Raw genomic sequence first — 72,089 nt, 5'->3', positions numbered from 1 at the left:
CCAATCCCGGCCCTCTCTCCCGCCTTCTCTCTGCCCCTTCACAATGTTGGGTGATGAGGCCATCGCCCTCCAAACAAGCTCTCATTCCGATGCCAGCTGGTCAAAAGGCTTTTAGGTGCAGCGCTGCAAGAGCTTCGGACAGGTTTGAAGGACCCAAGTACTGTAAAGCTACATTCCCAGAACTCCGCTCCACATTAGCTCACCAACTCTCTCTGGCAACGATCGCAATGAGCAGGCCAAGTGGCAGAAGAATCTGCACTAAAGCTGTCCCCTTTAAATAGCGCCCCCCTACTCCGAGAAGGGCCTGTTAGCCCTCCTTCGAACTGTCACTAATAGCACTGGGCGCTAAGGCTCCGGGCGCCACTCAATATGCGCTCAGGCGCTCCTAGAAGGCGTTGCACACTGAAATGACGTCATGAACTGCTTGCGCGCGCGGGCGCGCGCAAACACTTAGCGCAGGCGCTAAATGTATAGTCAATGTCTGAGTTGTCACTATCTTCATAGCGCCCGCCCCAACATAGGGCATCGCCCCAATTCTAGGTCTCTTTAGGCGCTCAGCGCCACCAACCCAATTTCTAGGCCTTAAACTTAAATAAAGCCAATTACATAGGTATGAGGGGCGAGTTGGCCAAGGCAGATTGGGAAATTAGTTTAAAAGATATGACCATAGATAAGCAGTGGCAGACATTTAAAGAAATATTCCAAAATTCTGAACGAATATACATTACATTAAGAAATAAAAACTCCATGGGAAAAGTGATCCACCTGTGGCTATCTAAAGACGTTAAGGATGGTATTAGATTAAGAGAAAAGGCTTATAATGTTGCAAAGAATAGTAGTAAGCCTGAGGATTGGGAGAGCTTTAAAAACCAGCAAAGGATGATCAAAAAATTGATAAAAAGAAGAAAATAGAATATGAGAGTAAACTAGCAAGAAATATAAAACCAGATTATAAAAGCTTCCAAAAGTATGTAAAAAGGAAGACAGTAGCAAAAGTAAGTGTTGGTCCCTTAGAAAAGAAAGACTTGCATTTATATAGCACCTTTCATGACCACCAGACGTCTCAAAGCGCTTTACAGCCAATGAAGTACTTTTGGAGTGTAGTCACTGTTGTAATGTGGGAAACGCGGCAGCCAATTTGCACGCAGCAAGTTCCCACAAACAGCAATGTGATAATGACCAGATAATCTGTTTTTGTTATGGTGATTGAGGGATATATATTGGCCAGGACACCAGGGATAACTCCCCTGCCCTTGTTCGAAATAGTGCCTTGGGATCTTTTACATCCACCTGAGAGAGCAGACGGGGCCTCGGTTTAACGTCTCATCTGAAAGACAGCACCTCCTACAGTGCAGCATTCCCTCAGCACTGCACTGGAGTGTCAACTGAGATTTATGTGCTCAAGTCCCTGGAGTGGGACTTAAACCCACAACCTTCTGACTCAGAGGCAAATGTGCTACCCACTGGGCCACTTAAAGGCTGAGGCAGGAGAAATTATAATGGGGAATAATGGCAGGGACTTTTAACAAATATTTTGTATCTGTCTTCACAGTAGAAGACACAAAAAGCATACCAAAAATAGTGGGGAACCAAGGGGCTAATGAGAGTGAGGAACATAAAGTAATTAAGATCAGTAAAGAAAAAGTACTTGCGAAACTAATGGGACAAAAAGCCACCAAATCCCTTGGACCCAATGGCATACATTCCAGGGTTCTAAAAGAGGTGGCTGCAGAGATAGTGGATGCATTGATTGTGATCTTCCAAAATTCCCTAGATGATAGAATAGTCCCAGCAGATTGGAAGGTAACCCCACTATTCAAAAAAGGAGGGAGAGAGAAAACAAGGAACTACAGCCCAGTTAGCCTGACATCAGTTGTCGGGGAAATGCTGGAATCCATTATTAAGGAAGTGGTAACTGTAAGGAAGAGAAGTCCTTTTTGACACAATTTTCAAGCTGGACATTAAAACCTGCTGAAATGTTACAAAGCAGCGAAACCAGACGGTGCTAGCAAGAAGGAACAAAGACATTGTGTAGCTAAAGGAGATGTCTGTGTAAACAATGATGGATTAGGCCTTGATGAGATAACACAGAACTCAATGGGCCTCTTTAATAAACAATCCTTATCAGAAAATTTGCCAGCTAGACGGTTGGGATTTGCGTGAGCTATCCAGCTAATCAACTGTTACTGTGGTCTTCACATGATGGAAATTTACTGGAAAGGAGGTTTAAGATCATGCGGGCTTTAACTTTAAGTTTTAAACAAAACCGCGGTATATTATTGGTTATCATGATCTAAGGCTTTCAGCGATAGGTCAATGAGGCCTTGGCGATGTAACATCCTGTCCACCATTGAAAGGAAAAGATATAAAAGAAGCTGTTAAGGTAACTTCATTACTGCAGTCAAGGGGCCAGAATGAGAGCTGCAGTCAACAAGAAACGAACCCGACCAATCGTTGGAAGGAGAGAGCTGCAATCAACAGGAGCTGGCCACTTCAGGGGGATTGTATGACCATTTACTTAGAGCATATTTGGGCATTGTATTGCCAGAGCATCTTTATTGCTAAGAGTAGACTAAGAAGGGCATTGTATTGTGTAAGACAGTTCTGATTGTCTGACAGTTTATAGAGTTCAGACCCATGGAACAGACAACACATAACCCAATGAATCTGTGAAACTTCTTTACTTAAAAATCAACAAGAGGTTACAAGTAATTACCAGAATACAAACTGTACTCAATTCATGTATTTATTACAAGCAAGCATCTAAAACCATTGACTTTAAGCTCAGGTGATTATAAGCAAAACCACATACGTGCTAACACCAGATGAGAGGTCAATCCAGCGATGACGAGACGTATGACTTTAACTGTCAACTGCCCAGGTTGCCATCGACTGCAGCCACAAATGTCAGTCCACAATATCACTTATACCCCAAAACTTGGCAACTTGCCCACAGCATTCCTGTCCCAAACTGTGTGATTAACATTATTTTTTTCTCTCTCTCTCCTATCTGTTTTGATGTTTAGTTAACCAAGGCCAGACATTCAAGGGTTGGAGAGTTGGAGAGAGTCATTGTTTTTACATTTGCAGGTTGTTGACCTCGTGGTTCTCACAGAATTTTTCAAGGTCTTATCTTTTGAAGGAAAAATACCAGCACATCATGTTTTAGCCAAGCAGTCTCTTGCCCTCAAAGCTTGTTGGTACACTTGGTCACTTTTAGATTCAGTCAAGTTTACCATGGACAGTATTACAATTGCCAGGTAGACTAAGAAGGGCATTGTATTGCCATATAAATCTATAAGCGTTTTTGTTTTCTTTTCTCTCTTTTCCTTTAATAAATGGCTTTGTTTAACTTAAGAGCTTTTGGGTGATTCATTAATTATTTCTCTTGTAATTCGCGGATCAAAACGAACTGCAAGCCCGAGGCTTACATAACAGGTCACTTAAAAAGTCATAATATGATTAGGCAGAGAAAACATGGTTTATGAAAGGGAAATCATGTTTAAAACATTTATTAGAGTTTTTTGAGGATGCAACTAGCAGGGTAGATCATGGGGAACTAGTGGATGTAGTATATTTGGATTTCCAAAAGGCATTCGATAAGGTGCCACATAAAAGGTTGTTACGCAAGATAAGGGCTGATGGGGTTGGGGGTAATATATTAGCATGGATAGATTATTGTTTAATGGACAGAAAACAGAGAGTAGGGATAAACGGGTCATTTTCAGGTTGGCAGGCTGTAACTAGTGGGGTGCCACAAGGATCAGTGCTTGGGCCTCAGCTATTTACAATCTGTATTACTGACTTAGATGAAGGGACTGAGTGTAATGTATCCAAGTTTGCTGATGATACAAAGCTAGGTGGGAAAGTAAACTGTGAGGTAGACACAAAGGGGGAGAAATTGAGTATAGCCCTGTTTGGGGCACCAGCCTCGCCAGGGCGCTAAAAGTAGCGCCCCGGAAGCATTTGCAGCCGCCCACCGGAAATTGAGTGGTAACGCCCCAAAGGGAAGCGCGGCGCTACTGGAGGCACCCCGCATCCCTCTTGGGGTGGTGCGACTGAATATCGTGGCGCAACATGCCACAGTGCCACACGCTGTGGCACGTCGCGCTACGGTATTGGAGGCCTTCCTCCCCTTCTTAAGGGGGAGGGGCCTTGTGCAGCACGATCTGGGGCCCAGCTGGGCCCCCGAGGATCACGAGTGCAGGCAAAAGAGCCCGGCACCGAGGAGAAGTGCCGGGCTCTTGGAACGCAGCCAGCACTCCGCGGGGGGGAGGGTGGTTCAGGAGGCCGGGGACGGGAGCGCAGGCAGGTGCTGGCAGGCGGCCAACAACAAAAATGGCCGCCCCGCACCTCTCCTTTAATTTGTGCCTCCCCGGCCGCAGGTAGGCCCCCCGAACCGGTCGGACATAGCGTCCGGCGGTAAATCAGGGGGCGCTTCCAAATATCGCAGCCGGGGTGTCAGCGGGACGCTGCGCACAGCGCTGATGTCATCGGTGGCGGCACAGCGCTAAAGGCTAGCGCCACCACTAGCGTCCCGTGGAATTTAGCGGGAGGCATGGACAGTGCCGCGCCCGGGCGCCAGTTGGCTTGTGACCCACTTAGCGCCCTCTTAAGGCGCTAACGGGTGGTGCAGCCAACTGAATTTCTCCCCCAAAGAGCCTGCAAAGGGATATAGACAGGTTAACTGAGTGGCCAATAATGTGGCAGATGCAGTATAATGTGGGGATATTCACTTTGGTAGGAATGAATAGAAAAACTTGGCCCAGAAATTCGGGTCCCAATGCGTGAGTACGCACGGAGTACTCACGCGTGGACCTGATGGAAGTGCCGGTTTCTTGCTTAATTTTAAGTTAATATTTCCCCAGTGACAGAAGGAATTTATGATTTGATAACTTAACCTTGGGCTCTAAGCAGAGTCACAATGGAGTCTCTTCTTTCTTTTGATATATGGAAGTTACCTTGTAAACTAATTGCAGCACTTCTGTCACTAATGTTAAAACACTGTGTAAGCTACCTAGCCTGAGAATTACTTGTTTCTGAAATTGGAAATGGAGGATAAATTGATAGAAATGAAAATAGAAGTAAACAAATACGATTTGGTTGGGATTACGGAAACGTGGCTCAAGGAAGGCCAGGACTGGGAACTCAACATCCAGGGGTATTCGATATTCAGGATAGATAAGCAAAAAGGAAAGGGAGGTGGGGTAGCATTACTGGTTAAAGAAGGGATTAACACAATTGTAATGAAGGATATTAGCTCTGATGAGGTGGAATCTGTATGGGTAGAATTGAGAAATACTAGGGGGGAAAAAATGTTAGTGGGAGTGGTTTATAGACCTCCAAACAGTAAGGCGGAGGTTGGGGATGGCATTAAAAGAGAAATTAAAGAAGCGTGCAATAAGGGCACAGCAGTCATCATGGATGACTTTAATCTACATATAGATTGGGCCAACCAAATGAGTAACAATACTGTGGAGGAGGAATTCCTGGAGTGTTTACGGGATGGTTTCCTGGACCAATATGTCGAGGAACCAACCAGAGATCAGGCCAGCTTGGACTGGGTATTGTGTAACGAGAAAGGATTAATTAGCAATCTTGTTGTACGAGGCCCCTTGGGTCGGAGCGATCATAATATGATCGAATTCTTCATTAAGATGGAGAATGAAGTAGTATAAGGGAAACTACGATGGTCTGAGGAGCAAGTTGGGTAGGATTGATTGGGGAATGGCACTCAAAGGGTTGACGGTGGATAGGCAATGGCAAACATTCAAAGACCGAATGGATGAACTACAGAATTTGTTCATCCCAGTTTGGCATAAAAATAAAACAAAAAAGGTGACCCAACCGTGGCTAACAAGGGAAATTAGGGATAGCATAAGGTCCAAGGAGAGGGCATATAAATTGGCCAGAAAAAGCAATAATCCTGAGGATTGGGAGCAGTTTAGGATTCAACAAAGGAGGACAAAGGGATTAATTAAGAAAGGGAAAATAGAATATGAGAGTAAGCTTGCAGAGAACATAAAAACTGACTGTAAAAGCTTTTATAGATATGTGAAGAGAAAAAGATTGGTGAAGTCAAGCATAGGTCCCTTGCAGTCAGAATTGGGGGAATTTATAATGGGGAACAAAGAAATGGCTGACCAACTAAATACATATTTTGGTTCTGTCTTCACAAAGGAGGACACAAATAACCTCCCAGAGATGCCGGGGAACATAGGGTCTGATGAAAGGGTGGAACTGAAAGAAATCAGTATTCGTAGGGAAATGGTGTTAGGAAAATTGATGGGACTGAAGGCCGATAAATCCCCAGGGCCTGATAATCTACATCCCAGGGTACTTAGGGAAGTGGCCCTCGAAATAGTAGATGCATTGCTGGTCATCTTCCAGAACTTGATAGACTCTGGAACGGTACCCATGGATTGGAGGGTAGCTAATGTTACCCCAGTATTCAAAAAAGGTGGTAGAGAAAAGGTGGGGAATTATAGACCGGTAAGCTTGACATCGGTAGTGGGGAAAATGCTAGAGTCCATAATAAAAGATGTAATAGCAGAGCACTTGGAAAGCAATGACTGGATCGGACAAAGTCAACATGGATTTACAAAAGGTAAATCATGCTTGACTAATCTACTGGAATTTTTTGAGGATGTAACTGGTAAAATAGATAAGGGAGAACCAGTGGATGTAGTGTATTTGGACTTTCAGAAGGCTTTCGATAAGGTCCCGCATAAGAGATTAGCGTGCAAAATTAAGGCACATGGGATTGGGGGCAAGGTATTGACTTGGACAGAGAACTGGTTGGCGGACAGAAAGCAAAGAGTTGGAATAAACGGGTCATTTTCCGAGTGGCAGGCAGTGACTAGTGGGGCACCGCAGGGATCGGTCCTAGGACCCCAGCTGTTCACAATATATATTAATGATCTGGACGAGGGAATTGGATGTAATATCTCCAAATTTGCAGACGACACAAAGCTGGGTGGGAGGGTATGCTGTGAGGAGGATGTCGTGAAACTCCAGCACGATTTGGACAGGTTGGGTGATTGGGCAGAAACATGGCAAATGCACTATAATGTGGATAAATGTGAGGTTATCCACTTTGGTGGCAAAAACAGGAAGGCAGATTATTATTTGAATGGCAATAGATTGGGAGAAGGGGAAGTGCAAAGAGACCTGGGTGTTCGTGTGCACCAGTCGCTGAAGGTAAGCATGCAGGTGCAGCAGGCGGTTAAGAAGGCAAATGGTATGTTGGCCTTCGTAGCAAGAGGGTTCGAGTACAAGAACAAGGATGTCTTGCTGCAGTTGTACAGGGCCTTGGTGAGACCACACCTTGAGTATTGTGTGCAGTTTTGGTCGCCTTACCCGAGGAAGGACGTTCTTGCCATGGAGGGAGTGCAGCGAAGATTCACCAGGCTGATACCTGGGATGGCAGGAATGACGTATGAGGAGAGATTGTGTCGATTGGGCTTATACTCACTGGAGTTTAGAAGATTGAGAGGGGATCTCATCGAAACCTATAAAATTCTGTCAGGCCTGGACAGATTAGATGCAGGAAGGATGTTTCTGATGGCCGGGGAGTCCAGAACCAGGGGTCATAGTCTAAGGATAAGGGGTAAGCCATTTAGGACTGAAATGAGGAGGAATTTCTTCACCCAGAGAGTGGTGAACCTGTGGAATTCTCTGCCACAGAGGGCGGTGGAGGCCAGTTCATTAAGTATATTCAAGAAAGAGTTGGATATATTTCTTAAGGCTAAAGGGATCAAGGGATATGGGGAGAAGGCAGGGACCGGGTACTGAATTTGGATGATCAGCCATGATCTCATTGAATGGCGGAGCAGGCTCGAAGGGCCGAATGGCCTACTCCTGCTCCTATCTTCTATGTATCTATGTATCTATGAACATTGACAAAACCTGCCGGTGCAATAATACTGCTGTTTGGATTTTGGGATAATTTTGAAATGACGAAATGGACTCAGGCACTATATATTGGGTTACTTTTGGGAAAATAAAATATCCTCTAAAATAATGATAAATAAAAAAGTGTTAATAACTTGGATCAAGTGAGAACGTTTGCTCTATGTTTTCTATCTTAAATATTGTACTGGACAGTAAAGTTTCTCCAGGACGCATGAATGAGATATGAATGGTAATTAAAGGAAAGTGATTGAGAGTGTAAGATGTAGTTAAGAATAATAAAAAACCTGCCGAGTGTGTGCTCATTCATCTTCAGTGTGCTGCCACTTTAAAAGCCTGTGCTTCCCTCTTCGAGGTCACAGGCTGCGCACTCTCTCTCTCTCTCTCTCTCTCTCTCTCTCTCGCGATCATGACTGCGGCTAGAAGTTGTGATTGAAGTTGCATGGTGCGTGTGTGTGTCAACTAATGTGCAATGTGCAATGAATTACGAAATAAGAATGTACCCGATGGCTGAGAAATCGGCTAAAGACGCAACGGCAGCTGTGGATAAAGTAGAGCAGGATATGTTAATTACGAAACAAGCTTTTGAACAATTGCCATACGATGAAGCATCAGAGGATGATGAAATTATCACTCAAACATTGGTGAGATTGGGGGGATTATTGGCTTGAGTTCAGTCCCGGCAACAGCGATGGATTGTCAAATAGATACAAAATTCATTTTGAACCATTTGTCAAGGGAAGGGTATGTAGTATCAAAAGCAAAGATTCAATTTTGCAAAAAGCATGTAACATACTTAGGGCACATTCTGACACCAGATGAAAAAGTCCTGCTCTCAGAAAGGACCCAAACAATACCCCAACATCCGGAACCTACCACTAAAAGAGGAATACGAGCATTTTTAGGATTAATAAATTTCTGCAGGACAGATGGATACCAGAAATCACTAAACATACGAGGCCCCTAACTATACTAACAGGATCACAGGTTATAGAACCGTTCGTTCTATCAGAAGCACAAAGAGATGCGTTCAATTCTTTAAAACAAGCCTTAAGAGAGGCCCTGCCCTTAGGAAGACCAATGTATGATAGACTATTTAGGTTGTATGTGACTACTACCGATTACTGAACAAATTATCCACACAGCACATGACGTCGGCAAGGATAAGTAGATATGAGGTTAACCCACAGAACATGTAGGTGAACCAATACATGACTGTGTAACAAAAATTGAGACCCAAACAATAATCAGACCTGATTTAAAGGACGTGCCTTTGAATACCCCAGACCATGAGTACTTTGTGGATGGATCAGCCTCTAGATCAGATACAGGTGAAGGACAGATAGGATACGCAATTATAGAATCACCAAATGTGGTAGAATCAGGTAAACTTCCAAATCATTGGTCAGCATAGAAAGCAGAATTACATGCACTAGCAAGAGCATACGAATTATCAGAAGGGATGAAAGTAAATATTTATACGGACTCGAGATATGCCTTCGGAGTAACGCATGATTTTGGAATAATATGGAAAAGGAGGGGTTTTCTGACCACATCTGGAACTCCCATATCGAACCAAGTACAGGTAGAAAGATTGACGCAGGCAGTATTACTACCCAGGGAATTAGCCATAGTAAAATGCCAGGCACACACACGGTTACATACACAGGTTGCCGAGGGGAATAGATTGGCAGATGAAGCTGCAAAATATGCCGCTATGTATATGGACCAAAAACAAATGCCCCAGTTGGAACAAAAGGAGGGAGGGAAGTAAGTATCCCTCTTGTGCCCCATTGTTGGAAGATGTACAAAAGCACCAGGAGGACGCTCCTGAAAATGAAAAACAAGAGTGGATAAAAGAAAATTGTAAAAAGGGTCCTTTGACACAACTATATGCCGACCCGAAGGGAAGGATAGTTGCTCCAAAAAATTCTTGGTACAACCCAAATTGGGGAAAAGTGGCACAGCAGACAATTGATCACTGTCTGATATGTCAGCAACACAACCCAGGAAAAGCCATACCAACCATAACAGCAACAACTCCTATCCCAGACGGTCCCTTTCAAATACAGGAAACTTTGTGCTATCCGGAGGTGAGCTATCCGGCAATCTGGAGCCACCGGCAAAAATCAGCAGCCGTTTTTTATTCTTTTTGTTTGTTTTTTTTGCTTTGTTTGAACAGTCAAGCTATGCAAGGCCTGTAGCTATAGCAACAGCTTCAGCTACAGAGCTTTAGGGCCACACCCGAGTGTTTAGAAGCTGTTGCTAAGCAACAGTGTTTGTTGTCAAATATGGAGATAAGAATCTCCGTATCTCTCAACATTAACTCTGGAGAGTACGGCACTTTTTAGGCAACGGCAGCAGCTCGGTCCCGTGGGTGCCGGATAGCACAAAGTTTCCTGTACTACAGTTAGATTTTGTACAATTAGAATCAGCTTGCGGATATAAATATGTACTAGTTATCATTGATGCATTTAGTAAATGGATAGAAGCCTTTCCAACAAGGAACAATACCTGTGTGCAAAATAATACTGAAGGATATCGTGCCAAGGTTCGGAGTGCCAATACAATTAAGTTCTGATAACGGACCACACTTTGTTGCAGGAATTAATGCTGAACTTTGCGATGTTCTCAATATTAGACAACATTTACATTGCCCGCTCCATCCACAATCAGCAGGACTGGTGGAAAGGGCTAATGGAACCCTAAAGCTAAAATTGGCCAAACTCTGTGTAGAAACCAAATTAAAATGGCCAGAAGTATTACCAATGAAAGACAGGATTATCACCAGCAGAAATTATCTTCGGAAAACCTTTAAGAACCCCATTCTCGGCTCCCATCCAAGACGACAGACAAATAGATATTCATGTAATGGACAATCAGATGATGTCTTATTGTATGTCACTAACCTCTGCTTTAAAGTTGTCTCATCAACAGGTAACAGCCGTGACTAAACCAACACCAGAGGATGCCTGTCATCGACTCAAACTGGGTGATTATGTCTTCGTAAAGAACTTCTACCGAAAAGGATTAGAACCCAGGTGGAAGAGACCCCTATCAAGTACTATTAACCACGCATACCGCAGTGAAGGTCGAAGGAAAGACAAAATGGATTCATGCTTCACACTGCAAGTTGTCATCATCGCTCTTGTCATAATGGACATAACCTCAACAGCGACAGAGGAGACCCCAGGCGGGGTAACATCAGGAAAGATAGAAGAAACAGAGGATACCCCAGGCGGGGCAGAATTAATTGAGCACACCGAGAGAGAAGATCCGAAGCAATGTAGAGGAGACCCCAGGTGGGGCAGAATAATCTTCAAATATGTAACATATATATGGAATAGTTGACACCCTGTGCAGTATGTAGAGAAAAGGTCGAGGTTATCATGTAATGATAAAAGGAGGGACTGTTAAATTAGATTAATCCCATACTGCCTTACCAACGCCTTGCAAAGCATGGTGGACTGCTTGACATGGGTGAAGAGTTTAAATGTAAAAGAAACTGATGCAGGACTGTGGGAATGCAGTACAAATAGATAAGAAAGAACAGGAGCAAAATGCTCTACTCCCATCAAAACAAGCTTGACATAAGATAACTGGTGGAGACAGTCTCATGGTCATTATCTGTTGAAAGTTAAATGCTTAAACAAAACTCTGTAAAAACAAGTGACTCGTGGAGCGCGTGATCACCTAGTTTTCTGTTTTTACATGACTTGCAATTTATGGAAATGTATAAATATTGTAGCCCCGTGAGTCTCGGGGCTCACTCTTTGGGAGGCATACTTGTGTGCAAACACAAAGAGTTTCTCAGAGTGAAGTCCAGGTACCTTAATAAAACTTTACTTATTTTACAGTTTCTGACTTTGTGTATTACTGAGAAAGTGATAGACTGACCGGCGCGTTTAGTCTCCTAAAGCAGCGAACCCTGATCCCCCAAGTTAGGGGTAGATCCGCCTCACAGAAGCGAGGGGTTAACACTACGCATGCGCGGGAAACCGGCATTTCCGATCCTCTGAACGAAGTGGTTCAGAGGTCGAACGCGTGCGCGCGGGAGTCTGCGCGTGCGTGTTGAACTTCCTTTTTTTTTTACAGGTTTTTCCGTGCGTGAAGGCCTCTACATTTTACACATTTAAAAACCAGGCATAAGGACTTCATTTTAAAAGGTAAGTGGTCAATTAATTAAAATTAGAACATTTTTTCCACAGGTTTATTATTTTTAAATACTTTAAAGTAAGGTAAGTGTATTTTTAGCCCCATTTTTTTATAAAATTATTTTTTTCAAAAATTTAAATTATTGTTTAAAATAGTTATTTAATGTTATTTATAGTTTATTTAAAAAGTGTGATTTTTTAAAATATTTATTTGAAGGTTAAGTACTGTTTTGGGGGCTGGAGCTTTCATTAGTTTGACAGTTCTTTCTGTCAATCTCATGAATGGGCTTTTCCCTCCTCCGATTGGTTGCCCATGGCTCACGTGATCCCAGCGGACGCATCGCACTAAGTACGCCGCTGGGTCACGCAAGCACAGCGCACCGGGAGCTGGACCGGGCCACAGACAGGAAATCCACGCAGACCCAGCCCTCAACTGCCGGCGCGCTAGGTAAGTGTAGGTCGGGGGCTTGCACCCGCGGGAAGCCTCCGACACGAATTTCTGGGCCAATATTTTTTAAATGGTGAGAAACTATTAGGTGTTGGTGTTCAGAGAGATTTAGGTGTCCTCATACAGGAAACACAGAGAGTTAGCATGCAGGTACAGCAAACAATTAGGAAGGCAAATGGCTTGTTGGCCTTTATTGCAAGGCAGGTGGAGTACAAGAGTAAGGAAGTCTTGCTACAATTGTACAGGGCTTTGGTGAGACCACATCTGGAGTACTGTGCACAGTTTTAGTCTCCTTATCCAAGTAAGGATATACTTGCCTTAGAGGCAGTGCAACCAAGGTTCTCTAGATTGATTCCTGGGATGAGAGGGTTGTTCTATGAGAAGAGATTGAGAAGATTGGACCTATACTCTCTAAAGTTTTGAAAAATGAGAGGTGACCTCATTGAAACATATAAGTTTCTGAGGGGCATTGACAGGGTAGATGCTGAGAGGTTGTTCCCTCTGGCTGGAGAGTCTAGAATTAGGGGGCATAGTCTCAGGATAAAGGGTCGGCCATTTAAGACTGAGATGAGGAGGAATTTCTTTACTCATAGGGTTGTGAATCTTTGGAATTATCTACCCCAAAGGGCTGTGGATGCAAAATCTGTAGTGTATGTAACCTGTACCACCTTAAGAGACTACCTTAAGGTGATGGACTACTTTCTGATGGCTCCTGTATATTGTAGTACCGGTGGTGACCACACCGGTATATAAACCCTGTGGAGCAAAGTGTATTTCAGTTCAGCCCTGACCCTCAGTTACTAAAGACCTGTTTAAGTATTCTGTTGTCTGTGTCCAGTTATTCAGCATAACTACATTTGAAAGCACAGACTCAACAAAATCGTTGACTATATTCAAGGCAGAGATAGATACATTTTTCGACGCTAGGGGAATCAAGGGATATGGAGATTTGGCGTGAAAGTGGAGTTGAGGTTGAAGACCAGCCATGATCTTCTTGAACGGCGGAGTATGTTCGAGAGGCCGTATGGCCTACTCCTGCTTCGAATTCTTATGTTAAGTTCCACGCATGCACGAAACTGTGAATGGGCCGCACAGCCCCTTGAAGGGGCTGCGCACCCAAAAAAAAATTAGGGGAACATTGATACCCGCCATCCATTTAGTCCCATGTGCTTCTATTTTCCGAATAAATCTGTTATGTGATACTTTGCCAAATGTCTTTTGAAAGTCCACATAGGCAACATCTACTGCACTACCTTCATCAACATTACTTCATCAAAGAACTCAATCAGGTTAGTCAGACATGATTTGCCTTTAACAAATCTGTGCTGGCTGTCCCTTTAACATATGAACATAAGAACATAAGAAATAGGAGCAGGAGTAGGCCATTCGGCCCTTCCAAGCCTGCTCTGCCATTCAATGAGATCATGGTTGATCGTCTATCTCAACTCCACCTTCCCACACTATCCCCATATCCCTTCATTCCCCATATATCCAAAAATCTATCAATTTTTAACCCATGTTCTCCAAGTGAGAATTAATTTTGTCCTTGACAATGGTCTCTAGTAGTTTTCCCACCACCGATGTTACACTGACGGGCCTGTAGTTACCAGGTTTATTGCTCTCCCCATTTTTGAACAGAGTTGTAACATTTGCAGTCCTCCAGTCATCTGACACCCACTCCATTGTCCAAAGAGGATTGAAAGATTGTGGAAAGAGCTTCTGCTATCTCCACCCCTGCTTCCCTCAACAACCTAGACTGCATCCCATCTGGCCCAGGTGACTTGTTAACTTTGAGTGATGCCAACATATTTAGCACTTTCTTTCTATTTATTTTCATCCTATCCAATATCTCTACTCACTCTACTTACTGTGACAATATCATCCTCTTCTTTGTGAAGACAGATGCAAAGTACTCATTCATGTCAGAAAGCTAAGAAAGCTCAACCAAGCTACTGCAAGGATAAAGTGTTGATAGGCTTGTGCAGAATCAAGCCATTTTGTTAAACAAAATGTTATTGCTGAAGTAAGCTTTGAACCACAGCTGCATCTTGTTAAGTTGTTGTGAAACCTATGTCATGTGTGAGGTCAAGAGGAGCAAAGAAGGGTCACTGGTCATGTTTGTGTAAAATGTTGCAAAGACCAGAGTGCAGTGTCCGTGTGTTGATAAAGACACTGAAGACAGGAGTTGGTTCATAGGTATTTACTAAGCAAAGCCTGGGGGGGGGGGGCATTACCGGCATTACAGCACACCTGGGGCTCTTAAAGGCACATACACCACAATTCCTCCCCTTTTAGCTAACCAGTACATCATATTTTAAGTAATTATTAATTACATGTTATAAGCAAAATAATATACATTGCTGTCATTAATTAATTATAAGTCAGTCTCTCAGGAGGCTTCCTGACTCGGTCCGGATAACGCCTCGGGGGTGTAGTAGTTTCTGGTGGTGTAGTAGGTTCTTCTGGCAAGGCTGATTCAGCTTGAATGCCAGTGTCGGGTTCATCGGGTTCCAGTATCACCGGATCGGAGGTAGATATGGGTATCTCTACTTCATCGTTAGATGTATAGAGTGGTGGTGTAGGTTGTCCCTTTTCGGATGACTTTATGATTTGGTCAGCATGGCACCTTATTATGCTTTCTCCGATGTCCAGGGTATACATCAGTGGTCCTAGTCATGTGCAGATAGTTCCAGGCTGCCATTTCTCGGTACGGTAGTCCCAGGCCAAAACTTGTTGACCTATCTGGAAGGTTCTAGTTGGCCATTCATTCATGCCTTGAAACTGCCGGTTCTCCACGTCCCTTCTGATGTTGGGCTTGACCAAATCCAGCCGGCATCTTAGGTTTCTATTGAAGAACATCATGGCGGGAGTTTGGTTGGTAACCATATGTGTTGCATTCCTGTATGCGAATAAGAAGTTATCCACCTTGTGCTGAAGTTTTATGTCTTCATTACCCATGGCCTTTATGGCCTTCTTGAAGGTCTGGACAAACCTTTCAGCCAATCCATTGGTGGCAGGATGGTATGGGGCGGACGTGTAGTGCTTAACCCCATTGTTTTTTAAGAACTTTCTGAATTATTCGGACACAAATTGCGGTCCATTATCAGAACATATCTGTTCCGGCAGCCCATTCCTGGCAAATATGGTCCTTAATACTGTGATGGTTTTTTCCGTGGTGGTGGAGGACATCTTTATTACCTCCGGCCACTTGGAATGTGCATCAACCACGATTAAGAACATTGAGTCCATAAATGGACCAGCAAAGTTGATGTGCAGCCTTTGCCAGGGAGATGAAGGCCACTCCCATGGATGTAGAGGGGCTTGTGGTGGAGCGTTTTGGACCTTCTGGCATCCTAGGCAGCTCTTGGTCATTTCTTCGATGTCTCCATCGATACCTGGCCACCATACAAACGCCCTAGCTAGGTTCTTCATTTTCACTCCACCCAGATGCCCCTCGTGAAGCTCCTTTAGCACTTTATCCTGGAGTTTGGGTGGAATCACCACTCTGGATCCACACATAAAGGTTCCTCGGCACACTGACAGCTGTTCTCTTCTTTGCGAGAATGCTGGCAACAGTGGTTCGCCATGTGCTGGCCATCCCTTCACTGTTAAATCGTAGACCCGTGAGAGAGTCGGGTCATTTCTCGTCTCCCTTTCAATGGCAGAATTTGTCACTGGTAGACATTCCACTATGGTAGAGTGGAACATCTCTACTGGGTCTACTGTAGGTGCCTCTTCTACCGTTGGCAACAGTAGGCGCGATAAACCATCAGCATTCCCATGCTGTTTCGACCCTTTGTATTCTATGTTGTATTGGTGTGCCCCTAGAAAAAGGGACCACCTCTGTAGCCTTTGCGCTGTCATAATGGGAACACCTTTTTTAGGGTTGAATATGGAGATGAGGGGTTGATGGTCAGTCAACAAGGTAAATTTTTGTCCGTGTAGGTAATGGTTGAATTTCTTCACTCCCCATACCAGGCTGAGTGCTTCCCTGTCGATTTGGGCATAGTTACGCTCAGCTGAGTTTAATGAGCGTGACGCAAAAGCTATCGGCCGTTCTGAGCCATCAGGGAATTTATGGGATAATACTGCTCCTATGCCGTAAGGGGATGCATCGCACGCCAGTCTGATTGGCAGTGATGGGTTGTAATGAGCCAAAACTTCTTCGGATGTGATTAAGTCTTTGCATTTATGGAAGGCATGTTTACAGTCTTCGTTCCATTTCCAAATCACTCCTGTTTGTAGAAGTTCATTAAGAGGGTGTAGAAGAGTTGATAAGTTTGGTAAAAATTTATGATAGTAATTTATTAATCCCAGGAACGACCTTAATTGTGAAACATTTTCAGGTGCTGGGGCATTTATGACCGCTTCAATTTTTTCAGGTGACTTATGCAACCCTTCATTATTAATTATGTGGCCACAATATGATATCTGATTTAGGAAAAATTCGCACTTGGGGCGATTCGCTCGTAGGCCCCGTTCTTTCAGCCTAGTGAGCACCTGCTCCAAATTGGCAAGGTGCTCGTTGTCGTTTTCTCCTGTTATAAGGATGTCGTCTAGGTAGCGTTGAGTCCCCGGAATCCCTTGCAGGACTTGCTCCATAGCTCTTTGCCAGATAGCTGGAGCTGATGCTACTCCAAAAACCAGTCGATTGTACTGGTACAGGCCTTTGTGTGTGTTTATCGTGAGATACTTTTTAGAGGCCTCCTCAACCTCCATCTGTAGATATGCCTGTGCCAAGTCAATTTTGGTGAAACGTTTCCCTCCGGATAGTGAGGCGAAAATATCTTCTATCCTCGGAAGAGGATGCTGTACTGTGTGAAGGACCGGGTTTACAGTAACCTTGAAGTCACCACAGATGCAAATTTTTCTCTATTCTTCAGATTTATCTTTATTCAATGCTATTTTCATGACTGGAATGATGGGTGTTGCCCATTCGCTCCAATCTATTTTGGATAATACGCCTGCTCTTTCCAAATTCTCTAGCTCTGCCTCGACTGCTGGACGTATTGCGTATGGAACTGGTCTTGCCTTAAAAAATTTGGGAATTGCTGCATCTTCCACTTTTATTGAGGCGGTGATGCCTTTCAAGGTTCCTAGTTTCTCTTGAAACACTTCTTTGGCATTGGCCAAGATGTCTTTTAATCGTTCAGGTATGATGTCATCATTGTTTTTTTCCTTACTGGTCACCGTCAGTGCCTGAATGGAGTGCCAGTCTAAACGTATCTTCCTGATCCATTCATGTCCCAACAATGGTGGACCACCATCTTGTAGAATGTATAAATACAACTTTTGTATTTCTTTGCCGTTGTATACAACAGGCACCCTTATTTTTCCTTTGGGGTATACTTTCTGCCCCGTATATGTTTTTAAGATAATGGATGTGTCTTTTAGAGGTATATGTGAAAATAGCCTCTCGTAATCCCGTCGATTTATTACGGTTAGAGCTGATCCTGTATCTAGCTCCATTTTAACTGGGGACCCTGCTATTGTGAGGGTAACCCAAATGGTTTGGTAATCCTCTTTGGCAAGTACATTATGTAATTTGAGACAGCTTAGTCTCTTGTTTTCGAAGTCGCTATCGCTCTTCTGGTCTTCGGAGCTACTGTCCGTCATCATTTGTACCTTCCTGTACTTTTCTTTATTGATTTTTTTTTCTGTCTGTGGATTTATTTTGTCCAGATCGGCATACCCGTGCAATGTGTCCAATCTTTCCGCATTGTCTGCATGCTTTGTCCTTGAGCCAGCAGTCCCTCTGGTTATGGGTGGATCTGCCGCAGCGATAACATCTTTCGAAACCCTGTGTCATTTCACGGGTGCCGAAGTCCTGTGTCTTTTGTTGTATCTCTGCAGCTCCTTTTGCTGCTGCTTCGTATGATACAGCCATACTGAAAGCTTTGTCCAATGTTAAATCTTTTTCAGAAAGCAGCCTTTTTTGTGTTCCTTCACTTAATAGACCGCAAACGAATTTGTCTCGAAGATAATCTGATAGTCCTGCCCCGAATTGGCAGTACTTTGATAGCTTTCTTAATTCGGTTAGGTAATCAGCGTTACTTTCATTCTTGTGTTGATTTCTCTTGAAGAACTTGAATTGTTCCGCTATCAGCAGCGGTGTTGGGTTTAAGTGCTCCTGCAGGGTATCAACAATTTCTTTAAAATTCTTGTCCTTTGGTTTGGCTGGAGTGATTAAATTTCGTAATAGCCTGTATGTCTTTGCGCCCATTAATTTCAGAAGTACTGAAGCTTTTTTTTCATCTTCTATTCCATTTGCAGTGCAATATACCTCTACTCTTTCCACGTATGTGGTCCAATCCTCTATTTCGCTATCAAAAGCATCAATATTGCCAGACTTAGGCATTTCAGAAAAGATATGGCGCTTCCCACGCTTTTATTTCTTTTCTGTAGCAAAGATATGGCGCTTCCCGCGCTTTCCCGCCGCTGCTGCCGATAACAACACTGTTTACTGCGGCTTCCGTTCTTTTTTTTTTCTTTTTTTTTCTTTACTGTTGGAGACTCGTTCCCGCCGGAGGTCTGAACGCTGACCTGCTTGCCGCCCCGGCCGTCTCCCGAGTGCTCCCTCCCAGTCCGTTATTGCTTGCCTCCGATTTCGCTGCCTGTCTCAGCTGTAGAGCCAGTCGCTGGAGCCCCAGCCTGACGCCCAGGAAGGATTAGCGCAGTACCTGCCACCAGCTTGGCCAGCTGGTGAAACCACAGCTTCTCTCACTTCCTTGAGTCTTCTGGACGCCGGAGGAATCGATGTCCTTGAGGTGCTGCCGAATTGCAGGTAAGTCCGTTTCCACTTCGTCGCCACTGTAGTGCCCGTGTGTTGATAAAGACACTGAAGACAGGAGTTGGTTCATACGTATTTACTAAGCAAAGTCTGGGGGGGGGTTCTAACGGATATACACAATATACAGGCTTATATAGCCCGAGTGGCAATTACTGGCATTACAGCACACCTGGGGCTCTTAAAGGCACATACACCACACAGAGTTTAACTTTGCATGGACAAAAATTATTGGACTCATTGGGCAGGATTTTCTTGAGCCGTGGAGGCGGGATTGGAGGCGTTGGAGGGTTAAAATCGCGAAAACTGGCGGGACCATCCCCGCCTCCATCCTGTCTCTGTTGAGTCTGTGGTTTCAATTGCAGTTATACTGAATAACAGGACACAGACTACAGAAGTAAGTAAACAGGTCTTTAGTGATTGAGGGTCAGGGCTGAACTGGGATACACTTTGCTCCACAGGGTTTATATACCGGTGTGGTCACCACCGGTACTACAATGTACAGGAGTCATCAAAAAGTAGTCCATCACCTTAAGGTATCCCCTTAAGGTGGTACAGGTTACATACACTACAATTCCTCCCCTTTTAGCTTAACAGTGTACACCCCAAATTAAACATTACATGGATAACATATATACAATTTACACACAACTGTTCAAAGATTCAGTCTCTGAGGAGGCTTCCTGATCCGGGCCGGATAATGCCTTTCAGGGGTCTCTGGTTCTCGTTGCTGGGGTGACTCATCCACTTGATCTCCTATGGATTGAACATCATCAGGTACGTTCGAGTCTGAAGTAGATGCTACAGGCTCAATAATTCTTCAACTGGTGTCTCTGCCGTAGACATGGGGTCGACCCTTGTTCTCGATTCCACAAGTTGGTCAGCATGACGTCGTATTACGTTCTCTCCAACATCTACCGTGTACATCAAGGGTCCTTGTCGTGCACGAATTGTTCCAGGTTGCCATTTATCATCCCTATAGTCCCTGGCCAACACTGGTTGTCCTATTTCGAAACTACGAGTGGCCTTGTTATTTACATGCTGGAATTGTTTGTTTTCGACTTCCCTTCACACATTGGGTTTTAACAAATCCGACCGGGACCGCAACCTTCTGTTATAGAACATTATGGCAGGGCTTTGATTTGTCACTGCATGCGTGGTGTTTCAATACGCCATCAGGAAATTGTCCACCTTGTGTTGTAGTGGAATATGGTCTTCGCTCATGGCCTTTATTGCCTTTTTGAACGTTTGTACAAATCTCTCGGCCAACCCATTTGTAGCCGGATGATATGGGGCAGATGTATAGTGTTTCACCCCATTCTTTTTCATGAATTTCTGGAATTCTTCTGACACGAACTGTGGTCCGTTGTCTGAACATATTTGCTCCGGCAACCCATTCCTTGCAAATATGGTTCTTTGAACTGCGATCGTCTTCTCAGAGGTAGTGGTCGACATCTTAATCACTTCTGGCCATTTAGAATGTGCGTCTACTGCTATCAAAAACATGGAATCCATGAATGGACCTGCAAAGTCGATATGCACATGTTGCCATGGGGCTGAAGGCCATTCCCACGGATGCAGCGGTGCAATTGGAGGTGCGTTTTGAACTTTTTGGCACCCTGAGCAGCTTTTAGTCAGATCCTCTATTTGTTTGTCGATACCTGGCCACCACACATAAGCCTTAGCAAGGCTTTTCATCTTGACTCCCCCCAGATGACCTTCATGCATTTCTTTCAGAACTCTCTCTCTTAATTTCGGAGGAATAATCACCCTTGTTCCATACATCAATGTTCCTTGAGATACGGACAGCTGTTCTCGTCTGGCTGAGAATGCTGGTAACAGTGGTTCGCCATGTGCTGGCCATCCCTTCACTGTCAAGTCGTAGACCCGAGACAGTGTCGCGTCATTACGGGTCTCTCTCTCAATACCCGCATTGGTGACTGGTAAGCATTCGATGATGGTCGAGTGAAATATCTCGACAGGGTCAACTGCCGGTGCCTCTTCCGCTGTAGGTAGTGGCAGGCGCGACAGCCCATCAGCATTACCATGTTGCTTTGTACCTTTGAATTCAATATCATATTGATGTGCCCCTAGGAAAAGGGACCATCTCTGAAGCCTCTGCGCCGTCATTACCGGAACACCCTTCTTAGGGTTGAAAATGGAAACCAACGGCTGGTGATCTGTCAGCAGCGTAAACCTTTGGCCTTGCAGGTAATGGTTAAATTTCTTAACTCCCCACACGAGGCTGAGAGCCTCCCTATCTATCTGAGCATAGTTGCGCTCAGCGGAGGTCAATGATCTGGATGCGAATGCGAATGGCCTTTCCGAGCCATCTGGAAACTTATGTGAGAGCACTGCCCCGATACCATATGGAGAAGCATCACAAGCTAAGCGAATAGGCAGCGTTGGGTTAAAGTGAGCCAGCACTTCCTTAGAGGTGATCAGTGCCTTGCTCTTTTGAAAAGCCCGCTTACAATCATCGCTCCACTTCCATGGTATTCCCATTTGCAAAAGAGTGTTTAGCGGGTGTAACACCGTGGATAAATTTGGAAGAAACTTGTGGTAATAGTTAACCAACCCGAGGAACGACCTCAACTGGGATACATTTTCCGGTGCAGGAGCTTTTACAACAGCTTCGATCTTGTCAGGTGACTTATGGAGCCCCTCCCGGTCAATGACGTGGCCGCAGTATGAGATTCGCTTTTGAAAGAACTCGCATTTCTGGCGATTAACTCTGAGCCCATATTCTTTCAATCTGATGAGCGCCTGCTCTAAATTCGCGAGGTGATCCTTATTGTTATCTCCTGTAATCAGGATGTCATCCAGGTAGCATTGTGTGCCTGGAATTCCCTGCAATACCTGCTCCATGGCCCTTTGCCAAATCACTGGAGCCGATGCCACTCCAAAAACCAGTCTATTGTACCGATATAAGCCCTTATGCGTGTTGATCGTGAGATACTGACGTGACGCTTCATCAACTTCCATCTGTAGGTACGCCTGCGCCAGGTCTATCTTAGTGAAGTGTTTCCCGCCAGACAGCGAAGCAAAGATATCTTCAATCCGCGGAAGCGGATATTGCACCGTGTGAAGAACCGGATTAACAGTGATCTTGAAATCACCACAGATACGAACCTTCCCAGGTTCCCCCGGCTTGTTGCTCAATGAACGCTTCATGACAGGAACAATGGGTGTAGCCCATTCACTCCAGTCCACTTTTGACAGTACCCCTGAACGTTCTAGCCCTTCCAGCTCTGCTTCCACAGCAGGTCGTATTGCATAAGGCACCGGTCTGGCTTTGAAAAATTTTGGGTTTGCATGTTCTTCAACCTTGATGGTTGCCGTAATTCCTTTCAGTGTTCCAAGTCCCTGTTGGAACACCTCCTTAGCATCGTCTAAGATTTTCGACAGTCATTTAGGTTTGACGTCGTTCTCCTTACAGGCATCTACAGTCAGTGCGTGTATGGAATGCCAGTCCACATTTATTCTCCGGATCCATTCCCGTCCCAGTAGTGGCGGACCGCCATCAGGTAACACATACAAGTCCATTTTCTGACTTTCTTTACCATTGTAGACCACGTTTACTTTTATCTTTCCTTTGGGGTATACTATTTGCCCCGTGTATGTTTTCAATACAATCTCCGTATCCCTCAGGGGAATGTGCGAGAATAACCTTTTGTAATCATGCTTATTCATGACCGTTAATGCTAATCCAGTGTCCAATTCCATCTTCACTTGGACCCCTGCAATCCGAAGCATGACCCAGATGGTTTGGTGGTCTGCTGTGTTACCCACATTATGTATTTTCAGACAACCCAGTTGCTTACTGCTGGAGTCTGAATCCGTCTTCTGTTCATCCGAACTGTTCTCTGTCACCTTGTGTACTTTTTTGTACTTCTCCTGCGGTGACTTTTTGCTGCTGGTCTTCTTTCCGGACCGGCATACTCTCGCTATGTGGCCAAGCTTGCCACATTGCCTGCATTCTTTATCTTTGAACCAGCACTGGTTCTGGTCATGCGTTGTCCTTCCACAGCGATAGCACATTACTGTGCCCAATGCCATTTCATTGGTGCTGAATTCCAATGGCCTTTGCTGTATCTCTGCAGCACCCCGTGCTGCTGCCTCATGGGCTCCTGCAATGCTGAAAGCTTTGTCCAGCGTAAGGTCCTTTTCCTCTAGCAGTCGCTTCTGGGTTCCTTCCCTTAGTAGCCGACACACAAACTTATCTCTCAGTGCGTCTGCTAGTTCTGTTCCGAACTGGCAGTACTTTGATAACTTGTGCAGTTCTGTTAGGAATTCAGCGTTGCTTTCTTCTTTAAGTTGAATTCTTTTGTAGAATTTAAATCGTTCCGCTATCAGCAGCGGCGTGGGGTTTAAATGCTCCTGCAGGATAGTAACAATATCCACGAAACTCTTCCCTACCAGTTTGTCTGGTGTTACAAGGTTCCTTAATAACCCGTACGTCTTCGCACCCATTGAGTTTAATAGGGTTAGTGCTTTCTTATCATCCGTTACCTCATTCGTTGTACAGTAAACTTCGATGCGTTCCACATAAGTGGCCCAATCTTCCACATCGTCATCAAAAGCAGTGATGTTACCCGTTTTTGGCATCCTTGCTGAGTTTCTACTTCCCCTTTGGATATTATTATTATTTATTTTTATCTTTTTTCCAAGATGGCGGCTTTTCCCGTGCTTGGCGGCTTTTCATAAGAACATAAGAACATGAGAAATAGGAGCAGGAGTAGGCCAATCGGCCCCTCAAGCCTGCTCCGCCATTCAATAAGATCGTGGCTGATCTGATCCTAACCGCCAATCTACTATCACAGAACCATCTCCTGAATCTAACAGAATTAGACACATGAAATAGGAGCAGGATCAGGCTACACGGCCCCTGGGCCTGCTCCGCTACCCACAGGGCCATGACCATTCCGAACCTAGACTCATGTCCAAATTCCTGCCCGCTCCCCGTAACCCTTAATTCCCTTTACTTCCAGGAAACTGTCTATTTCTGTTTTAAATTTATGTAATGATGTAGCTTCTACAGCTTTTTGGGGCAGCATATTCCATGGACCTACCACCCTCTGAGTGAAGTAGTTCCTCCTCATCTCAGTTTTGAAAGAGCAGCCCCTTATTCTAAGACTATGCCCCCTAGTTCTAGTTTCACCCATCATCGGGAACATCCTCCCCGCATCCACCCGATCCAACCCCTTCACAATCTTATATGTTTCAATAAGATTGCCTCTCATTCTTCTGAACTCCAATGAGTAGAGCCCCAATCTACTCAACCTCTCCTCATATGTCCATCCCCTCATCCCCGGGATTAACCGAGTGAACCTTCTTTGTACTGACTCGAGAGCAAGTATGTCCTTTCTTAAGTATGGACACCAAAACTGTACGCAGTATTCCAGGTGCGGTCTCACCAATACCTTGTACAACTGAAGCAATACCTCCTTATTTTTATATTCTATCCCCCTAGCAATGAAAGCCAACATTCCATTGGCCTTCTTAATCACTTGCTGCACCTGCATACTAACCTTTTGAGTTTTGTGCACCAGGACCCCCAGATCCCTTTGTACTACAGTACTTTCCAGTTTCTTGCCGTTAAGATAATAACTTGCTCGACAATTTTTCCTGCCAAAGTGCATAACCTCACACTTTCCAGTATTGTATTCCATCTGCCAAATCTCTGCCCACTTACTTAGCCTGTCTATGTCCCCTTGCAGGTTTTTTATGTCCTCCTCACTCACTACTTTCCCTCCCATCTTAGTATCATCTGCAAACTTTGATATGTTACACTCGGTCCCCTCCTCCAAATCGTTAATATAGATTGTAAAGAGTTGGGGACCCAGCACTGACCCCTGCGGAACACCACTAGTTACTGATTGCCAGTCTGAGAATGAACCATTTATCCCAACTCTCTGCCTTCTGTTAGATAGCCAATCCTCTATCCATGCCAGAATATTACCCACAATCCTGTGATTTTTTATCTTAAGCAATAATCTTTTGTGTGTCACCTTGTACAATGCCTTTTGGAAGTCTAAATACACTACGTCCACTGGTTCACCTTTATCCACCCTATATGTTGCTTCCTCAAAGAACTCCAGCAAATTTGTCAAACATGACTTCCCCTTCATAAAACCATGCTGACATTGTCCTAATAAATTATGATTATCCAAATGTCCTGTTACTGTCTCCTTAATAATGGACTCCAAAATTTTACCTACCACAGATGTTAGGCTAACCGATCTATAGTTTCCAGCCTTCTGTCTACTGCCCTTTTTAAATAAGGGTGTTACATTAGCAGTTTTCCAGTCTGCCGGGACCTTTGCCGAGTCCAGGGAGTTTTGGAAAATTATTACCAATGCATCCACAATCCCTACCGCCACTTCCCTCAAGACCCTAGGCTGTAAGCCATCAGGTCCAGGTGATTTATTCGCCTTGAGTCCCATTATTTTACCGAGTACCACTTCCTTAGTGATTTTGACCATGTTTAGCTCCTCCCCCCCTTTAGCCTCTTGTTTGTCCAGTGTTGGGATATTCTTAGTGTCTTCTACTGTAAAGACTGATACAAAATATTCATTCAGTGTTTTTGCCATCTCCATATTTCCCACCATTAATTTCCCAGTCTCATCCTCTAAGGGACCAACATTTACTTTAGCCACCCTTTTTCTTTTTTTATATTTTTTGCTAATTTACTTTCATAATCTATCTTCCCTTTCTTAATCAATCGTTTTGCTATTTTTTGCTGTCTTTTAAAGTTATCCCAATCCCCTATCCTCCCACTAGATTTGGGATCCTTTACTGGGACATTTTTAATTAATCCTGTCTCGTTACACAGGACCAGATCTGAGGTTGCTTGCCCCCTGGTCGGTTCAGTTACATACTGCTCAAGAAACCCATCCCTAATACACTCAATGAACTCATCCTCAAGGCAGCCCTGCCCAATTTGATTTGTCCAATTAATATGATAGTTAAAATCCCCCATAATTATAGATGTTCCCTTATTACAAGCCTCAACTATTTCCTGATTGATACTCTGTCCAACAGAGTTGCCACTGTTCGGAAGCCTATAGACTACGGCCAGTAGTGTTTTTTTCCCCTTATTATTCCTTACCTCCACCCAAACTGTTTCATTATCCTGATCTTTTGACCCAATATCATTTCTCTGTATTACAGTGATTCCTTCCTTTATTAACATAGCCACCCCACCTCCCCTTCCTTCCTACCTGTCCTTCCTGATTGTTAAATAACCTGGTATGTTTAATTCCCAGGCATTGTCACCCTGCTGCCGTGTTTCTGTAATGGCCACAAGATCATACCCATATGTAGTTATTTGTGCCATTAACTCGTCTATTTTGCTACGAATGCTACGTGCATTCAGATAGAGAACTTTCAAAGATGTTTTATGACACTTAGTTCCTGCTTTTGCCCTTTTTATTACTTTACCTTTTACTCCATACCTTCTTGCCCCTTCCTGACACGCTCTGGTTTTTATTTCCCCACTGCTACCTAAGCCTATGACCTTCTCTGTTGTCATTTTTATTATTTGCTCTCCAGGAACCTCCCCCCCACTAGTTAGTTTAAAGCCCTCTCTACAGCCCTAGTTATATGACCCGCCAGGACTCTAGTCCCAGCACTGGCCAAGTGAAGCCCGTCCCAACGGAACAGCTCCCTCCTGCCCCAGTACTGGTGCCAGTGTCCCAGGAAGCAAAACCCATTTCTCCCACACCAGTCTTTGAGCCACGTATTTAACTCTCTAATTTTATTTGTCCTAGCCAAATTCGCTCGTGGCTCATAGATACATAGATACATAGAAGATAGGAGCAGGAGTAGGCCATTCGGCCCTTCGTGCCTGCTCCGCCATTCGATGAGATCATGGCTGATCCTTTAATTCAGTATCCCGTCCCCGCCTTCTCTCCGTAACCCTTAACCCCTTTTGCCCGTAGAAATATATCTAATTCCCTCTTAAATATATTTAATGAGCTGGCGTACACTGCCCTCTGTGGCAATGAGTTCCACAGGTTCACCACTCTCTGAGTGAAGAAATTCCCCCTCATCTCTGTCCTAAATGGTTTAGCCCTTATCCTTAAATTATGTCCTCTAGTTCTGTTCTCACCCGCCAAGGGAAACATTCCTTCTGCATCCAGTCTGTCTAGACCTGTCAGAATTTTATACACTTCTATGAGGTCCCCTCTCAATCTTCTAAACTCCAGTGTGTACATCCCTAAACTAATCCAGAGATTATTACCCTTGCGGTTCTGCTTTTTAATTTGGCCCCTAGCTGCTCAAACTCCCTCAGCAGAACCTCCTTCCTTGTCCTATCTATGTCGTTGGTACCAACATGGACCACGACAACTGGATCCTCCCCCTCCCACTCCAAGTTTCTCTCCAGTCCAGAGGAGATGTCCTTAACCCTGGCACCGGGCAGGCAACACAGCCTTCGGGACTCTCGCTCTCGGCTGCAAAGAACTCTATCTATCCCCCTAACGATACTATCCCCTACCACTACAACATTTCTTTTAACTCCCCCCACTTGAATGGCCCCCCACTCCATGGTGCTGTGGCCAGGTTGCTCATCCTCCCCGCAGTCCCTGTTCCCATCCTGACAGGGAGTAAGAGCCTCGAACCTGTTGGACAATTGCAAGGGCTGCGGCTCCTCCAACACTACCTCCTGGATCCCCGTACCTGCCTCACTTCTAGTCAGACCATCCTGACCCTGGCCACGGACTACATCTGAATTAATTAATCTAATTGGTGTGAATACCTCATGATACACAGAGTCCAGGTAACTCTCCCCTTCCCTGATGTGTCTCAGTGTTTGAAGCTCGGACTCCAGCTCTTCAACACGGAGCCGGAATTCCTCGAGCAGCCAACACTTACTGCAAATGTGATCACCGTGAGCATCAATGGTGTTCACCAGCTCCTACATATTGCAGCAGCAACACATCACCTGATCTCCCATTCTATGTAATTAATTAAATTTATTAATATTATTCTTAAATACCCTCTGCCCCGATTCTAGATGGTGAATATCACACCTTAGAAATTATAAACCAAAGAGATTTAAGCTTAAAAAGGGAGAAATACTTACCAACCAATCACTTACCCGCTTTCTGGTGACGTCACACTTGAATTAGTTTTTACCTCTCTCCTTCCCTCCGAGTTCCCAGACTGGAGATTGGTACACCTTACCTGGTCTCTGGGACTTTTATAGCCCCACTCTGCCGCTCGAGATTCCCGCCGACACACTGAGGCCTTACCTGGTCTCTGGGACTTTTATAGCCCCGCTGCTGCCGCTGAGTTCCCGCCGACGCACTGAGGCCTTACCTGGTCTCTGGGACTTTTGTAGCCCCACTCTGCCGCGCGAGATTCCCGCCGACACACTCCCACGCTTGTCTTCTTTCCCCGCCAACTCAAAATGGCGAATCCCACGCTGTTGCCGTTCACGCCTCCCAGCGGTCCTTTATTTTCCCCTGCGTTGCTGCTCTTGTTCCCCCGCCGCTCCCGCGGTCCTTGTGGCCATAAACGCTTTTCTGGCTGCTGCGCGTCTCTGCCCGATTGCAGTCCGGCCCCTGACACCGGCTGCGGTCGTGTTCTCCGCCCTTTTCATCGTTTTCCCTCCCCTTCTCCCGCTGACAACTCGGCCGACTTCCCCCCCGTGCCGCTCGATCGGGCTTACCCGCCGCTGTCGTAGATGCTTGACTTCGTGGTCAGCAAACCAACCTGGGTTTCCGATGGCCTCCCATGCGATGCAGGATGTTGAGGGCGGATGCCATTTTTCGACGCCCGTTCCTGAGGACGAAGCTTCCTTTGATGCAAAACTGCCGCAAGGTAAGATCAGACTCGTCGCCACTGTTGAGTCTGTGGTTTCAATTGCAGTTATACTGAATAACAGGACACAGACTACAGAAGTAAGTAAACAGGTCTTTAGTGATTGAGGGTCAGGGCTGAACTGGGATACACTTTGCTCAACAGTGTTTATATACCGGTGTGGTCACCACCAGTACTACAATGTACAGGAGCCATCAAAAAGTAGTCCATCACCTTAAGGTATCCCCTTAAGGTGGTGCAGGTTACATACACTACAGTCTCCAAGCAATTTTAATTCATTCATGTCTAATGGTGCTGTCTCTGTCCCACCTCCAAGAGGTGGGATAGGCTGTTAAGGCCCTTAACAAGCACTAAATTGCCTCTATAATGCGATTTTGAAAGGCCTTTGCCATTTTAACCCTTTTCCCACATGAAACATGCCTGGTGTGTAACACGCCGGTGAAACCTGGCGGGAGCACAATTGGATTGCTGACTATCAGCGCAGGTCAACCATTAAAGAGGAGATTTGATCAGCCATCATTTGCAGGTTGTTGTGTATGTACCTTTAAGAGAGAACTACTTTTACAGCTCCTGTATACTGTAGTACTGGCTGTGACCACACCTGTATATAAGCCTTGAGCATGCCTCTGTACTGTTAGTCTTTGGACTACCCTCCTCCAGTAAACACCTGTTGATTGTTAATTTACAGCCTCCGTCTAGTTATTGGAAAACATCATACTTTAAGAATCACGGATTCAACAGTGGTGACGAGGTCGATTCGAATCTACCTGCAACTCTGCATTTCCTTTCAAGGATTCGCTCCGGGAGAACGGTGGATGAAAGTCGAGGCCAGAAGCACGGGCGTCGACCACGAGCAACCGCACAGTCATCCGGCAGAGAGTGAACATCGCAGGGGAGGCTGTTGAGAGCTGGGCTTGGTTCTCCAGCCACAATGATCCAGCAACAGACTGGCAACAGGTACAGCGCAGACCCTTCCCGGACAGCGGCGGCTGGAGCCGACCGACGGCACAGAAAAGGCCGAGCAGCGTCGACGGGGTAAGAGAGAGGGTGAAGCGCACAGGGCGCAGCCGGGGGTTGAAAACCGAGCGGCATCGATGGAAAACAAAAAGAGAGAGAGGGTAAAGCAGCAGCCGGGTTCAGGACCGAGCGGCGGCAACGAGAGAGGCACACGGGAAAACGCGCAGAGCACAGCCAGGGCTCAAGGGCTGAACAGCGTCCGCGGGGGAAAGAAAGGAAGCGCGGGAGACGCCATTGAGCCGCAGAGAAGAAGGGAGAGCGCGGGAGATGCCATTTTAGAAGCCGCAGCGGAGAAGAACGGCGAGCGCGGGAAGAAAGGAAAGTGCGGGAGACGCCATTTTGTGCCAGCGGAGAAGAAGGGAGAGCGCGGGAGACGTCATTTTAGACAGTTTAATCACACCCAGGGATGCCGAAGAGTGGCAGTATCACTGCGTTCAACAATGAAGTCGAAGATTGGGCGATATATGTGGAACGCATTGAGGTGTACTGCAAGGCGAATGAAGTGCCAGATGCTAGGAAAGCACTGGTTTTGTTAAATTCCATGGGTGCAAAAACTTATGGCTTACTGCGAAACCTAAAAACCCCAGAGAAGCCCATGGATAAGAATTTCGAAAGCATAGTGGAAATCCTACAGGACCACTTAAACCCCACACCGCTGCTGATAGCAGAAAGATTTAAGTTCCACAAAAGGAACCAGCATAAAGACGAAAGTAATGCTGAGTACTTAACAGAACTGCGCAAGCTATCGAAACACTGCCAGTTTGGATTGGGACTAGCAGATACGTTAAGGGACAAGTTTGTGTGTGGGATTCAAAGTGAAGGAACCCAGAAACGGCTTCTATCAGAAAAGGATCTTACGCTGGACAAGGCTTTCAGCATGGCCGTATCACATGAAGCAGCCGCACGGGGCGCTGCAGAGATACAACGGAGACCGCAAGAATATGGCACCAATGAAATGTCGTATGGAGCAGGGAAGTGTTATCGCTGCGGCAGAACAACACACGACCAGAAGGATTGTTGGTTCAAGGACCAAGTGTGCAGACAGTGTGGAAAAGCAGGACACATAGCAAGAGTCTGCAGGTCAGGGAAGAAAACCAGCAGCAAGAAATCTCCACAGGAGAAGTACAAAAAGGTACATAAGGTGATGGACAGTAGTTCAGACGAACAGGAAAGTGATACAGACTCCGGAAGCAAGGAGCTGGGTTGTCTGAAACTACATAAGGTAATCAAAATGGAGGATCACCAGACTATCTGGGTCATGCTCAAGATAGACGGAGTCCAAGTGAAAATGGAATTGGACACAGGATCAGCCCTAACAGTCATAAACCAAAGGGACTACAAGCGGCTATTTTCACATATACCCTTGAAAGCTACAGAGATTGTCTTGAAGACGTACACGGGGCAAAAAGTCTACCCCAAAGGAAAAATAAGGGCGAACGTGATATACAAAGGCCAGGAAATACCCAAAATGGACCTATATGTATTGCCAGATGGAGGACCACCACTACTAGGACGTGAATGGATCCGGAAAATACAATTAGATTGGCATTCCATACAGGCACTGAAGGTTGAGGCCAAAAAGGATGACGACGTCACACCTGGACGACTGTCAAAAATGCTAACTGACGCATAAGAAGTGTTCCAGGAGGGACTCGGAACACTAAAAGGCATAACAGCGACGATTAAAATAGAGGAAAATGCAAGCCCAAAGTTTTTTAAGGCCAGACCGGTGCCTTATGCGATCCGATCAGCCGTCAAAGCAGAGCTGGAAGGGTTGGAACGTTCAGTACTGTCCAAAGTAGAGTGGAGCGAGTGGGCTACACCCATCGTTCCTGTAATGAAGAGGTCGTTGAGTAATACGCCTGGGGAACCAAAGAAGGTCCGCATCTGTGGGGATTTTACAATATCCACTTCCATGGGTTGAGGATATTTTCGCCTCGCTATCTGGAGGTAAACGCTTCACCAAAATTGATCTGGCCCAGGCGTACCTGCAAATGGAGCGAGAAGAAGCCTCGAAACAATACCTCACGATCAACACTCATAAAGGGCTCTACCAATACAACCGGCTGGTGTTCGGGGTAGCATCGGCTCCGGCTATTTGGCAAAGGGCAATGGATCAAGTCCTGCAAGGGATTCCAGGGACCCAGTGTTATTTGGACGACTTCCTGGTCACGGGCAAAAATGACAGTGATCACCTCGCCAACCTGGAGAAGGTGCTCACTAGATTAAAGGAATATGTGCTACGAGCTAATCGCCACAAGTGCGAGTTTTTCCAGAAGCAGATCTCGTATTGTGGCCACGTTATTGATGAAGAGGGGTTACATAAGTCCCCTGAAAAGATTGAGGCAGTAGTCAAGGCTCCAGCACCGGAAAATGTGTCACAACTGAGGTCGTTCCTCGGGCTGGTGAACTACTACCATAAGTTCTTACCAAATTTGTCTACAGTATTACACCCACTGAACACCCTACTGCAAACGGGGGTACCATGGAAGTGGAATGACGAATGTAAATGAGCTTTCCAGAAGTGCAAAGAACTGATCACATCAAAAGAGGTGTTGGCCCATTTCAACCCAGCACTACCAATTCGGTTGGCATGTGATGCATCACCCTATGGTATTGGAGCGGTGCTGTCACACAAATTCCCAGACGGGTTGGAGAGGCCAGTAGCCTTTGTGTCTCGGTCACTAACCTCAGCCGAGTGCAACTACGCCCAGATCGACAGGGAGGCCCTCAGCCTAGTATGGGGAGAAAAAAAATTCAACCACTATCTGCATGGGCAGAAGTTCACCTTGCTGACTGACCACCAACCACTTGTCTCCATCTTTAATCCAAAGAAGGGCGTTCCGGTGATGACTGCACAACGGCTACAAAGATGGTCCCTTTTTCTAGGGACGAACCAATATGAAATAGAGTATAAGGGCACGAAACAGCATGGAAACGCTGATGGGCTATCACGCCTGCCACTGCCTACTGTGGAGGAAGCCCCAGCAGTGGACCCGATCGAAATATTTTATTCGTCGATAATCAAATGATTGCCAGTAACCAACGTGGATATAGAGAAGGAGACCCGCAATGACCTGACACTGTCTCCGGTATATGATTTGACGGTGAAGGGATGGCCAACACATGGCGACTCACTGTTGCCAGCATTCTCATCCAGAAGAGAACAGCTGTCAGTATGCCAGGGGACAGTGATTTGTGGATCCCGAGTGGTAATTCCACCCAAGTTAAGGGAGAGAGAGTGCTCAATGAGCTTCACGAAGGCCATCTGGGAGGGGTGAAAATGAAAAGCCTTGCTAGGGCTTATGTGTGGTGGCCGGGGATCGATCAACAAATCGAGGATCTAACAAAGAGCTGCTCAGGATGCCAGAAGGTCCAAAATGCACCACCTCATGCCCCTCTACACCCATGGGAGTGGCCCTTCTCTCCATGGCAACGGGTGCATATTGATTTTGCTGGTCCATTCATGGACTCAATGTTCTTAATAGCAGTGGATGCGCACTCGAAATGGCCTGAGGTGATCAAAATGTCCTCAACCACTACAGAGAAAACGATTGCAGTCCTACGGACCATATTTGCCAGGAACGGCTTGCCAGAGCAGATTTGATCTGATAACGGACCACAGTTTGTGTCCGAAAAGTTTCGGCAATTTTTGAGAAGGAATGTGGTAAGGCATTCCACATCCGCCCCGTATCATCCAGCCACAAATAGATTGGCTGAGAGGTTCGTACAAACCTTTAAAAAGGCAATAAGGGCCATGTGCAATGATGAAATTCCACTACAGCATAAGGTGGACAATTTCCTGTTAGCCTACAGAAATGCGACACATGCAGTTACCAACCAGACTCCGGCCATGATGTTCTTTAACCGAAGATTGAGATCTCGTCTGGATTTGCTCAGACCAAATGTGCGAAGAAATGTTGAGGATAAGCAATTCCAGCACATCAATGAGAAGCCAACAAGGAGCTTCAGTGTAGGACAACCAGTCTTGGACCGCGACTACCGAACAGAGAAATGGCAACCCGGAACGATATGCACATGGCAGGGGCCATTGATGTACACAGTGGATATCGGGGAGAACATTGTGAGATGCCACATCGACCAGATCCTAGCGTCACAGGAACGAGTCAACCCCATGTCTCGTGTACCTGGGGATGAACCCGACATACCGGTAGCATCTACCTCAGAAACAGTAGCAGCGGAAACTGATGAACTAACCAACGAAAGGGGGCCAGAATCGCCTCCGTCCCAAGAACAAGGACCTCAGGAAAGGCGCTATCCAGAAAGGATCAGGAAGCTGCCCCAAAGACTGAATCTATAAATGGACTATTTCAGTTTAATGTGCATGTTAAAGTGTTAACTGTTATTTGAATGTTATGGGTACTGTTAATCTAAAAGGGGAGGAATTGTAGTGTATGTACCTTTAAGAGAGAACTACTTTTACAGCTCCTGTATACTGTAGTACCGGCTGTGACCACACCTGTATATAAGCCTTGAGCATGCCTCTGCACTGTTAGTCTTTGGACTACCCTCCTCCAGTAAACACCTGTTGATTGTTAATTTACAGCCTCCGTCTAGTTATTGGAAAACATCATAATTTAAGAATCACGGATTCAACACAGGTGGCAGGACATTGTTGTCTCAGGTCTGGGGGACCTTTTAGAAGGCATAACCACAGCTGTGGAAATTTGGAGCCTGACACCCATCTCCAGTGTGACCTCCTGGGAAACCCCTCTCGCCTTCTTCACTGAGCACTTCCTCAACTGAGACATATACCAGAAGCATGAGAGTCATTTATTTCCTTCCCTTCTGGGCATTAGATGAGCTCGAGCACCAGCCACAGCAGAAGCAAAACCAGGAACAACAGCAGCACCAACAGCAGTAGCAGCACTAACAGCAGCAACAGCATCAGCAGCAGCAACAGGAGCACCAGGCTGCTGCTCACACACCTGAAGATGCACAGGCCAGAAGGGGCCAGCGCACGGAAGCCCGTCAGCGCAGGAGATACCCCCCAAACAGGGTCTACAGACACAGGGTCAGCTACCTCAACATGAGTGAGCAGCAGCGCCAAAGGCAGCTCTGACTTTCGCGAGAGGTAGTGAGTGACGTCTGCGCAATGCTGCAACAATATCTGCAGCCCAGAGGACCAGGTGGACAAGCCTTACCAGTGGCCGTCAAAGTCACCACCGCACTCAACCTTTTTGCCTCAGGCTCATTCCAGCAGCAGACATCAGCGGCATCTCCCAGGCAGCCGCACACACTTGCATCACGCAAGTAACCGATGCCCTCTTTGGCATCGCGCACAATCACATCCATTTCGCCAAAGATCAAGTTAGTGTCACGGCGCGAGCGGATGGATTAGCTAATCTGGCAGGCTTTCCAATGGTGCAGGGCATCGTTGACTGCACACACGTGGCCCTTAAGGCACCCCATCACAATCCAGGTATTTTTGTCAACTGCAAGAGCTTCCACTCCCTTAATGTTCAGCTGGTGTGTGACCACACAAAGGAAATTTTGCATGTTTGTGCCAAATACTCTGGCAGTTGCCATGACTCCTTCATACTGCACCAGTCTAGTGTGCCTCCGCTATTCAGTCCACCAGACCAACTTAATGGATGGCTACTTGGAGACAAGGGCTATCCCCTGAGGACGTGGCTGATGACGCCGTTGAGGAGGCCAGCCAATGAAGCTGAGGAGCGATACAACTCCAGCCACATTTCCACCAGAGCCATAATCGAGCAAACCATCGGTTTGCTGAAGATACGCTTCAGATGCCTGGATAGATCAGGTGGAGCCCTGCAGTACTCAGCAGCCAGGGTCTCCAGAATTGTCGTGGTTTGCTGTGCACTTCACAACATGGCACAGCGTCGTGGCTTGCAGATTCCTGAGGACCAAGTGGCTCGTCACATATCCTCCTCAGATGATGATGATGAGAAGGAGGAGGAGGAGTAAAGCGAAAATGAACATCCTGCAGAGGCCCATCAACCAGCGGCAGCATTACGCGAGAACATTGCTGCCCGGGATGGAAGGAACGCACTCATCTTGGCCAGACTTGCTTAGCCTAGCCGATCAAGCACTTTTGCCTCGCAGCTTCTTACCTGAGCATCGACAATGGCCACGACCCTGCGGATTCCTAGCTATTTGACCAGCATACTGACAATTGCAAGTAACCCTAAGCCCTCAATGTGAAAGTCCCATTCGCGAAATGACACACGCCACAACTACAGCAGTAGCCATCAGACTTTTTATTAACATTATTAATCTGATGGCTTTTTCTAACAATACATCAAATTTCACCCAAGTGACTACCCTTGTGACTATTTGCGCAGTATCTTTCTCTTACGCGTGCTCCTACGTGGTGCTTCCCCTGTGGCTTCAGCAGATGTGGAGGCCCCTTGCTCACTTTCCTGCTGCTCCTGTCTCGACACCTTTGGCGGGTGTCCTCTGGGGTTGTGAGCCTGTGAGGGCTTGTCAACAGTCTGCTGGTCATGCGGCTGTGCAGGGGTTGAGACGCCGATCTCAGTTGGGTGTGGACTCTGGTGGGGCTCTGACTGAGGGCTCTGCAGTGGCATGGAAGTGTGAGCGCTTGGAGAGGAGCCCCCACTTCCTTGATGTCTGCCACCAACTTCCCTCTCATGGATCAGGTCCCCCTCAGCGCCTGCAAGTGGCTTGAGAGCACCTTGCTGCACATCAGGGGGGCCATGGGGACCCGTATCTGCACTGGCAGTCCTACTCAGAAGGACTTCCATGAAGGTCTGGTTTCTCTGTTTAATAGATGACCATCGCTCCTTCAGAGATGTCATTCTATTTTGAACACTCACCATGTTTTCTGCACTCTGGTGACTTATCTCCTCCATGGCCACAGCCATCCTCTCGTCTACTGTAGCCATCCTTTTGCCAGAGGTTGCCATCATTTGCACGGAGGTTGCCATCCTTTCCGTGGTGATGCGTTCATGCGCCAGTGACTCCACAAAGGCTCTGCTCATGTTCGCTATGGACTCCGCCATTCGCTCCACACTCGCAGCGACCCTGGAGAGAAAACCTGCCAGAGACTCCTGCATCTGTTCCTGGAGTTTCAGCACAGCTGATCTTATGGATGGACCCAAAGGCAGAGGGTCGACATGCAGCTGAGCTGAGCTGGCAGAGTCCTGCGCCCTCCGACTAGGACTCTCCACTGCTGTCCCTGTCTCCACAATCTGCTGATGCTCACTTGTGAGCTGTGATACACCAGGTGACAACACTACTCTATGTCCCGAAGGTCCCACCGAGGTGTGAGTGTCTGCGCTGGTGCTGGATGTGTTGAATTCTGCTGACGCTGCGCCCTCAGAGGTTGCAGCTTCCTCTGAGGAGTCTGGCTGCTCAGGCTGTTCCTCCTGGCTAGTGGGGACGACTGCTTGCGATGGTCCTGTGGGGGAGTAAAGGAAAGAGTCAGAGATGTGATGCCAAGGTTACATGCACATTGCATATTACTGATGCTCATAAGTCCATCTGTTAGAGCTTCAGAATCATTATCAGCGACTCATGCAATGTCAACGAGAGAGATGGTAATCTATTCTGTCACCAGCTTGCTGTCTTGCACCCATCTGTCTGTCACCCACTTGCGCATCTTCCTCCACGCCAATGATTTCTGGGACCGCCTCCTCCCAGGGGGTGAGGTAGGCTAGTGAGGGTGTCCCTTGTCCTGTCCTCATTCTTTCTCTTTTATTGTGAGCTCTCTTTTCCTGCAATGAGGGAGACAAGTGGAGGTTGAGTGAGAATTAAAGTGTGAGTGTAGAGATTCCATAACATAGGCACTTGGAAGGAGACAAAGATGGAGTGAGGTGGCAAAACCAAGGGCCCTCCCTGTGTGTTGTCAGTTGTCTGCATAGCATCACAGTGATAGGGAGTGTGAGGGCTGCATAGTCAAATATTTAGGTGAATGTGACCATAGAGAGAAAGGGAATGGGTAAGGGCGCATGGATGTCAGTGTCAAGTGGGATGTGGAGGAAGAGATTGCTAAAGCTGAGTGCTGGTGAGGAAAGGCAATGGGGATCAGATTGAGGGTGATGGGAAAATCATACTCACTTTTCCAGTGCGCTGAAGGACATGAAATGTCTTCCTACACTGTATCCAGGTTCTGCGGGTCATTGCTAAGGAGTTGACCTCCTCTGCCACCTGTATCCACATGGCCTTGGTCTGCTGGGGAGGCTTCTTCCTCCTTGTAGAAGGGAAGAGCACCTCCTTATGTGCTCTAGCTCCATCAACTAATGTCTGCAGGGCCACATCATCGAATCTGGGAGCAGACTTAGCGCTCCCGCTGCTCATGGTGCCTCCAGGTCCCTCCCACACCAAAGGCCAAAAGCTTGGCAGTGTGCAGAAGATGCAAGGCTTGTTGTAGACCTTAAATGCAGCAGGAGTGATGACGTCATCGGAGGCGACTTTCAGATTGGATAAACTCATTTGCCAAGGGTTCCCACACGCTGGAACTCAATTGGGCAATTAAGTTAAATTCACATCAATCTCCCACATCAATTTACATTCGTGTGGATAACACGAAATGCGGATTACACGACCCCAACCCGCCCCTGAATTAAAATCCAGCCCATTGAGTCAGGTGTTCGGAACTTTGAAGGATAAATGAAGAGGGATTGTGCTAGTCAGACGCAGAAGTAGAAGACAAGAAGAAAACATTGAGCTTGTGTAGTGGACGTAAATGCTCGCTGGATCCTAAAGAACAAGACAACGCATGCTACTCTGTCCAGGAACTGAACAGGTAATAACCATTCGGAACTGTAAATTACTGCCGTGAGATACTAGAATGTATTGATCCTTGCTGTGTGCCAATAAAAGATTTACCGTAACCAATTGGTATCAACTCCGAATCCTTACAAATTGGAAGAACTTCTTATATTCAGTACCTCAGTCATGTCCTCTGCCTCCAAAAGAAGATTTCCTTTTTTGTCACTAATTGGCCCCACCATTCCCTTAACTTTCATTTTATTTTTTATATGTATATAAAAGATTTATGTGTTCCCTTTTATGTTACCCGCTCAGCTTTTCTCATACTCTCATTGTCATTCTTGTATCCTTTTTCAATTTCCCCCCTGCACACTTTATATTCTGCCTGGTTTTCTACTGTATTCTGTACCTGACATTTGTCACAAAACTCCTTTTTCTGTTTTATTTTAACCTTTTATTTCCTTTGTCATCCAGGAAGCTCTAGCTTTGGATGCACTATCTTTCCTCCTTAGGGGAATATGCTTGGTTTGTATGCAAACTATCTTAGCCTTGAAGGCCTGCCATTGCTCATTTACTGATACTAAAGCTAAATACTGCAGATGCTGGAAACCTGAAATAAAAACTGAACATGCTGAAAATACTCAGCAGGTCAGGCAGCATCTGTGGAGAGAGAAACAGAGTTAACAGCTGGAATTTTCTGGGGGGTCAGCGGGCAGGATCGGTGGCGGGTCTGGTGGGAAATTTGATTTTTTGACAACGGGTCAGGACCCCACTGTCAACCCGCCGCAATGCGCCTTTCCCACAGGCGCGTGTGTGATCTCCAATCCAACCCGCAGAGGCGGGCGACCCAATTAAACCAATTATTGGGTTGTTGACAGACCTTTAATAATGATTTTAACCATACCTTTTAACTTTAACTGTTCACCCTCGGGGTCCACGCTGCTCAGGGACCATGTCTGTGAACCTGAGGCGGGAGTTGAATGGCTGTTGCTCCAGCTGATTACTTGACAGCTTTAAATGTACAATAAATCTCCCACCTGACAGATCATCACTTTCCTCAGCCACAAGCTGTTTCTCAGTCCATTTCCAGCACAGTTTCTGCAGAATTTCCACTTTCCACTCTCCATCCACACTTACCTCATTGGAAGAACTCTCTCACCATTGACAGAATGTTTCTGTCATCTCTATTTCACCTTCCATCTATTCCATCAACATGGGTATCCTTTATACTGTCTCACCTTGGTCCTCAGAATCCCACCACAATCAACTCCAACACCAGCAGCACCAACAACAACACCAACCTGATGCTGCACAGGACACAGGGCATCAGCAACTGACCACAGTATTGCCCGGGAGGCCAGGGATGGCCTCACCATGGCTAGATTTACTTCACTTGATGCTGACCACCCTGGCTGCCACATGATGCGCCAGGTTGGCACCACCCCACACCAACACCATAAAGCATCCCTCCAATGTCCAAGCCATTCCTTTCACACTCACCACCATTGCGGGGGATACCATTATGTCTCAACATTCACTGCAACTCACTAAGCCACTTCCAAAGGTGCACACAAATCTGTCCAAGAATGCAAAGTGTTGAAAATAAAGTTTTCAATGTTTGACAGCACATTAACAGAAACTTTACATGAACATTGGATAAAACACCAGAGTGGCTACACTTGTGTGTTGTTAGTTTGTATGGTTGCATTAGGATGAGGGTGAGTGTGAAGGGTGGCTAGTGAGATGGGGAAGTGATAATATAGATAGAGAGGAATGGATGGAGGTGCAAGGTAAGTTGGTGTGAGTAAGGATGTCCAGGAGTAGAGTAGGGAAGGCAGAGTGATGGGGATGTGATAAGAGGCACAGCAGGATGAGGTTGAGTGTGGCTTTGTGCTAACGTTTTGTGATCTAATGAGACCATTGAAAGGTTTGCGCCACTGCACCCTGGTACTCCTGACCACATCCCTGCTTGTGCCCTCCTGTGCAATGTGCAACCAGACAGTTTTGTTCTCCTGGGAAGGGAAGAGGACCTCCCTGCGGGCTGTGACTCCCTCCATATGCTTATGGAGGGAGTCATGGGAGAACCTGGGTGCATCCCTGTACCTCTGTGCAGTGATTGTCAGTGTTTGCAGCACCTCAATGTTGTAAAACACTGACAGCACAAATGCCTAAAGAAAGTTGGCTATGGTCCCTTTAAGGAAACTGGCTGATGACACGCCATGAATGACGTCACCAGACCCGCTTCCTCTAATTGGGCCGGGAAACGCGTTGGGTGGGCTTAACAAGCCCCATCAAAGTAAATTCATTTTCCAGAGTGGGATGGGCCAGCAGCGGGGCCGTGACCCACCACTGACATCACCCGCCCCGGACCCGCCGAGGTAAGGAAAATCCTAGCCAACATTTCAGGTTGATGACCTTTCATCAGAAGTGGAAAAAGTTAGCGATATAACAGATTTTAAGCAAGTGCAGAAGCAGGGAAAGGGGGGAGGGGAGGAAAGAACAAAAGGGAAGGTCTGTGATAGGGTGGAAGGCAGGATAGATTAAATTACAAAAGGGAGTGTTTAGGGCCCTGGACTGTGGGAAAGGAGGAGGTAAAAGGGCATTTTCTGCTCCTGTGCTTGCATGGGAAGGTGCTGTGGGGAGGGAAGGGGGTGTTTGGGGTGATTGCGGAGTGGACCAGGGTGTTGCAGAGGAAACGGTCCCTTCGGAATGCTGAAAGGGGAGGTGAGGGGAAGATGTGTTTGGTGGTGGGATCACGCTGAAGGTGGCAGAAATGGTGGAGGATGATCCGCTGAATGTGGAGGTTGGTGGGGTGGAAGGTGAGGACATGGGGAATTCTATCAGGGTTCTGGGAGGCAAGGGAAGGGGTGAGAGCAGAAGTGCAGGAAATGGAATAGACACAGTCGAGGGCCATGTCAACCATGGTGGAAGGGAATCCTCGGTTGAAAAAAAAGGAAGACATATCAGAAGCACTGCTATGGAAGGTGGCATCATCAGAACAGATGCGACGGAGATGGAGAAACTGGGAAAATGAAATAGAGACCTTACAGGAAGCGGGGTGGGAGAAAGTGTAGTCAAGATAGCTATGGGAGTCAATGGGCTTATAGTAGATATTGGTCGATAGCCTATCCCCAGAAATATAGATGGAAAAGTCGAGGAATGGAAGGGAAACATCGGAGATGGACCATGTGAAGTCGAGGAAAGGTTGGCAATTGGAAGCAAAGTTGATGAAATTTTCCAGTTCGGGGCAAGAGCAGGAAACGGCACTATAAACTAAATGGTACAATTTTAAAGGGGGCGCAAGAACAGAAACCTGGGGGTGTATGTACACAAATCTTTGAAGGTAGTAGGACAAGTTGAGAAGGCTGTTAAAATCACATATGGGATCCTTGGCTTTATTAATATAGGAATAGAGTACAAAAATCAAGGTAATTATGCTGAACCTTTATAAAACACTGGTGAGGCTTCAGCTATGATTGGCTCTCCATGTGATCACTTCTGGGCACCACACATTAGGAAGGATGTCTAGGCCTTGGAGAGGGTACAGAAGAAATTAATGATTTACTAGAATGGTACCAGGGATGAGGGACTTCAGTTATGCGGAGAGACTGCAGAAGCTAGGGTTCTTCTCCTTAAAGCAGAGAAGGTTAAGAGGAGATTTGATAGAGGTGTTCAAAATCATGAATGGTTCTGATAGTGAATAAGAAGAAACTGTTTCCAGTCATGTGGGAGAAGATCGAGGGATCGGGGGCTGGGAGAAGATCGTGGGGGGGGGGGCGGAGTCCGAATAGAGTCATGGGGCTTGATTTTGCCATTGGTGCGAGCTGGGGGCGTGTCAGCCACTTTTCGTGTTAGCCACCCGACTCCAATTTGATGTGGGAAAAATATGTGATTTTCACCTAATTGGGCAATTGATTTCCAGCGTGTGGGAATCCCTGGCCCACTTAGTCTTTTCATATATTGGGCCAGAAATTTGGGTCCCCACGGGTGAGTACGCGCTGGGTACTCACGCGTCGGGCCAACGAAAGTGCCGGTTTCGTGCATGCACTGCGCATGCGCTAGAAACCGGAACTTCCGTTCCCTTGAAGGAAGGGATTCACAGGTCGAACGCGTTCGCCGGAGGCAGTGCGTACTCCTGGAACTTTCGATTTTTTTGCAGGTTTTTCCGGGAGGTTAAGTCTCCAGCAGCTGTGCTTTTAAAAAGCAGTCGCAAGGCCTGCTTTTAACAAGGTAAGCGGTGAATTAAGTAAAATTAAAACATTATTTCCACAGATTTATTATTTTTAAATACTTTAAAGAAAGGTAAGTTTATTTTTAGCCCCGTTAAAAACTGTAATTAATTTTTTCATTCAGGACAGGCAGGAAGGAAGGGGCGGTGGGGTGGCTATGTTAATAAAGGAAGGACAAATGTAAGAAGTCACACGACACCAGGTTATAGTCCAACAGCTTTATTTGAAATCACAAGCTTTCGGAGCGCTGCTCCTTCTTCAGGTGAAGTGGAGAAATGCATAAAGACACAGCTTATATAGTCAGAGAATCATGTCAGATGTTTACAGGTAACCTTTCCAACTGCCATTTATCACACCTCGGCAGAGAGATAATCACAGCAGTCAAAGGTGTGAATGGTGTCCAAACAGGTCAGTCAGGGAAACATTACATCAAAGAACAATGAGGTGGGGTCACAAGGGGTCAAATATTGCAGATGCTGGGGTCTGTATGAAAAACAAAAAAACAGACAAAAAACATTTTTTTTTTGGCTGGAAATCACAGCAGGTCCGGCCGCATCTGTGTAGAGAGAACAAGCCAATGTCGACTCGAGTCTGGATGACCCTGCATCAGGTGGGGTTACATGTAGCGTGACATGAACCCAAGATCTCGGTTAAGGCCGTCCTCATGGGTGCGGAACTTGGCTATCAGTTTCTGCTCGACGATTTTGCGTTGTCGTGTGTCTCGAAGGCCACCTTGGAGAATGCTTACCCGAAGATCGGAGGCTGAATGTCCTTGACTGCTGAAGTGTTCCCCGACTGGGAGGGAACACTCCTGCCTGGTGATTGTTGCGCGGTGTCCGTTCATCCGTTGTCGCAGTGTCTGCATGGTCTCGCCGATGTACCATGCTCCGGGGCATCCTTTCCTGCAACGTATGAGGTAGACAATGTTGGCTGAGTCACATGAGTATGTACCATGTACCTGGTGGGTGGTGTCCTCACGTGTGATGATGGTATCTGTGTTGATGATCTGGCATGTCTTGCAGAGGTTGCTGTGGCAGGGTTGTGTGGTGTCGTGGTCGCTGTTCTCCTGAAAGCTGGGTAATTTGCTGCGAACGATGGTCTGTTTGAGGTTAGGCGGCTGTTTGAAAGCGAGTAGTGGAGGCGTGGGAATGGCATTAGCGAGGTGTTCGTCGTCATCGATGACATGTTGAAGGCTGCGAAGAACATGGCATAGTTTCTCCGCTCCGGGGAAGTACTGGACGACGAAGGGTACTCTGTTGGTTGTGTCCCGTGTTTGTCTTCTGAGGAGGTCTATGCGATTTTTCGCTGTGGCCCGTCGGAACTGTCGATCGACGAGTCGAGCGTCATATCCCGTTCTTACAAGGGTGTCTTTCAGTGTCTGTAGGTGTCCATCGCGTTCCTCCTCGTCTGAGCAGATCCTGTGTATTCGCAGGGCTTGTCCATAGGGGATGGCTTCTTTAACGTGGTTAGGGTGGAAGCTGGAGAAGTGAAGCATCGTGAGGTTGTCCGTGGGCTTGCGGTAGAGTGAAGTGCTGAGGTGTCCGTCTTTGATGGAGATTCGTGTGTCCAGGAATGAGACTGATTCTGAGGAGTAGTCCATGGTGAGTTTGATGGTGGGATGGAACTTGTTGATGTTCTCGTGTAGTCTTTTCAGTGATTCTTCGCCGTGGGTCCATAGGAAGAAAATGTCGTCGATGTATCTGGTGTATAGCGTTGGTTGGAGATCCTGTGCAGCGAAGAAGTCTTGCTCGAACTTGTGCATGAAGATGTTTGCGTATTGGGGTGCGAATTTGGTCCCCATGGCTGTTCCGTGTGTTTGGGTAAAGAACTGGTTGTCGAAGGTGAAGAGATTGTGGTCAAGGATGAAGCGGATGAGTTGTAGGATGGCGTCTGGAGATTGGCTGTTGTTGGTGTTGAGTACTGAGGCTGTCGCAGCGATGCCGTCATCGTGGGGGATACTGGTGTAGAGTGCCGAGACGTCCATCGTGGCGAGGAGTGTTCCTGGTTCAACTGTTCCGTGGGTGCTGAGCTTCTGTAAGAAGTCTGTAGTGTCGCGACAGAAGCTGGGGGTTCCCTGTACGATGGGTTTCAGGATGCCCTCGACACATCCAGAGAGGTTCTCACACAGGGTTCTGTTGCCTGATGCGATAGGACGTCCAGGTGTGTTGGCTTTGTGTATCTTTGGGAGGCAGTAGAAGTCTCCCACGCGGGGAGTACGTGGGATGAGAGCATGTAGGATGCTTTGAAGGTCTGGATCGAAGGTCTTGATCAGTCTGTTGAGTTGGCGGGTGTGTTCTTTGGTCGGATCTGCGGGTATCTGTCTGTAGTGTTCCTGGTTGCCCAGTTGTCGGTATACTTCTTTGCAATAGTCCGTTCTGTTCTGTATGACGATGGCACCTCCTTTGTCTCCTAGTTTGATGACGATGTTGCGGTTGGTCTTGAGGGCGTGGATGGCGTTGCGTTGTGCTCGGGTGACATTCTGGACTGTCTTGTGAGTGTGGCTGATGAATCTGGCGTTGATGCATCTCCTGACAGCTTGAGCATACATGTCAAGCTTAGGGCAGCGACCCTCCGGAGGGGTCCAATTTGACTCTTTCTTCTTCGGTTGCTGCACTGCGGATCCCTCTGTCTGCTGTTCCGGATCATTGATTGTCTCATTGGGTTCGCTGCTGACATCTTGGGATTTGTGGAAGAATTCCCGGAGCCTCATTCTCCTGATGAATTCCTCTGTGTCTGCTGCGAGACCGATGGGGTCCATTTTGGTGGTGGGGCAGAAATTGAGCCCTCGGCTGAGAACTTCAATTTCATCTGGTTGAAGGGTGTGGTCGGACAGGTTGACGATGGATTTCCCTGTGGTTTCAACCGTGGTACCGGGGGAGGCTTGGTTGCTGCTGCTGGTGATGCCAAGTTTCTCAAGCTTCCTGTTCTTGGTGTGCATGTAGGTAGTGTAGTTCCGTTGCCTTGTTTGTTTGGCGGTGTCTCGTAGCTGGTCTGCTGCGTCCTGAGCACAGGCTGAGAACATGGACTCCATCTCGGTTTCGAGGTTGCGGCGTTTGCTGTAGAGCTGGTGTACGAGATGGTTGAGGAGTGTGCGAGAGGTACGACGGCAGAGTCTCTCAGCGTAGTCTGTGTTGTAGGTCGACTTGAGTGGGTTAGTGATCTGTAGTCCTTTCGGGATCTTGTCTGCTTTCTTGCATCTCTGTAGAAACTTGATGTCTGTGTCGATATGCGCGATCTTCTTGGAGATCCTCTCCACTTTGAGCCGGCAGTTTGTGGTGTCGATAGTAGCCATGGTGTGGAGATGCCGGAGTTGGACTGGGGTGGACAAATGTAAGAAATCACACGACACCAGGTTATAGTCCAACAGCTTTATTTGAAATCACAAGCTTTCGGAGCGCTGCTCCTTCTTCAGGTGAAGTGGAGAAATGCATAAAGACACAGCTTATATAGTCAGAGAATCATGTCAGATGTTTACAGGTAACCTTTCCAACTGCCATTTATCACACCTCGGCAGAGAGATAATCACAGCAGTCAAAGGTGTGAATGGTGTCCAAACAGGTCAGTCAGGGAAACATTACATCAAAGAACAATGAGGTGGGGTCACAAGGGGTCAAATATTGCAGATGCTGGGGTCTGTATGAAAAACAAAAAAACAGACAAAAAACATTTTTTTGGCTGGAAATCACAGCAGGTCCGGCCGCATCTGTGTAGAGAGAACAAGCCAATGTCAACTCGAGTCTTGATGACCCTGCATCAGGTGGGGTTACATGTAGCGTGACATGAACCCAAGATCTCGGTTAAGGCCGTCCTCATGGGTGCGGAACTTGGCTATCAGTTTCTGCTCGATGATTTTGCATTGTCGTGTGTCTCGAAGGCCACCTTGGAGAATGCTTACCCGAAGATCGGAGGCTGAATGTCCTTGACTGCTGAAGTGTTCCCCGACTGGGAGGGAACACTCCTGCCTGGTGATTGTTGCGCGGTGTCCGTTCATCCGTTGTCGCAGTGTCTGCATGGTCTCGCCGATGTACTTCCAATAAAGGAAGGAATCACTGTAATACAGAGAAATGATATTGGGTCAAAAGATCAGGATAATGAAATAGTTTGGGTGGAGGTAAGGAATAATAAGGGGAAAAAAACACTAGTGGGCGTAGTCTATAGGCCTCCGAACAGTGGCAACTCTGTTGGACGGAGTATCAATCAGGAAATAGTTGAGGCTTGTAATAAGGGAGCATCTATAATTATGGGGGATTTTAACTATCATATTAATTGGACAAATCAAATTGGGCAGGGCTGCCTTGAGGATGAGTCCATTGAGTGTATTAGGGATGGGTTTCTTGAGCAGTATGTAACTGAACCGACCAGGGGGCAAGCAACCTTAGATCTGGTCCTGTGTAACGAGACAGGATTAATTAAAAATGTCCTAGTAAAAGATCCCCTTGGAATGAGTGACCATAACATGGTTGAATTCCATATTCAATTAGAGGGTGAGAAGGTTGGATCTCAAACAAGCGTGCTAAGCTTGAATAAAGGAGACTATGAAGGTATGAGAGTGGAATTGAGTAGAGTGGATTGGGAAAATAGATTAAAGGGTAAGACGATACATGATCAGTGGTGTACATTTAAGGAGTTATTTTACAACTTCCAAAAAATATATATTCCACTGAGCAGAAAAGGGTGTAAAAGAAAAGACAGCCATCCGTGGCTAAGTAAAGAAATTAAGGATAGTATTCGACTAAAAACAAGGGCATATAAGGTAGCCAAATCTAGTGGGAGGATAGAGGATTGGGAAAACTTTAAAAGACAGCAAAAAATAACAAAAAGATTGATTAAGAAAGGGAAGATAGATTATGAAAGTAAATTAACAAAAAATATAAAAACAGATAGTAAGAGATTTTATAGTTATATAAAAAGAAAAAGGGTGGCTAAAGTAAATGTTGGTCCCTTAGAGGATGAGACCGGGAAATTAATGGTGGGAAATATGGAGATGGCAAAAACACTGAATGAATATTTTATATCAGTCTTTACAGTAGAAGACACTAAGAATAAACACGATCAAAATCACTAAGGAAGTGGTACTCGGTAAAATAATGGGACTCAAGGCAGATAAATCACCTGGACCTGATAGCTTACATCCTAGGGTCTTGAGGGAAGTGGCGGTAGGGATTGTGGATGCACTGGTAATAATTTTCCAAAACTCCCTGGACTCAGCAAAGGTCCCGGCAGACTGGAAAACTGCTAATGTAACGCCCTTATTTAAAAAGGGCAGTAGACAGAAGGCTGGAAACTATAGACTGGTTAGCCTAACATCTGTGGTAGGTAAAAAATTGGAGTCCATTATTAAGGAGACAGTAACAGGACATTTGGATAATCATAATTTAATAGGACAAAGTCAGCATGGTTTTATGAAGGGGAAGTCATGTTTGACAAATTTGCTGGAGTTCTTTGAGGAAGTAACATATAGGGTGGATAAAGGGGAACCAGTGGACGTAGTGTATTTAGACTTCCAAAAGGCATTTGACAAGGTGCCACACAAAAGATTATTGCTTAAGATAAAAAATCACGGGATTGGGGGTAATATTCTGGCATGGATAGAGGATTGGCTATCTAACAGAAGGCAGAGAGTTGGGATAAATGGTTCATTCTCAGACTGGCAATCAGTAACTAGTGGTGTTCCGCAGGGGTCAGTGCTGGGTCCCCAACTCTTTACAATCTATATTAACGATTTGGCGGAGGGGACCGAGTGTAACATATCAAAGTTTGCAGATGATACTAAGATGGGAGAGAAAGTAGTGAGTGAGGAGGACATAAAAAACCTGCAAGGGGACATAGACAGGCTAAGTAAGTGGGCAGAGATTTGGCAGATGGAATACAATACTGGAAAGTGTGAGGTTATGCACTTTGGCAGGAAAAATCGTCGAGCAAGTTATTATCTTAATGGCAAGAAACTGGAAAGTACTGAAGTACAAAGGGATCTGGGGGTCCTGGTGCACGAAACTCAAAAGGTTAGTATGCAGGTGCAGCAAGTGATTAAGAAGGCCAATGGAATGTTGGCTTTCATTGCTAGGGGGATAGAATATAAAAATAGGGAGGTATTGCTTCAGTTGTACAAGGTATTGGTGAGACCGCACCTGGAATACTGCATACAGTTTTGGTGTCCATACTTAAGAAAAGACATACTTGCTCTCGAGTCAGTACAAAGAAGGTTCACTCGGTTAATCCCGGGGATGAGGGGATGGACATATGAGGAGAGGTTGAGTAGATTGGGACTCTACTCATTGGAGTTCAGAAGAATGAGAGGCGATCTTATTGAAACATACAAGATTGTGCAGGGGTTGGATCGGGTGGATGCGGGGAGGATTTTCCCGATGATGGGTGAAACTAGAACTAGGGGGCATAGTCTTAGAATAAGGGGCTGCTCTTTCAAAACTGAGATGAGGAGGAACTACTTCACTCAGAGGGTGGTAGGTCCATGGAATATGCTGCCCCAAAAAGCTGTAGAAGCTACATCATTACACAAATTTAAAACAGAAATAGACAGTTTCCTAGAAGTAAAGGGAATTAAGGGTTACGGGGAGCGGGCAGGAATTTGGACATGAGTCTAGGTTCGGAATGGTCATGGCCCTGTGGGTAGCGGAGCAGGCCCAGGGGCCGTGTAGCCTGATCCTGCTCCTATTTCGTGTGCCTAATTCTGTTAGATTCAGGCGATGGTTTTGTGATAGTAGATTGGTGGTTAGGATCAGATCAGCCATGATCTTATTGAATGGCAGAGCAGGCTCGAGGGGCCGATTGGCCTACTCCTGCTCCTATTTCTTATGTTCTTATAGTTATTTTAAAAATGTAATTGAAAAAAAAAATTATTTGAAGTTTTAGTTAGGTTTTGGGGCCGATCTCTATTCATAGATTTGACAGGTCTTCCTTTCAAATCTATGAATAGAGATTCCCTGCTACAATTGGCTCTCCATGGCCCACGTGATCCCAGGGGACACATCAAACTAACTGCGCCCCTGGGATACGCAAGCACTGCATGCCGGCAGCTGGAGGAGGCCCAGGATCGGAATCCCACGCGGGCCCACAGCACAACGGCAGGCACGCTAGGTAAGTGCAGGTCGGGGGCTTGCACCCACGGGAAGCCTCCGACCTGAATTTCTGGCCCATTAGCAAAATACCGATGATGCTGGTAATCTGAAATCACAGCAGAAAATGCTGGAAACACTCAGCAGGTCAGCCAGCATCAAGAAGAGAGAAACAGAGTCAACGTTTCGAGGTGGGGACCCTTCGTCAGAACTGGAAAATTTAGAGAAGAGAGATTTTTAAGCAGGGACAGGGAGGAGGGGAGGAAAGAACAAAGGGAAAGTCTGTGATAGGATGGAAGGCAGGAGCAATTGACTAACAAAAGGGATGATGGTGCAAGGCAAAAGGAGTTAAAGTTTAAAAGGTATATTTTTTAATTTCGCACTGCTGGTAGAGAGCTTCACCTGCCAGTAGCGCAAATTGGAAATCCAAGTGTGCGCTGTGCATGATCTTACTCCCATTTAAATGTTTGGAAAATTACTCCTTCAGATTTCAGTGACAAAAAGAAAAATTGCAAATGATGTAAATCGAAAATAAAAATGGAAAATTTGGTAAATATGCAGCAAATCTGTTCACAAGTTAACATTTTGGGCATAAACCCTTTGCCAGAATTGTTCAGATGAAGGGTGTGGTGTATGTAACCGTTCCACCTTTAAGAGAACTATTTTAAGAGATGCACTACTTTATCTTGGCTGCTGTATACTGTAATACCGGTGGTGACCACACCGGTATATAAGTGCTGTGTAATGATTTATTGGGCAGTTCAGCCTGACCTTCGACTAGTAAAGACCTGTTGAATTTATTCTTGTGGTCTGTGTGCAGTGATTCTTATTAACAATAACTAGAACACACAGACTTAACAGTGGCGACGATGACGATCTTACCCTGCGGCAGAGATATATCCAAGGCAGTTTAACGGGCGTTAGGAAGAGGCATCCGCCCTCATCATCCTGCTGAGAAAAGACTCGGGTCTGAAGAGCAAGGAAGAATCCTGACACGAAGCCTTCCATCAGCAACAGGCAGTGATCATCCCTTCTATCACGGTGGTGGGTAAGCCGATCAGCGACGAGCAGCAAGTCGGCCACGTTGGCTGTGAAGTAGGGGAGGGAAAAACGGAGGATATAAGGGCGGAGAACTCGACCACGGCCCGGGAAAAGAGCCGGACAGACGTCGGGGCCAGAGGCGCTGAGACTGGGGCAGCGTAAGGCACGGGAGCCGTGGTGAATGCAAACGCAGCCGGTGTAAAAGACCGGGCTGCAAGCGGGCTGGGAGACACAACAGCGTCGAGAGAGAGCTCGACCGCGACCGGTGAAAAAGGCCGGGCAGCTACCGAGGCCGCGAGGCGCGGGAGAAAATGAAAATAATTTTTTTTAAAACGCGGAGAACTCAGCCGCAGCCGGGGGAAAGGACCGGACTGCAAGAGGGGCTGGGAGGCACGATTTGAGAACCGCTGGGGAGGGCGAACGCAGCAATATGGCAATCGCCATTACAGCCAGCGGGGGAGAAAGGCAAACGCAGGAAGCCGCCATTTTCATAGGCGGGGGAAGAAGACAAGCGCGGGAAACCGCCATTTTGAAAAAAAAAAATAAAAGAAAAATTTCTTTTTGTTTCTCAAGAAGATTGCGAGGATGCCTAAGCGTGGTAACATCAATGATTTCGATGCCGATGCTGAAGATTGGGCCACGTATGTAGAACGCATAGAGATTTATTGTAAGGCAAATAAAATATCAGATGAAGATAAAGCACTAACCTTACTAAACTCAATGGGTGCGAAGACATACGGGCTATTGAAGCATCTTCTATCACCAGCTAAACCGGCGGATCAGGCTTTCGCGAATATTGTTGCTGTCCTGAGAAATCATTTGAATCCCACACCGCTGATGTTAGCGGAACGATTTAAATTTTATGCGAGAACGCAACTGAAAGAGGAAAGCAACGCGGAGTATTTAATTGAACTGCGTAAGCTAGTGAAATACTGTCAGTTTGGGGAAAGACTGACAGGGGCACTGAGAGACAAATTCATGTGTGGATTGTCGAAAGAAGGAACATAAAAGCGGCTGCTTGAAGAGAATGATCTTACACTTGATAAGGCTGTCACTATTGCAGCATCGCACGAAGCCGCAGCGAGAGGCACTGCGGAAATGCAGCTGAAGGCAGCGGTACTCAGCGTAGATCAAATGGCTTTGGGTACAGCGAAATGTTATCATTGTGGAAAGACAACACACGATCAGAACCAATGCTGGTTTAAAAATCAGGAATGTAGAAAATGTGGCAAGCTTGGTCACATAGCTAAAGTATGCCAGTCAGGAAAGAAGACCAGCAACAAAAAGTCACCGCAGGAAAAGTGCAGAAAGGTACATAAGGTGGCTGAGAAGAGTTCGGATGAACAGAATTCGGATTCAGACTCCAACAGCAAGGAACTGGGTAGTCTGAGAATTCACAATGTGAGTAAGGAAGCTGACCTACAAACTATCTGGGTCACACTTCAGATAGCAGGAGTCCAAGTGAAGATGGAATTGGACACAGGATCGGCGTTGACGGTCATGAATAAGCAAGATTACAAAAGGTTATTCACACATATTCCCCTACGGGATACGGAGATAGTATTGCAGACATACACGGGGCAAAGAGTATACCCCATCGGAAAGATAAAAGTCAAGGTGGTACACAAGGGCAAAGAACACCAAGGAATGGACTTATATGTACTACCTGAGGGAGGTCCACCACTTCTGGGACGGGAGTGGATCAGGAAAATAAATATGGACTGGCACTCCCTAAAAGCAATAACGGTAGATTCCGGAAAAAAAGATGTCAAACCTGAACGATTGTCCAGAATATTGGATGAGGCTAAAGAGGTGTTCCAACAGGGACTGGGAACACTGAGAGGAATTAGGCAAAAATCAAGATTGCAGAACATGCAAACCCAAAATTTTTCAAAGCCAGACCGGTACCTTATGCGATACGACCTGCTGCGGAAGCTGAGCTGGAAGGGCTAGAACGTTCAGGAGCACTGTCTAAGGTGGACTGGAGTGAGTGGGCCACGCCCATTGTTCCCGTCATGAAGCGTTCATCGAGTAACAAGCCAGGGGAACCGGGGAAGGTCCGCATCTGTGGAGACTTCAAGATTACGGTTAATCCGGTGCTTCACACGGTGCAATATCCGCTTCCGCGGATTGAGGATATCTTTGCTTCATTGTCTGGCGGGAAACACTTCACCAAGATAGACCTGGCGCAAGCGTACTTACAGATGGAAGTTGAGGAAGAGTCGCGCCAGTATCTCACAATCAACACGCACAGAGGCTTGTATCGATATAATAGACTGGTTTTTGGAGTGGCTTCGGCTCCAGCAATTTGGCAGAGGGCCATGGAGCAGGTATTACAGGGAATTCCAAGCACTCAATGTTACTTGGACGATATCCTGATTACAGGAGATGACGATGAGGAACACCTTGCAAATTTGAAACTGGTGCTCACCAGATTGAAGGAATATGGACTTCGAGTTAATCGCCAGAAATGTGAGTTCTTTCAGAAACGGATCTCATACTGTGGTCATGTCATTGACCAGGAGGGGCTGCACAAGTCACCTGACAAGATCGAAGCTGTTGTGAAGGCTCCCGCTCCGGAAAATGTATCTCAGTTGAGGTCGTTCCTAGGGTTGATTAACTATTACCATAAGTTTCTGCCAAATCTATCCATGGTGCTGCACCCGCTGAACGCTCTTTTGCAGAAAGAAGTACCATGGAAGTGGAGCGAGGACTGTAAGAAGGCCTTTCGCAAAAGCAAGGCATTGATCACCTCAGAGGAAGTGTTGGCTCACTTCAACCCAACGCTACCTATTCGTTTAGCTTGTGATGCTTCTCCTTATGGTATTGGAGCAGTACTCTCACACAAGTTGCCAAATGGCTTGGAAAGGCCAGTCGCATTTGCATCCAGATCATTGACCTCCGCTGAGCGCAACTATGCTCAGATAGATAGGGAGGCTCTCAGCCTTGTGTGGGGAGTAAAGAAGTTTAATCATTACCTGCAGGGCCAGAAGTTTACACTGCTGACAGACCACCAGCCGTTGGTATCCATTTTTAACCCTAAGAAGGGTGTTTCGGTGATGACAGCACAGAGGCTCCAGAGATGGTCCCTTTTCCTAGGGGCACATCAATATCAGATAGAATTCAAAGGTACAAAGCAGCATGGTAATGCTGATGGGCTGTCGCGCCTGCCACTACCTACTGAGGAGGAGGCACCGACGGTTGACCCGGTGGAGTTATTTCACTCGACCATCATTGAATGTTTACCTGTCACCAATGCAAATATTGAAAGGGAGACTAGGAATGACCCGACACTGTCCCGGGTCTACGAATTGACAGTAAAGGGATGGCCAGCCCATGGTGATCCACTGTTACCGGCATTCTCAGCATGACGAGAACAGCTGTCCATCTGTCAGGGAACATTGATGTATGGAACAAGGGTGATTATCCCTCCTAAGTTAAGAGAGAGAGTTCTAAAAGAACTACATGAAGGTCATCTGGGGGGAGTCAAGATGAAAAGCCTTGCTAGGGCTTATGTGTGGTGGCCGGGTATCGACCAACAGATAGAGGATCTGACGAAAAGCTGCTCAGGGTGCCAAAAAGTCCAAAATGCACCTCCAATTGCACCGCTGCATCCATGGGAATGGCCTTCAACCCCATGGCAACGTGTACATATTGACTTTGCTGGTCCATTCATGGACTCCATGTTTTTAATTGCGGTGGATGCACATTCTAAATGGCCAGAAGTGATTAAAATGACTACCACTACCTCGGAGAAGACGATCGCGGTGCTAAGAATGATATTTGCAAGAAATGGATTGCCAGAGCAAATATGTTCAGACAACGGACCACAGTTCGTGTCAGAGGAATTCCAGAAATTCCTGAAGAAGAATGGGGTGAAACATTATACCTCTGCCCCATATCATCCAGCTACGAATGGGCTGGCCGAGAGGTTTGTACAGACGTTCAAAAAGGCAATAAAGGCCATGAGCGAAGATCAGATTCCACTGCAACACAAGGTGGACAATTTCCTACTGGCATATCGAAACGCCACCCATGCAACAACAAACCAAAGTCCTGCCATGATGTTCTATAACAGGAGGTTGCGGTCCAGGTTGGACTTGTTAAAACCAAATGTGCGGAGGGAAGTCGAAAACAAACAGTTCCAGCATATCAATAACAAGCCCACTCGGAGTTTTGAAATAGGACAACCGGTGTTAGCCAGGGACTATAAAAACGAGAAATGGCAATCTGGAACAATTCGGGCCAGACAAGGACCCCTGATGTACACGGTAGATGTTGGTGAAAACGTAATGCGACGTCATGCTGACCAACTGGTGGGATCGAGAACAAGGGTCGAGCCCATGGTTACGACAGAGACAACCGTGGAGGAAGTTAGTGAACCTGAAGCATCTACCTCAGAAGTGAATATACCTGATGATGCTGTCCTATCCATAGGGGATCAACTAGATGAGTCACCCCAGCAACGAGAACCAGAGACCCCTGAAAGGCGTTATCCGTCTCGGATCAGGAGGCCTCCTCAGAGACTGAATCTGTGAACTGTTTTTACATGAAGTTGTGTATATATGTTATTATGTTATGTTAAATGGGGAATATATACTGTTAAGCTAAAAAGGGAGGATTGTGGTGTATGTAACCGTTCCACCTTTAAGAGAACTATTTTAAGAGATGCACTACTTTATCTTGGCTGCTGTATACTGTAATACCGGTGGTGACCACACCGGTATATAAGTGCTGTGTAATGATTTATTGGGCAGTTCAGCCTGACCTTCGACTAGTAAAGACCTGTTGAATTTATTCTTGTGGTCTGTGTGCAGTGATTCTTATTAACAATAACTAGAACACACAGACTTAACAAAGGGGTCCATCCCAAATATTAATCTGTATTTCTCTGTTTCAGATGCTGACGGCACTGCTGCAATTTTCCAGCCTTTTCTGTTTTTATTTAAAGTTTGATATCTTCTTATTCCTCCTTAAATCAGTAACTGTGATTCTGCTGAGGGTTTGTTTGTACTTTAATTATCCTTATACTGTGACAAGCTCCACAGTCCAAGACGACACTGAAGCTGTTCAGTAAACATGGAGTTATTGACACTTTGCAAGGAATAAAACTGAATGTTTTATTTGATAAATATGAATATCTTATTGAATTGTTGCAAATGCACTAGTGATTCTCCTTCTGTTAATATGCAATATTTCTATATGTGCATGTTTCTTGGACAATACTTGGGGATCCCTGGGTGAAAGATAGAAATGTTGCTCCTGTCCAATAGGTGATGTTCTCCTGAAGATGGGGTGGGTGGGGGATACGGGGTGTTGTGGTATATTTTTGGGGCAATATAGGCAGTGCCAATGACTTTCATCTATCCTATGCCATACCTGGGAGGCCTAAATGTAACAATTAGAAAAATATTCCACTTGCCAAGGACCTTCAATTTTATGGACATAAAAATTAACTCAAAATAGTGTTTTATTTTGTTGATCATCAATAGTTGCTCAGTATAATTTAGTAGGCACTGTTGACATATTTAGTTGAAAGAGTATAATAGTTTCCATTTAATTATTGAAGAAACAGGCCATTAAATTAAAAGATTCAGATGACGGCAATGTCCATATTTGGTAGAATATGAATCAACGAGAATGATTCCAGGAATGAGGGACTTCAGTTACGTGGATAGACTGGAGAAGCTGGGGTTGTTCTCCTTGGAGCAGAGAAGATTGAGAGGAGATTTGATAGAGGTGTTCAAAATCATGAGGGGTCTGGACAGAGTAGATAGTTCCCATTGGCAGAATGGTCGAGAACCAGAGGACACAGATTTAAGGTGATTGGCAAAAGAACCAAAGGCGACGTAAGAAAAAACTTTATTATGCAGCGAGTGGTTAAGATCTGGAATGAACTTCCTGAAAGGATGGTGGAGGCAGACTCAATCTTATCTTTCAAAAGGGAGTTGGATAAGTATCTGAAGGAAAAAAATTGCAGGGCTACGAGGAAAGGGCGGGGGAGTGGGACTAGCTGAGGTGCTCTTGCAGAGAGCCAGCACGGGCTCGATGGGCCAAATGGCCTTCTTCCATTCTATGACTCTATTATTCTATGAATTTTAGACTGTCAGCAGCAGACTTATATCACGATATTTCAGTGAATATTAGTAGATACATTATTGAATTTTGGAAATTTAATTGGCTGACATAGTAGTCATTAGTCTATGTAAAAGCTTACATTCCTGAAACAAAACCAACAATAGCTGCAGTTTAATAGTTACATTGCTTTCTAGCCATTAATGGTCATAATAAACACTCCAGCTTAATTTATGACAAACTGGGAAACAGAGAACTGATTGATGCTCAAGAGTACACCTAATTCTTTAACCAGATTTCAATCCCCTAGTCCTGCATAATATACACTGGAACATTAATTACAACCATAATAATAATTCTTACTAGTATTTTAAAAATTCTGACCATCATTTATAGTTTCCTATTCAGAGAGGAGCAGGCCTTGAAACACAGCTGAATTTTGTGATCAATCAAATGAATCCATTCTCAGTTATATAAAATGCAAGTTCTTTCAACAAACCTTTGCCCCATTATTTAAATGTTTATGATGCTTGAAATTATTCTCTTTGAGTATTAACATATGAATGCTTATATGAGATTCCTCTGTCCACTATTTTAACTGAAGCATTAATACATTTCTGTGCATTAATCTGTTTATTTAAAATAGACTGGAACGTCCATAAATATAATGGATAAAGGAATTTAATATGAACATGTTAAGTAAGCATACACTAATATTTGAAGAGCCTAATTTCAAGGCATATGTTTGCAGAATTGTAATCTTTAGAGTTTGAAAAATCTGAGTTCTTATTAAGACTGCATGCTTGCAACACTCCATACATTTCCATGCAATTGTGTGGGATATTTTTTGGAAAAACTTCGTAGGTAACACATTATTTCATCCAAACACAGCCCTGGTACTCTTGCTATTTGTATGCATTTAGTTGAGAAAAAATAAGTACTGCAGTAGGAAAGTTATTTTAATATTTTTACAGCATTACTGTAATATTATTTATCCAAGAGTATGCTATGATTCAGTTGTACAGAAGTCATAAAGTCAAAGGGCTGGATTTTACTCACTGAGACGTGTTGGGGGCGGGACTGCTGTCTTCCGGGTTCTGGTCTCGCCCCCAGCGACGTCCGATGCACAGACGCTATTTTCCCCTGATTGGCCTTGTTAAGCCCGCCCTGTGGGCTTGCTGGCCAATTAAGGGAAAGCCGGTATCAGATGACATCAGTTGATGACGCTTCATCTGCCGGTTTTCTTAAAGGCACATGAACCATAAATTTTTGACAGATAATTGACAGCGTTTGACAGCATTGAGGTGCTGTCAAACACTGACAATCACTGTACACAGGTAAGCCCTTGAACCCAGGCTCTCCAATGACTCTCTCCTTAGGATGAAACAGGTGGCAGCTGCAGGTGAGGGTACAGAAGCGATCTGTCACTTCTCCCATTGAGGCGAGGCCACACAAACACTTCAAAGCTTGTCACCTGCAGAAAAATCTATACATATTAAAAATGACTTTCCCAACATTTCCCTACGTCTGATACTCACCAGTATCCCATTGCATCGTTTACACCACTTCTGCAGCTGTCACTTGTACACCAACAGTACAACAGACCAACAGCACGCCTCACTTACCCTGGTTGGGTTCCCCAATGTCAGGAAGCCTGCAGCAGAAGTCTAAAAATTGGAAAAAGCCTCTTAACTGCTGTTAACAGGCACTTAAGTGGCTATAATCGTCTTCCTGCCGCTAGGAGTTGGGTCCCTGTGCAAATCAGGGACCCGACTCCTGGGAAGATTGGTTGAAGGCAGGTTGGGAGCGGGTTCGGTACCCGCTCCCATTCTTTTTGACTTTCCCAGCAGACCCGACTCCAAACCCGCCTCCTCAGGGCTGGTAAAATCCAGCCCATACAGTCATAATGGCACAAAAGGAGGCCATTCGGTCCATCGAGTCTGTGCCAGCTCTCTGTAGAGCAATTCAGTCAGTCCCATTCCCCTGCTCTGTCCCCGTAGCCCTGCAAGTTTATTTCTCTCAAGTGCCTATCCAGTCTCCCCTTGAAAACATTGAGAGGGAAAAATTCAGTTGGTTTGCACCTCCCGTTAGTGCCCTAAGAGGGCGCTAATGGTGCGCAAAGCAACTAGCGCCCGGGCGCGGCGATGTCTGCGCCGCTCGCGAAATTAACTAGACATTTTGCGGCAGCGCTAAACACTACCGCCACGATCTCCTGCACCGGCAGATCGTGATGTCAGTCGAGTGCGCAACGCCCTGGTGGCACCCCGGACTGGATATTGAGTGGCGCCCCCTGCCTTACCGCCTGCCGCTAGCAACGACAGGTTGAGGGGAGCTTTTTGCAGTCAGAAAGGGACTGGGGAAGCGCTATTTAAAGGCGACCGCTTCCTGCTTTTTTTTGTTGGTGACATTTTTGCACCACGCATTCTGAGAGAGAGAGAGAGAGAGAGAAAGACTTCTGGAGAGATTCAACGCTGTCTGAAGGAGTTTTGGGTACTGAGCAGCACTTTGCAGCTTCATTTTTATTTGCCCTTTCTTGTATCGATTTAGAAGAGGCTGTGGGGGCTGCACTCTGAGCTCTTTCCCTGGGTCTCTCCATTGTTCTTTCCAGCAGGTTTGATGTACAGGTCTCTCCAGGCCGAGATTCAAGGCTGCAATGAGCAGGATGTGGATGGAGAGCAAGATCAACCCTCCCCTTTAAGATAAAAACAGAAAATGCTGGAGAAACTCAGCAGGTCAAGCAGCATCTGTGAAGAGAGAAACAGAGTTAATGTTTCAGGTCGACGACCTTTCGTCAGAACTCCCCTTTAAGAACTGGCCGGCGCCAGTGTGTCTGTGTTCCATTGCTGACTGACATCACATGAGCTTCGCCAGCGCTCTGAGGTAGCGCTTCGCTCCTTGGCCTTTGCACCTTAAGACAGGTGTGAAGCGCCTGATTTAGCGCTCCAATCACCTCCAGGGGCGATAAAAGCCAAGTTTGCCATCGGAGGCGATAATTAGCGCCAGGCGCTAAACTTTGTGCACGGCCGATAATGGCACCTCAAATGGGGCGATACTGAATTTTTCACCCTGAGTGTCTCCGCTTCCACCACTTCTGTCAACATCAAATTTCAGGTCATCACCACTCACTGTGTAAAAAAGTTTTTCCTTACATCGCCCCTGTATCTCTTGCCCAACACATTAAATCTGTGTCCCCTAGTCCTTGTACCATCAACTAGTGGGAACAGCCTTTCCCCATCTAGCCTATCCAAGCCTGTCATAATCTTGTACACCTCTATCAAATCACCCCTCAACCTCCTTTGCTCTAATGAAAACAAATCCAGCTTGTCCAACCTGTCCTTGCATCGAAGATTTTCCATTCATGGGACCATTCTGGTAAATCTCCTCTGCACCCTCTCAAGGGCTTTCACATCCTTCCTAAAGTGTGGTGACTAGAACTGGATGCAATACACCAGTTGTGGCTTAACCAGCGCTTTATAAAGGTTCAGCATAACTTCTCTACTTTTGTACTCAATACCTCTATTTATGAAGCCCAAGATCCCATATGCTTTGTTAACCACTCTCTCAATGGCCCCGATTTTCGGCTTGTGTGGGGAATGGTCGGATTTCCCCAAATGTGGGGTTTCTGACACACATAAAAAAGTGTCAGCCAGCTCTACGCAATTTTCCCTCAAGTGGCCAATTAATTCCCAGCATGTGGGAAGCCTTGCTAATTGTCCAAATCGAGTCAGAAATCCCCACAGTATGATGTCATCATTCGTGGTGCTTTCAAGGTCCATAGCAAGCACTGCATCCTCTGAAGGCTTCCAAACGAACCATACAGGATGGCAGAGGAGCCTGCAGCAGCTGTGGCCAGTGCCAGACCCCAAGCTGCCTCCAAATTCGACGAGGCTTCACTGCAGGCATTATTGGATGGGGTTAGGGCCCACAGGGAGGTCCTCTTCCCTAGGTCAGGGAGGAAGAGGCCTCCCACTGAGACCAATGCTGCATGGATGCAGGTGTCAGCAGATGCCAACTCGCTGGGAGTCACCAGAAGAACCTTGGCATTACATCTCTATCTCCTTCCTTTACTCCCCCACAGTACCATCCAGAGCCCCCGTCCTCACTGTGGAGGAGGAAGAGGCTGTGCAGCCAGACTCCTCAGAGGAAGCTCCAACCTCTGAGGGCACAGCGTCAGCAGAAGTAAGTGCACCCAGCACCAGCGCAGACACTCACACCTCGGGGGACCTTCGGGACATAGAGTAGTGTTGTCACCTGGTGTTTCACAGCTCACAAGTGAGCCTCAGCAGATTCTGGAGATAGGGACAGCAGTGGAGAGTCCTCGTCGGAGGGTGCAGGACTCTGCCAGCTCAGCTCAGCTGCGCTGCATGTCAACCCTCTGCCTCTGGGTCCATCCGCAAGAGAAGAGATGATGGATCTCCATGCACAGATGCAGGAGTCTCTGGCAGGACTTGTCTCCAGGGTCGCTGTGAGTGTGGAGCGAATGGAGGAGTCCATAGCGACCATGAGCAGAGCCTTTGTGGAGTCATTGGTGCATGAACGCATCACCATGGAAAGGTTGGCAACCTCCATGCAGGAGATAACTCGCCAGGGTACGGAAAACATGGTGAGTGCTCATAAGAGAATGACATCTCTTGAGGAGCGTTGGCCATCTGTTGAACAGAGAAACCAGATCTTCATGGAAGTCCATCTGAGTAGGACTGCCAGTGCAGAAATGGGTCCCAATGGCCCCCTAAAGCGCAGCAAGGTGCTCTCAAGCCACTTCCAAGTGCTGGCCCCTTCTGGCCTGTGCAGCTTCAGGTGAGTGAGCAGCAGGCTGGTGCTCCTGGTGCTCATCCTGCTGTTCCTGGTTCTGCTGCTGCCGCCTCTGCTGTTGGAGATCCTCTAATGCCAGGAAGGGAAGGTACCAAAGGCCTCCCATGCTTCTGGCAGATGCCTCCGTTGAGGAGGTGCTGAGTTAGAGTGGTGAAAGGGGCTTCCCAGGAGTTCACACTGGAGAAGTGTGTGAGGCTCCAACTTTCTACAGCTGCTCCTAAGGCTTCAAAAAGTTCCCCCAAGCCTTGATCAACATGTTCCTGCAGGCTGCAAATGCTGCCTATTTAAATCTCTTCAGCCCTCAGCGACCTGCTGCTGCAAACAAGCAAGCCAGCTGTTTTCACGCCAGCTCTCATCGGCGGGGTTCCCTGCAGGCGTGTTTCAGGTGGGGAAAGCCCCAAAGTTGCAACGGCCCCGGAAAATTTTCCTTAACAAGGTGATCATTGGTGATTAGTGCTCCGACGAGCAGTCCCGCCAGTGGCGGCCGGGACTGAAGCGGGTGACGGAGAAATGGCGGTCCGAAAGTCGGACGGGGCGGGGAATCAGGCGGTGGGGGGGTCCCGACCCGCTTTTTCTGCGATTTTCGGACCCTGGCCGCATGAAAAGCCGCCCGTCGGCTGCCAGAAAATCAGGGCCAATATGTTCAGGGAGCTATGCACATTAACTCCCAGGTCCCTCTGTCCCTGCACTCTCTTTAAAACTGTGCCATTAAGTGTATATTGCCTCTCCCTGTTCCTTCTGCCAAAATGCATCACCTCACACTTCCCTGTATTTAATTTCATCTGCCACTTGTCTGCCCATTCTGCTAGACTTTTTATGTCCTGTTCTAGTCCATTGGTATCATCCTCACTGTTTGCCACTCCTCCACGTTTGGTGTCATCAGCAAATTTAGAAATTCTACACTGTATTACAATATCCAGGTCATTTATATATATCAAAAAAAGCAGTGGCTCCAGCACTGACCTTTGGGGAACACCACTGTCTACCATCCTCCAGTCTGAAAACAGTGAAAGTGTAAGCTAAAAAAATATTGATTTTGCTTCACCAAGTAATTAAGAAAAGAGTAAGCACTTTTAGCCAGCAACTGGTTGTTAGATGCTTGATTGAATTTCTTAATAAGATGCATTCATAGTGTGTATTGGATGATGTAGTGGGTTAATGCCCAATCCTTTCACTTCTGGAGCCTGGTTTGAATCCAGTCTAGACTGATGACATGAGTCATCAGTAAGGGTCCTAAGTGAAATGACTTTGGACATTCTCAACCAAACTCTTATTAGGCACAAGTCCATACTACAAAGCTATTTGTAATTCAACACTAAATTGGTGGTCTTATTCAGAGAAATAACTAGGATATCTGAAGCAGGAAATGGAAATATCTCAATCGCGCAGTTGGAGTTGCTCTGTTGAGATTGTGGCAATAGAGTAGAGTACTCTCCAACTGACTGTACAATATCTGGAGTGTATGATACTGAAATTGTTGCAAAAATTAGAATGATGTTCTATTCCCTGGTATTGTACTAATATATCTCCTCTTAATAATGCAGGTTCTAAAGAAGGTAATATGTGCATAGCAAAAAGGAAAATCTCAAATGCATTAGTTCATATTGATATTCATCTAATCAATTTAATAATGTACAGTAAATAGAGTTTGCATTGATTACACTGAGCCTGCACATAACACTGATCTCTTCAGCTTTTAATGCATTTCCAGTCCAGGGAAAAATTGACCCCCGTTTGAGTGGAAAGCAAAATGGGGTAAAACAAATTCAGTTTATTGAGACTAGAGGCCAGTTATTACTCTCTATAGTCCAAACCACATGCCATGTTGCAGATCAGTCTTATACGTCCTGCGAGAAACAATTTCAGTAATAATCTTGTAAGTTTATTGCCACAACTACTGTGCAATTGAGATAGTTCTATTTCTTGCATCCCGTATCCTAGTAGTTTCTCTGAATGAGAGCACCAACTTAGTGTCAAATTACAGATTTTGTCAGATACCGAGAGCTCAATACTACGGAAAGCCTAGAGGAGTATAGAAAGTGCATGGGTGAAATTAAAAAGGAATTTAGGAAAGCAAAAAGAGGGCATGAAAAAATATTGACAAGTAAAATCAAGGAAAACCCAAAGATGTTTTATAAATACATAAAGAGCAAGAGAATAACTAAGGAAAGAGTAGGGCCTATTAGAGAACAAAAAGGTAACGTGTATGTGGAGGCAGAAGACGTGGGTATGGTTCTTAATGAATACTTTGCGTCTGTCTTCACAGAAGAGAGGGACGATGCTGACATTGTAGTTAAGGGGGAGGAGTGTGAAATATTAGCTGGGATAAACAGAGAGAGAGGAAGTATTGAGGTTTAGCATCTTTGAAAGTAGATAAATTGCCAGGCCCAGATGAAATGTATCCCAAGGGAGGTAATAACAGAGGCTCTGACCATCATTTTCCTATCCTCTCTGGCTACAGGCTTGGTCCCAGAGGACTACTAACATTGTGCCATTGTTTAAAAAGGGAGAAAGGGATAGACCAAGTAATTACAGGCCAGTCAGCCTAAGCTTGGTAGTGGGAAAATTATTGGAAAAATTCTGAGTATAAATCATCATTTAGAAAGTCATGGATTAATAAGAACATAAGAAATAAGAGCAGGAGTAAGCCATACGGCCCCTCGAGCCTGCTCCGCCATTCAATAAAATCATGGCTGATCATCGATCTCAACTCCACTTTCCTGCCCAATCTCCATATCCCTTGATTCCCCTAGAGTCCAAGGACAGTCAACATGGCTTTGTTGAGGGAATGTAATGTCTGACTAACTTGATTGAATTTTTTGAGGCGGTAACGAGGAGGGTCGATGAGGGTAGTGCATTTGATGTAGTCTACATGGATTTTAGCAAAACCTTTGATAAAGTCCCACATGGCAGGTTGGTCAATAAAGTAAAAGCCCATGGAATCCAAGGGAAAGTGGCAAGTTGGATGCAAAATTGGCTCAGTGGCAATAAGCAAAGGATAATGGTCGACAGGTGTTTTTGTGTATGGAAGGCTATTTCCAGTGGGGTTCCACAGGGCTCAGTACTAGGTCCCTTGCTTTTTATGGTATATATCAATGATTTAGACTTCAATATAGGGGGCATGATTAAGAAGTTTGCAGATGATACAAAAATTGGCCGTGTGGTTGATACTGAGGAAGAAAGCTGTGGACTGCAGGAAGATATTAATGGACTGGTCAGGTGGGCAGAAAATGGCAAATGGAATTCAATCCGGAGAAGTGTGAGGTAATACATTTGGGGAGGGCTAACAAGTCATGGGAATATACAATAAATGGTAGGGTACTGAGAAATGTAGAGGAACAGAGGGACCTTGGAGTGCATGTCCACAGATCCCTGAAGGTAGCAGGACTAGTAGATCAGGTGGTTAAGAAGGCACACAGGATACTTTCCTTTATTAGCCAAGGCATAGAATATAAGAGTAGAAAGGTTATGCTAGAACTGTATAAGATACTAGTTAGGCCATAGCTAGAGTACTGCATACAGTTCTGGTCACCACATTACAGGAAAAATGTGATTGCATTAGAGAGAGTACTGAGGAGATTTATGAGGATGTTGCCAGGACTGGAGAATTTTAGCTATGAGGAAAGATCGGATGGGCTACAGTTGTTTTCTTTGGAACAGAGGTGGCTAAGGGGAGACTTAATTGAAGTGTATAAAATTACGAGGGCCCTAGATAAAGTGGATAGGAAGCACCTATTTCCTTTAGCAGAGAGGTCAATAACTAGTGCCTTGTAACTAGTAGGGTACCGCAAGGATCAGTGCTTGGCCCTGAGCTATTCACAATCTACATCAATGATTTGGATGAGGGGACAAAATGTAATTATCCAAGTTTGCTGATGATACAAAGTTGGGTGGGAATGTAAGTTGCGAGGAGGATGCAAGGAGGCTTCAAGGGGATATAGACAGGCTAAGTGAGTGGGCAAGAACTTGGCAAATGGAATATAATGTGGAGGAATGTGAAGTTATCCACTTTAGTAGGAAAAATAGAAAAGCAGAGTATTTTTTAAATGGTGAGAGATTGGGAAATGTTGGTGTTCAGAGGGACCTGGGTGTCCTTGTACACGAATCACTGAAAGTTAACATGCAGGTACAGCAAGCAATTAGGAAAGCAAATGGTGTGTTGGCCTTTATTATAAGAGGATTTGTGCATAAGAGTAAAGACATCTTACTGCAATTATATAGGGCCCTGGTGAGACCACACCTGGAGTTCTGACGAAGGGTCATCGACCTGAAACGTTAACTCTGTTTCTCTCTCCACAGATGCTGCCTGACCTGCTGAGTATTTCCAGGATTTTCTGTATTTATTTCAGATTTCCAGCATCCGCAGTATTTTGCTTTTGCCTGGAGTATTGTGTACAGATTTGGTCTCTTTACCTAAGGAAGGATACACTTGCCATAGAGGGAGTGCAACAAAGGTTCACCAGACTGGTTCCTGGGATGGGGGGGATTGTCCTATGAGGACAGATTGAGTAGACTAGGCCTATATTCTCTAGAGTTTAGAAGAATGAGAGATGATTGATAGATTTTTGAATATTAAGGAAATCAAGGGATATGGGGATAGTGCAGGAAAGTGGAGATGAGGTATAAGATCAGCCATGATCTCATTGAATGGCGGAGCAGGCTCAAAGGGCCAAATGGCCTATTCCTGCTCCTATTTCTTATAACCAGGGGACATAGATTTAAAGTAATTGGTAGAAGGATTAGAGGGAAGTTGAGGAGAATATTTTTCACCCAGAGGGTGGTGGGGGTCTGGATCTCACTGCCTTAAAGGGTGGTAGAGGCAGAAACCCTAATCATATTTAAAAAGTGCTTGGATATGTACTTGAAGTGTCGTAAACTGCAGGACTACAGACCAAGAGCTGGAAAGTGGAAATAGGCTGGCTAGTTCTTTTTCGACCAGCGCAGACACACTGGGCCAAATGGCCTCCTTCTGTACCATAAATTTCTATCTATACAGATAGCTTTATAGTAAGAACTTGTCTCTAATCAGTCCGATTGTAACAAGCTTCATTATATATTTAAGCAAGGCACCTACATCTTCCTTTCCATACATAATATATCCCAAGTTCTTGGTCTGTATATGATATTCTGCAACAGATCTACACATTACTGAACCTGGTATCATTACACATTCTCTGGCCGGAAAGGATATCTTAGGCAAGGTGGGCTCAAACGAGTGGGCTGTTGTTCTAGGTGGTCCAAAGCATGCATCCCTGGAAAATTCAGAACACCATGTGTAAAATGGTACATTTACCTATTCCATTGATTGGTTGGTTGATTGATTTTTGTTCCAGGGATACAACACATCAAATAAGACAGGGTTTTGCATTATATTCAGACAAGATTCACTTACCTCATTAATCAATCTTATTGAGTTCCAGATGGGAGTATTTCTCTCTATTACTCTTCCCATTTGCTATGCTCTGTTTTCTCACTTCTGCTCTCCAAGTATGTCTGTTACTCTCCCTCTTTCTCCTCATATTTCTCTCAGTGACTATGGGGTCAATTTTCTGGCCGCCGTCGGGCGGCCGGGGGCCGAAAATCGGCGAAAAAGCGGGTCGGGACCCCCCCCCGCCTGATTCCCCGCCCTGTCTGACTTTCGGGCCGCCGCTTCCCCGCGCCCCGCTTCAGTCCCGGCCGCCGCTGGCAGGACTGGTCGTCGGCACACTAATTACCAATAATCAGCTTGTTGAAGTCGATTTTCCGGGGCCGTTACGACTTTGGGGCTTTCCCCACGTGAAACCCGCCTGCGGGGAACCCCGCTGCTGAGACCTGGCGTGAAGCTGCCGGCTTGCTTGCTGTCAGCTGCAGGTCAGGGGAAGCTGCGATTTAAAGGGACAGCACTTGTATGGTGAAGGACCTTGTTGTTGCAGGTTTGGGGCTACTTCTTCAAGGCTTGGGCACAGCTGTGGAAGGTTGGAGCCTCACACACTTCTCCAATGCGATCTCCTGGGAAGCCCCTCTCGCCACCCTCACTCGGCGCTTCCTCAGCGGAGGCATCTACGAGAAGCATGGGATGCCTTTTTTTCCTTCCCTTCTTGCCATTAGAGGACCTCCAGCAGCAGAGGTGGCAGCAGCAGAACCAGGAACAGCATGATGAGCACCAGGAGCACCAGGCTGCTGCTCACTCACCTGAAGCTGCACAGACCAGAAGGGGCCAGTGCTTGGAAGTGGCTTGAGAGCACCTTGCTGCGCTTTAGGGGGCCACGGGGACCCGTATCTGCACTGGCAGTCCTACTCAGAAGGACTTCCATGAGGATCTGGTTTCTCTGTTCAACAGATGGCCAACGCTCCTCAAGAGATGTCATTCTCTTATGAGCACTCACCATGTTTTCCGTACCCTGGCGAGTTATCTCCTGCATGGAGGTTGCCAACCTTTCCATGGTGATGCGTTCATGCGCCAATGACTCCACAAAGGCTCTGCTCATGGTCGCTATGGACTCCTCCATTCGCTCCACACTCGCAGCGACCCTGGAGACAAAACCTGCCAGAGACTCCTGCATCTGTGCATGGAGATCCATCACCTCTTCTCTTGCGGATGGACCCAGAGGCAGAGGGTTGACATGCAGTGCAGCTGAGCTGAGCTGGCAGTGTCCTGCTCCCTCCGACAAGGACTCTCCACTGCTGTCCCTGTCTCCAGAATCTGCTGACGCTCACTTGTGAGCTGTGAAACACCAGGTGACAACACTACTCTATGTCCCGTAGGTCCGCCCGAGGTGTGAGTGTCTGCGCTGGTGCTGGGTGTGCTTACTTCTGCTGACGCTGTGCCCTCAGAGGTTGGAGCTTCCTCTGAGGAGTCTGGCTGCACAGCCTCTTCCTCCTCCACAGTGAGGACGGGGGCTCTGGATGGTACTGTGGGGGAGTAAAGGAAGGAGATAGAGATGTAATGCCAAGGTTCTTCTGGTGACTCCCAGCGAGTTGGCATCTGCTGACACCTGCATCCATGCAGCATTGGTCTCAGTGGGAGGCCTCTTCCTCCCTGACCTAGGGAAGAGGACCTCCCTGTGGGCCCTAACCCCATCCAATAATGCCTGCAGTGAAGCCTCATCGATTTTGAAGGCAGCTCGGAGTCTGGCACTGGCCACAGCTGCTGCAGGCTCCTCTGCCATCCTGTATGGTTCATTTGGAAGCCTTCAGAGGATACAGTGCTTGCTATGGACCTTGAAAGCACCACGAATGATGACATCATACTGTGGGGATTTCTGACTCGAATTGGACAATTAGCAAGGCTCCCCACATGCTGGGAATTAATTGGCCAATTGAGGGAAAATTGCGTGGTGCTGGCTGACACTTTTTTTATGTGCGTCAGAAACCCCACATTCGGGGAAACCCGACCGTTTCCCACACAAGCATAAAATCGGGGCCTATGTCTCTGTATATCTATTACTCTGCTTTTCTCTCTGCATTTCTCTGTTACTCTACTTCTGTGCTTTTCTCTCCCTATTCCCTTTGTTTCAGTTACTTTCCTACTTTCTCCTTGTATCTCTCTTTCTGTGGCCTGGTCCCTATGCTCTGTTACTCCTTCTCTTTCCACCTATATATTCTGTTAACCTTCTTTCTCTCTTTGATACTCTCTGACTGCTCTTGGTGCTTTCTCCGTTACTTCATTAATCTCTCCCAGTTGTGTCCCTTTCCTCTAGTGATCACCAACTGATGCCTTTTTTCAACAATTTATCCCAATTGCATTCCACTGAATAGCTAAGCTATATGCTATATAACATCTCCCCAAGCCACCTGGGCCTCTGAAGAACTGATCATTGCAGGGTATAAGATGCTTCAACTGTTCCCCATGCCACAAACAGTTGCTTAATGCTCACTTGGCAAATTAGTAAGACAGAAACGATAAATCAGAGCTACATAAAAAATTTAAGTGGTTCATCATCTGCCTCCCCCCCCCACCACCATCAGAGACCTCATGGGCTCGATTTTAATTCCCGAGGTGGGTTGGAGTCTGGTTGCATGGTGGGAGGGTTCCGGAGCCGCTTCTGGCGGGATCAGCTGCTGATGTCCGATTTTGATTCAAGGAGCTTGTTGATTTCAAGGAGGCGCGCTGATCGGTAAATGAGTGGGATCGGGTCGGCTGGCCGCCTCTGATGACATCATCATAGCTGCTGCTTTTAAAGCTGCCACCCAGCCTGAGCCTTTCCATTGTGGTTCCTGGACTTGATTTATACGCAATGACTTCTTCCAGAGGCAAGGCAGCTCCTCGTTTTAATGATGAGTCTCTTCATGTTCTTGTGGATGCTGTCAGAGGGCGCAGGGAGGTTATCTTCCCTCCTGATGGCCGGTCGAAGCCTCCTCAGCAGACCAAGGCAGCCTGGCTGCGCATTACTCAGGAGGTGAGCACAAGGTCCATTTATGCACGGTCATGGATCCAGTGCTGCAAAAGATTTAATGATCGTGTGCGAACATCAAAAGCGAGTATCCCATCACACTTGCCTTCAATCTGCTTCCCTTCTCTTATCAACAGCACTCTGCATTGTAAGCCTCCTCCTTCACATCCCACCTTACTCTTGCACCCTTTCCTATCCATCTCGGTCTCTGCACTGAATCACTTCAGCATCCTGCCTATGCACCCCTGAGACTCGCTCTCACAGTCATGCAGTGACAACAACTAACAACGCACAGGGAGCTACCTTCCTCTTGATACCTTACCCAATCTTCATCTCACTCAAAGCTTCTATGGTAGGGATTATTGACCCTCACTCCATCACTGTGGCTGAAACACTGCTTGTCTCCCTCCTTGCAGGAAAAAATAGCCCACAATAAAAGGGAGAGAGCACTGACTGGAGGAGGAACACCTACCTAGCAACACTGACCAGTGCTGAGGAGGCTGCAAACAAGATTGTTGGCGATGGCGAGGACCTGGAAGTGGGCGATGGAGAGATGGGCACACTAGAGGAAGCTGGTCACGTAACAGAGTTTCATCCCTCTCAGAATGCAATGGCATATGATGTTCATAGACAATCACATTGTATCATCTGCTCAAAAGGATGTGTCAGCTACATCAATATCAGATGTCGAAATCATGCCTTTATTCTCCCACAGGACCATCAACTGCCCCCCTCCCCATGATCCAGGACGAAGAGCCGGACAACTCCTCAGAGGAACCTGAAGCCTCTGAGGGACCAGCGTCACCAGGACTCAGCGCACCCAGCACCAGCGCAGCAACGCACACCTCGGTGGGGCCCTTGCGAGTTAGAGTAGTGTTGCCACCTGGTCTATCACAGCACACAAGTGAGCATCAGCAGATGGTGGAGACAGTGACAGCAGTGGAGAGTCCTCAGCGGAGGTCGCAGGACTCTCCTAGCTCAGCTGAGCTGCATGCAGACGCTGTGCCTCTGGGGCCATCCAGAAAAAGAGCAGCTCGGGAAATACAGGAACAAGCGCAGGTGTCTCTGGAAAGGTTTGCCTCCAGTGTTAGTGCGAGTGTGGAGAGAATGGAGGAGTCCATCTGTAACATCAGCACTGCCATGGTGGAGGCAATGGCGCATGAATGCACCACCATGGATAGGATGGCAACCTCCGTGGAAAGGATGGCTACCTCAGTGGAAAGGATGGCTACGGCCCTGGAGGAAATAAGTCGCCAGAGTCAGGAAAATATGGTGACTGTTTAAAATAGAATGTCATCTCTGGAGGAGTGATGGGCAGCTATTGAGCAGAGAGACCAGAGCTTCATGGACGTCGTTTTGAGGAGGACTGCCAGTGCAGATATGGGTCCTCATGGCCCTCCTGAAGTGCAGCAAGGTGCACTCCAGCCACTTGCCAGCACTGATGTATGGCTGACCCATGAGAGGGATGTTGTTGGCAGGTCAGAAGGAAGTGTGGGGTCCTCTCAAAGCGCTCACACAACCATGCCACTACGTAGCCCTCAGTCAGAGACCCACTTTGCGGAGACAACTGAGTTGGCCGTGTCAGGCCCTGCACAGCTGCAGGAAGAGCAGACTGTTGAAGAGC

This window comes from Somniosus microcephalus, chromosome 1 (assembly GCF_052327205.1).
Source record: "Somniosus microcephalus isolate GS21.2 chromosome 1, FLI_Smic_1.0, whole genome shotgun sequence".
NCBI classification, from domain to species: Eukaryota; Metazoa; Chordata; class Chondrichthyes; order Squaliformes; family Somniosidae; genus Somniosus; species Somniosus microcephalus.
This window is presented reverse-complemented; position numbering follows the sequence as displayed.